This window comes from Ascochyta rabiei, chromosome 19 (assembly GCF_004011695.2).
Source record: "Ascochyta rabiei chromosome 19, complete sequence".
Classification (NCBI taxonomy): Eukaryota; Fungi; Ascomycota; class Dothideomycetes; order Pleosporales; family Didymellaceae; genus Ascochyta; species Ascochyta rabiei.
The window spans coordinates 384,123-453,216 of record NC_082423.1 but is presented as its reverse complement, the minus strand read 5'-3'; the positions used below and the strand labels follow the sequence as shown (position 1 = coordinate 453,216).

General features: G+C 33.4%; 3 protein-coding genes across 3 annotated transcripts, besides 139 other annotated features; 1 reads left to right on the top strand and 2 right to left on the bottom strand.

The window, feature by feature from the left end:
• Positions 1 to 126: part of a mobile genetic element that runs on past the window's edge.
• Positions 1 to 6,371: part of a mobile genetic element that runs on past the window's edge.
• Positions 127 to 1,274: a dispersed repeat.
• Positions 754 to 762: an inverted repeat.
• Positions 754 to 1,221: a mobile genetic element.
• Positions 760 to 769: an inverted repeat.
• Positions 760 to 977: a mobile genetic element.
• Positions 968 to 977: an inverted repeat.
• Positions 1,213 to 1,221: an inverted repeat.
• Positions 1,403 to 1,411: an inverted repeat.
• Positions 1,403 to 1,918: a mobile genetic element.
• Positions 1,456 to 3,127: a mobile genetic element.
• Positions 1,910 to 1,918: an inverted repeat.
• Positions 2,223 to 2,276: a tandem repeat.
• Positions 2,823 to 3,115: a mobile genetic element.
• Positions 2,850 to 3,115: a mobile genetic element.
• Positions 3,247 to 3,938: a dispersed repeat.
• Positions 3,267 to 3,312: a tandem repeat.
• Positions 3,601 to 4,843: a mobile genetic element.
• Positions 3,939 to 4,745: a mobile genetic element.
• Positions 4,746 to 4,769: a dispersed repeat.
• Positions 4,859 to 4,913: a tandem repeat.
• Positions 4,976 to 6,517: a mobile genetic element.
• Positions 5,007 to 5,015: an inverted repeat.
• Positions 5,007 to 5,309: a mobile genetic element.
• Positions 5,301 to 5,309: an inverted repeat.
• Positions 5,783 to 6,371: a long terminal repeat.
• Positions 6,038 to 6,074: a tandem repeat.
• Positions 6,372 to 6,375: a direct repeat.
• Positions 6,518 to 7,044: a dispersed repeat.
• Positions 6,948 to 7,021: a tandem repeat.
• Positions 7,045 to 7,275: a mobile genetic element.
• Positions 7,131 to 7,139: an inverted repeat.
• Positions 7,131 to 7,427: a mobile genetic element.
• Positions 7,306 to 7,340: a tandem repeat.
• Positions 7,419 to 7,427: an inverted repeat.
• A 544-nt stretch (positions 7,428 to 7,971) lies between these two features.
• Positions 7,972 to 8,265: a mobile genetic element.
• A 1,097-nt stretch (positions 8,266 to 9,362) lies between these two features.
• Positions 9,363 to 9,395: a tandem repeat.
• Positions 9,396 to 9,594: 199 nt separating this feature from the next.
• Positions 9,595 to 9,709: a dispersed repeat.
• Positions 9,692 to 9,810: a mobile genetic element.
• Positions 9,708 to 11,573: a mobile genetic element.
• Positions 11,384 to 11,392: an inverted repeat.
• Positions 11,384 to 11,559: a mobile genetic element.
• Positions 11,395 to 11,429: a tandem repeat.
• Positions 11,430 to 11,494: a tandem repeat.
• Positions 11,551 to 11,559: an inverted repeat.
• Positions 11,572 to 12,616: a dispersed repeat.
• Positions 12,098 to 12,145: a tandem repeat.
• Positions 12,391 to 12,415: a tandem repeat.
• A 36-nt stretch (positions 12,617 to 12,652) lies between the features above and the next one.
• Positions 12,653 to 12,656: a direct repeat.
• Positions 12,657 to 12,839: a long terminal repeat.
• Positions 12,657 to 13,855: a mobile genetic element.
• Positions 12,753 to 12,793: a tandem repeat.
• Positions 12,932 to 12,966: a dispersed repeat.
• Positions 13,002 to 13,045: a tandem repeat.
• Positions 13,152 to 13,222: a mobile genetic element.
• Positions 13,263 to 13,288: a tandem repeat.
• Positions 13,346 to 13,396: a tandem repeat.
• Positions 13,670 to 13,855: a long terminal repeat.
• Positions 13,766 to 13,807: a tandem repeat.
• Positions 13,856 to 13,859: a direct repeat.
• An 86-nt stretch (positions 13,860 to 13,945) lies between these two features.
• Positions 13,946 to 13,980: a dispersed repeat.
• A 27-nt stretch (positions 13,981 to 14,007) lies between these two features.
• Positions 14,008 to 14,015: a tandem repeat.
• Positions 14,016 to 14,045: a tandem repeat.
• Positions 14,046 to 14,099: a tandem repeat.
• Positions 14,100 to 14,129: 30 nt separating this feature from the next.
• Positions 14,130 to 14,517: a dispersed repeat.
• Positions 14,518 to 16,384: a mobile genetic element.
• Positions 16,373 to 17,277: a dispersed repeat.
• Positions 17,262 to 18,662: a mobile genetic element.
• Positions 18,662 to 18,700: a mobile genetic element.
• Positions 18,701 to 18,753: 53 nt separating this feature from the next.
• Positions 18,754 to 18,838: a tandem repeat.
• A 32-nt stretch (positions 18,839 to 18,870) lies between these two features.
• Positions 18,871 to 19,612: a mobile genetic element.
• Positions 19,444 to 19,492: a tandem repeat.
• Positions 19,613 to 19,616: 4 nt separating the features above from the next.
• Positions 19,617 to 21,386: a dispersed repeat.
• Positions 20,175 to 20,206: a tandem repeat.
• Positions 20,594 to 20,659: a tandem repeat.
• Positions 21,240 to 21,257: a tandem repeat.
• Positions 21,293 to 21,311: a tandem repeat.
• Positions 21,312 to 21,335: a tandem repeat.
• A 42-nt stretch (positions 21,387 to 21,428) lies between the features above and the next one.
• Positions 21,429 to 22,397: a dispersed repeat.
• Positions 22,397 to 22,701: a mobile genetic element.
• Positions 22,563 to 22,571: an inverted repeat.
• Positions 22,563 to 22,912: a mobile genetic element.
• Positions 22,627 to 22,670: a tandem repeat.
• Positions 22,695 to 22,703: an inverted repeat.
• Positions 22,695 to 23,097: a mobile genetic element.
• Positions 22,703 to 22,742: a tandem repeat.
• Positions 22,745 to 25,306: a mobile genetic element.
• Positions 22,797 to 22,805: an inverted repeat.
• Positions 22,797 to 23,153: a mobile genetic element.
• Positions 22,904 to 22,912: an inverted repeat.
• Positions 23,089 to 23,097: an inverted repeat.
• Positions 23,145 to 23,153: an inverted repeat.
• Positions 23,527 to 29,243: a mobile genetic element.
• Positions 24,179 to 24,263: a tandem repeat.
• Positions 28,999 to 29,508: a mobile genetic element.
• Positions 29,509 to 30,084: 576 nt separating this feature from the next.
• Positions 30,085 to 30,530: a dispersed repeat.
• Positions 30,366 to 30,393: a tandem repeat.
• A 4-nt stretch (positions 30,531 to 30,534) lies between the features above and the next one.
• Positions 30,535 to 30,576: a mobile genetic element.
• Positions 30,573 to 31,689: a mobile genetic element.
• Positions 31,030 to 31,059: a tandem repeat.
• Positions 31,156 to 31,185: a tandem repeat.
• Positions 31,690 to 32,501: 812 nt separating the features above from the next.
• Positions 32,502 to 32,669, bottom strand: EKO05_0010320 (uncharacterized protein; the record flags this gene model as incomplete). The annotated part of the gene is made up of 1 exon (XM_059637727.1): positions 32,502 to 32,669. One exon carries the CDS (start codon positions 32,667 to 32,669, stop codon positions 32,502 to 32,504), a length of 168 nt encoding a protein of 55 aa, XP_059493710.1.
• A 1,983-nt stretch (positions 32,670 to 34,652) lies between these two features.
• On the bottom strand, positions 34,653 to 34,994 carry EKO05_0010319 (uncharacterized protein; the record flags this gene model as incomplete). Its single annotated transcript, XM_038943100.2, has 1 exon — positions 34,653 to 34,994. The coding sequence occupies one exon, from the start codon at positions 34,992 to 34,994 to the stop codon at positions 34,653 to 34,655; it is 342 nt and encodes a 113-aa protein (XP_038794354.2).
• Positions 34,995 to 35,494: 500 nt separating this feature from the next.
• Positions 35,495 to 36,377, top strand: EKO05_0010318 (uncharacterized protein; the record flags this gene model as incomplete). The annotated part of the gene is made up of 2 exons (XM_038943098.1): positions 35,495 to 35,859; positions 35,906 to 36,377. 2 exons carry the CDS (start codon positions 35,495 to 35,497, stop codon positions 36,375 to 36,377), a joined length of 837 nt encoding a protein of 278 aa, XP_038794355.1.
• Positions 36,378 to 36,629: 252 nt separating this feature from the next.
• Positions 36,630 to 39,948: a mobile genetic element.
• Positions 36,827 to 36,862: a tandem repeat.
• Position 39,949: 1 nt separating the features above from the next.
• Positions 39,950 to 40,330: a dispersed repeat.
• Positions 40,212 to 40,242: a tandem repeat.
• Positions 40,315 to 40,433: a repeat region (potential rRNA).
• A 9-nt stretch (positions 40,434 to 40,442) lies between these two features.
• Positions 40,443 to 40,779: a dispersed repeat.
• Positions 40,660 to 40,863: a dispersed repeat.
• A 115-nt stretch (positions 40,864 to 40,978) lies between these two features.
• Positions 40,979 to 42,205: a mobile genetic element.
• Positions 42,206 to 42,414: 209 nt separating this feature from the next.
• Positions 42,415 to 42,614: a dispersed repeat.
• Positions 42,615 to 42,665: 51 nt separating this feature from the next.
• Positions 42,666 to 42,871: a mobile genetic element.
• Positions 42,872 to 43,062: 191 nt separating this feature from the next.
• Positions 43,063 to 43,098: a mobile genetic element.
• Positions 43,099 to 46,535: a mobile genetic element.
• Positions 46,505 to 53,640: a dispersed repeat.
• Positions 46,507 to 46,510: a direct repeat.
• Positions 46,511 to 46,676: a long terminal repeat.
• Positions 46,511 to 53,646: a mobile genetic element.
• Positions 51,831 to 51,865: a tandem repeat.
• Positions 53,479 to 53,646: a long terminal repeat.
• Positions 53,637 to 56,737: a mobile genetic element.
• Positions 53,647 to 53,650: a direct repeat.
• Positions 55,342 to 56,989: a mobile genetic element.
• Positions 56,990 to 57,137: 148 nt separating this feature from the next.
• Positions 57,138 to 57,461: a mobile genetic element.
• Positions 57,371 to 57,407: a tandem repeat.
• Positions 57,462 to 57,598: 137 nt separating the features above from the next.
• Positions 57,599 to 57,683: a mobile genetic element.
• A 142-nt stretch (positions 57,684 to 57,825) lies between these two features.
• Positions 57,826 to 58,350: a dispersed repeat.
• Positions 58,351 to 61,991: a mobile genetic element.
• Positions 60,323 to 60,361: a tandem repeat.
• Positions 61,200 to 61,244: a tandem repeat.
• Positions 61,880 to 61,909: a tandem repeat.
• Positions 61,991 to 63,355: a mobile genetic element.
• Positions 63,356 to 64,126: a mobile genetic element.
• Positions 63,479 to 63,512: a tandem repeat.
• Positions 64,101 to 69,094: part of a mobile genetic element that runs on past the window's edge.
• Positions 64,488 to 64,578: a tandem repeat.
• Positions 67,768 to 67,771: a direct repeat.
• Positions 67,772 to 68,368: a long terminal repeat.
• Positions 67,772 to 69,094: part of a mobile genetic element that runs on past the window's edge.

Genomic DNA, 69,094 nt, shown 5'->3' with positions numbered 1-69,094 from the left:
CAATAATAAGCCTATTATTATCCTAACTACTATAGATAGAAAGGCAAAAGTATATATTATAATTAGTTATAAAAAAGGCCCTAGTATATAAATTTAAAAATGTACTACTACTATAGATTACTAGATTACTCTATTAAATTAATACTCTCTAAAAGGATTTACAGTTAAATTTCTTCTATTAAAAGAATTCTTTAAATGCTCTCTCTAAAACTTCGATTTAATAAACAATGTCCTAAGCAAAATTAAATATCTTAATGATAATTTAAGCTTAAAAGGAATTTATTTACCTAAGTAAGTAGTACTTACTTATATACTTAACAATCTAACTCTAATTTATAAGGGATTTATTACTATTATTACTTAATCCTTTTATAAGAATTTAGGTATAAGAAATATAGAAACACTATTTTCTAATTTAATTAATAATTATTGTTGCTAGATAAGTACTAAGAAAGTACTGTAGTAAACGAAACGCAAACTTTATTAAAAGAACAAGGTTTTAAAGTAACGCTATTGTAATAAATATAAAGTTAATACCTATTACATAAGTATTTACTAGTTACTTAATCTAGAAAAGAACTCTTATTAGTTTAAAACTAGATATACCTATAATTCCATTTAATAATTACTTAAACTAGCTAAAGAGATAGCGGATAAGGGTTAAAAAAGAATAAGAATAAGCTCTCTTCTCTCTAGATTAAATAGATCTAGATTACTAAGGGATTTAGATAATAAGGTATAATATAACAATAACCTTTAGCTTAGTTTAACTAAAGCTAACTTAATACTAGATTTAGGAAGTACCTAGCATCTAATATGTAATAGGTTACTGCTTTTAGAAGGTAGTTTAGTATATAAAGTTAGTAAATTAGGCTAGAGTAATAATACTACTATTAATGCTGTAGCTATTAGAAACATATACTCTATAGTAAATAAGAAAAATTTTATACTAAATAATTACCTTTCTATACTAAGCTTTTCTGTAAACGTTTTATCTATTTAAAAATTAATAGAAAAAGACTTTAAGGTAAACTTTACAAAGGAAGAAGCTATCTTAATAAGGAATAACCTAGTTATTAAAGCTAAGTATGCTTATAACATGTATATACTAGACCTTATAAATAAGATTATTATTAAAGATAGCTCTATAGATAAATTAAACTATAAGAACTATATACTCTATTTATATTCTAATAAATTAACTATAGATAAGCTAAAGATATATTATAATAGATTTAGATATAAAAGTATATATACTATAAGTAAACTACTTAATATTAAATACTATAAAACTATAGTTTTTACTATGTAGCCTGTATATAGGCAAAATAAACTAATAACAAATTATAAGTTATAATAGATCCTTCTACCTATCTATAAAAAGTAATAATAGATATTTACAGACCTATTACTCCTAGTTTAAAAGCAGGATATAGATATATTTTTTTTCCTAGATAGTACTACTAGGGAACTAAACTTTAAGTTCTTAAAATAAAAATTAGAGGCCCTAGAATTATTTAAAGAATATTAACTAAAAGTAGAAAACTAATCTAATCTATCTATTAAGATAAAAGGATTAGATAATAGTAATAAATTTAATAATTCTCTATTTAAAAGATCTACTATTAAAAAAAAATTTATTTATAAATTTTTAAGCCTCTGTACGCCAGAATAAAATGGTTTAATAGAAAGAATTAATTAAACTATTATAGAAACAACTAGAGTATTACTATTTAACGCTAATATATATCTTTAATACTAGGTAGAGGTAGTTAAAACAGCTTTTTATATATAAAACAGAACTCTATACTCCTATTTATTATATTACTATTTAAAAAGCTCTATAATAAAAAACAAATCTATATAATCTAAGGATTTAGGGCTCTATAGTATACTTTAAGGATAAGTTAATAGGCCTTACAAAGCTAGAGCCTAGAGCTAAAAAAGAAATTCTAATAGGTTTTAACTAATATAGTTACTATATCTTAGATAATTTATCTAAGAGGATTAAATAAATAAGAGATGCTATAATCCTAGAAGGCAAATTTAAAAATAGTACTAAAAACTAAGATATAATTATAATAGACTTTAATAAAGAACTAAGTAATATTAAAAGAAGTTATTAAGAATTCTCTTATAAGAATAATATCTAAAGTACTAGAGTAGATAGGCTACCTAGTAACTCTAATAGTACACAAAACTAAGAGTAAACTAATAGTCGTATTAATAACTACTATAGTAACTCTAAAGATAAATTAGTATTTGTAATTAGTAATACTAGTTTAGAGCTAAGTACCTACTTTAAAGTAATAAATTTAGAGAAATAAAAGAAGTGTTTAGAAGTTTGTAAACTAGAGTTTAATTAACTAAAAGAGTAAAATACCTAGTTACTAGTAGAGCTACCTAACAATAGAACAGCACTAAAGGGACACTAGGTGTTTAAGATTAAAGAAGACTCTAATAAAAACATTATTAAATATAAAGTAAGATAGATTATAAAAGAGTTTAGCTAAATCTGTAGACTAGACTACCTGGAAACCTTTATAAACAAAATAAGAATAGAAATTATAAGACTTCTACTTTTTATAGCAGTATTTCTAGATTTAGAAATAATGTAGCTAGATTTTAGAAATACTTTTCTATATATAACTAGAGATGTAGATATATATATATAATATTCTATAGGCTTTTTAGAAGATAAGACTAAGGTGTATAAGTTAAATAAGGTAATTTATAGGTTAAAATAAGTACCTAGGGCCTAGTATACATACCTATAAGCTATACTAAGTAAACTAGAATTTAAGCCTATATTTATAGAATAAGGTATCTTTATAAATAAAAAGATAAATATCTATCTAATAATCTATATAGAAGATGTTTTTATAATAGAGAACAACCTTAAACTTCTTAAAGAACTAAAATTCAATCTCGTAAGGCTACTAGAACTAAGTAATCTAGAAGATGTAAAATGTTTTCTAGGAATAGAGATAATAAGAGATAGAGTAAGAAGGTCTATTTACTTAAAACTAACTAAGTATATTAAAGATATACTAATAAAATATAATAAGCTAGATTTAAATCCTATTAGTATACTAGTAGAAGCTAGTGTTAAGTTATAAAAGAATAACGTGTTTTACTACTAAGCAGCGCACCCCTACTAAGCAGCGTGCTCTTACTATTATCGTAACTATTATAGACTATTACTACTACACTATAACACTATACTAATAATTACTCTAGCCTAATATATTATTTAGAAGCGTTACTATTATCTATATCTATAATTTCTACTATATAGGTATATATATTATAGCTAGTCTTACTATATCACCTATAGTGCCTCTTCTTATATACCCTCTTTATAGGCTGTTTAGCTACCTCCCTACTACTATAGTTCTTCTTAGCTATTAAATTCTATATGTTACCTACTATAAGACTCTTCTTTATTTAAATATACTTTCTTTTACAGCTACACTGCTCTATTAGAGTAGCTATTATCTTCTAAATACTAGCTAGAGTCTGTACCTATAATACTAAATTATAACCTATAATAACTATACCTTTTATAAGCAAATTAACAGCCTATAGAAGAGAAGAGACTAGTAATCCTCTATATCTTTATATACGCTTATATACTAGCGTTAATTACACCTCTATCTTCTTTAGAGTAGCTAGTAATTTTAACTCCTATAGAGTAGCCTCTAGTAGTAGAGGTATTAGCGCGCAAAGCACTATATTAAGCTTTAATAGCACTTGTTCTAGGTTATAGGGTACTAAACTAGAGCCTCTAAAGCTTACTAGGATATTTTCCTTTATAATTACCTTCTTAAAAGTAATATAAAAGGCTAGTAAGAACGTCTCTATCTTAACTTACGTAACAGAGTACCTTACCTAGCTATTAATCTTAGCAGAGTACGCCTGCTTTAGAGGGGTAAAACAGCCTACATTAAGCAGCTATAGTAGGTATAATAAGTAAGAAGGTATATAGAGAGTAATAATCTTCTATTCCTTATAGTACTTATAGAATTTATAGCTCTAGTAGCTCTTATAGCTATCTATAATTAGTAGACAGTATAAACCTATAGTACGCTTCTTTATATATATATTAAAGTACTTTAGCTACTTTATACTAAGCTTATTTATTATCTAGCTATTAGTGCTAGTTTTAATTACCTAGTTATAAGGTAGTTCTGCATACTAGCTTAATATAAGGACCTTACTACTAAAGATAATAAAGGGTAGGATAGCCTACCTACTAGTGTAGATACCCTAGATAATTATAAACTACTTATAATTACCTAGGTCTATCTTCTTAGGATTACTTTACTTCTTAGAGCCTATAAAGACTATCTAAATAGTAATTATACCTATTATAAAGCTAGACTTATTAAAGTTATATATATCTCTATCTAGAATCCTATACTTCTTCTTTATATTTCTAACTAGCTTAACCTATAGCTCTATAACGCGTAGATCTTTATTTAGGGCTTATTAACAATTATATAAGTAACTGTGTTAAAGCTTAACCTTCTTAGTACGCGTCCTAAACCTATCTACCTAGTTCTTACTAATAGGTCCTTTACTACGTGTAGTAACAAGATTATTAGCTATTTTCTACACTATAGTCCTTATAGCACCTATTTCTTACGTATTAAGCTTAAGTATATATACTACTATTACCTCCTTCTCTATCTTATCTAGCTTACTTAAGTTAGGTTAACAGTTATGTTAGGCGCGCTTTCTAGCGCGTTATTATCTTAGCGTTGTTTCTAGAACGTTAAATACCTTAGATACGTGTTTTATACTATCTAGTACAGTAGCTTCTATAGCTTAGATAGTAAGGTAGAGTATACCTTTGTAATAGAATTATTGTATATAGTATTATAGTAGTATTATTATAATAGTCTATAATAGTTACAATGTTAGTAAGGGCACGCTACTTAGTAGAGGTGCGCTACTTAGTAGTAAAACACGTTAAAAAATAAGTAACTCTAGAAGATATAAAACTATACTAGTAATATATAGGTAGTTAAATATACTTAACTACCTATACTAGACCTAACTTAGTATTTAGTATATATAGCTACCTAAGACATATATCTAACCCTACTAAAGAACTCTTTATAGTAGTTAATAGGATTTTTAAATACCTAAATTAAATTAGAGAAAATTGATTATTTTTCTAAATATAAATAGCACTCTTATTACTTAGATATACAGATATTAATTAGAGTAGTAATTAAACTACTAGAAAAAGTATAACTAGCTATATATTTATGTTTAATAACACCCCTATTATCTAGTTTAGTAAACTACAAAAATAAACTGCTCTAAGTAGCTGTAAAGCAGAATATATAGCTCTTAAAGACGCTATTAAAGAATATAACTATTTAATAAGTTTCTATAAATAAATAGATATTAATAAACTTTTAAATCTAAAAGAAGAGAAATTCTATCTATTTAGTGATAAATAACCTGCTATTACGTTAGCAAATAACCTAGAACATTACTCTAAAACTAAGTATATAGATATACAATATTACTTTAGAAGAGAAAAAATTCTAGAAGGGATAATAGACCTAAACAATATACTACCTAAAGAATAACTAGTAGATATATTTATAAAAGCACTAAATACACCTACCTTTGCTAGATTATCTAATAAGCTAAATATTATAAGATAGTTATATTACTTAAGAGGGTATACTTAACATAATATAATTTAAAAGTAAGCTATACAACTATAAATATAAACTAATAGAAAACTTCTTAAATAAACTATAAATTATAGTATATATAATTTCTAAGTAGGTATAGTTAAAGCTATAATATAAGCTATAGAAGTCTAGTAATACTTATAAGCCTAGTAATAGGTATAACATACCTAATAAACTAATTAAAAATATTACCTAAGCTCTACTAGTCCTAACTAAGCCTCTAAAAAAAATAGTAGTTAAAGAATAGAAGAAAAATATAAATTTTGTGACAAAAACCTTATAGTTAGGGGTAATCTGTTATTTATTACACTAGCGCATCTTAGACTATATACATTACTAGCTAATATATACTATTTAAGATTAGTAAGCTTAAACTACTAGCAGCGCTAGTGTGATAAATTATTCTAAACTAAGTTTTTAACACCTTGCTTGTAATTGTGTTAAAACGCGTTTTTTAAGGTTTCTTCCCTAATACTAGAATAAACCTAGTAAGACTAAGTAAAAATAAAGACTATAAGATTATAATACTCTAAGTATAAGAGTACTAAAAAGAATCTAAAACACTAAGTATTTTACTAAGGGGTAACCTAAAACCAGATCTAGCCCTATGTAAAACCAGATCTCAGCCTATCTAAAACTAGATCTAGACCTATCTAAAACTAGATCTAGGCCTATCTAAAACTAGATCTAGGCCTATCTAAAACCGGATCTAGGCCTATCTAAAACTAGGAAGGATAAATACTGCTCCCTCTCTATAGTTACTAAATTAATTAGTTTAACTATTACTTCTAATTTCTAACATAAAAAAATTATATCTTAAACTATTTCTAAGTTAATATAGTCAAAGCTATAATATAAGCTACTAAAGTCTAGTAATACTTATAAGCCTAGTAATAGGTATTATATACATAATAAACTAAATAAAGATATTATCTAAGCTCTACTAGCCCTAACTAAGCCTCTAAAAAGAATAGTAGTTAAGAAATAGAAGAAACACACAAATCTTATAAAAAAAACCTTAGGGTAAGGAGTAATATATTATTTATTACACTAGCGCCTCTTAAGCTAGATATATTCCTAGCTAATATAGACTATCTAAGATTACTTAGCCTATAATACTAGCAGCTATAGTGTAATAAACTATTCTAAACTAACTTTTTAATATTTTGCTTACAATTAAGTTAAAACGCGTTTTTAAAGGTTTCTTCTATAATACTAGAATAAACCTAGTAAAACTAAGTAAAAATAAAGACTATAAGATTATAATACTCTAAGTATAAGGGTACTAAAACTAAATCTAAAACACTAAGTATTTTACTAAGGGCTAACTTAAAACTAGATCTAGGCCTATCTAAAACTGGATCTAGGCCTATTTAAAGCTAGATCTAGGCCTATCTAGAACTAGAAGCTATCTATCTAAAATTATAAGGAAAACAAGCAGATTGTTTATTCTAGATTATTTAATTGTAGGAAGGATAAATACCGCTATCTCTCCGTAGTTACAAAATTAATTAGTTTAACTATTACCTTTAATCTCTTATAGAAATAATAAACTCTATAGTAGAGTTTATACGCGTAGTAATAAAAGTACTCTATATCTTATTCTACTCTATTATATACTATATATAAACAGTATTACTATAAATAGCTTAAAAATAGTCTATAATTAAAAGTTACTTAATTAGAGAATTTAAAGGTTTTTTTAGAGAGTATATAATAAACATTAACTAGGTACTCTAAAACCTTAACATAGTAGGGGCTATTACCTTAGCCCTAAGAAGTAATTAGTACTATAACAGCATAGAAATAGTAGGGTACGTTATAGATAAAAGAGTTAGGTACCTAGTAAAAAAGAAGGTATAGAGAACTGTTAACTAGCCCCCCTATATAACCCTAAAAGAAATTAAAATATTCCTTAGACTATACTATATATTTACTAATACATCTTATTTCTTAGATTTAGGCCTAATACAGCACATCTGTTAAACTTACTCTAGAAAGGTACTAAGTTTAAATAGACTATTAAGGTAAGCTAGGGTATAGATAAACTTAAAGGGTGCCTAATAAATACTTCTACTCTAGTAACTATTAAATATATAGTACCTCTGCAGCTAGTTATTATATTAGTAGACAGTAGTAAGAAAAATTAGGAAGTAGTTTTCTAATAGGATGACCTAATAGGCTACTAGCACCTAGTATATAATTAATTAGGAGTCTGTCCTACTATAGAATAAGGCTAGAACTTAGGTATATATAAGTATAAAGCGTTATTAATAGCTTCTAAGAAATTCTAGCTATAAATATATAGCATCTCCTTTATTATTAAAATAGAAGCCGGCACTTTAGTAGAATAGCTTAACTAAAGTGCTACTAACCTTCTAGGAGCTCTAATTACTAAATAGTTAGCCTTACTAAATATGTAGGAATTTAAGGTTTAACATGTTATAGGAAAGAAGAATGTAATAGTATTTACACTCTCTAGATAACTAGAGAGGAAGGAATAGAACGCCCTAAGCTAGCCTAAGGAAAACGTTATAGACTTTATTAATAAGCATTTTAGATCTATAATAATGTCTAACAGCCTAATAAGCTATTAGTATCTATAGCACGCGTACTAAATATACCTAATTAACCTTATAGTGTTATAGTCTCTTTATATAGAGTACTTCTATAATATTATATAATAGCTACTTACAAGAAAGAACCCTAATAGTTTTCCTAATTAGACCTACGCAAACTAAGGAAGAAGGTCTTAACATTTACTATTATTAACAACGTTCTTTAGGTAAAGACAGCACTAAATAAATTATTAAGATAAGCTATTAATAATCCTAACTAATAGAAAGAGATTATCTACAACCTATATAACAAATTTAGGTATTAGAGAAGAGAAGGAATGTAGTAGAAGATTTAGTACTAATACGTCTAGGTAGGATGTTTAATTAAATTAACTAATATAGTAAGACCTATAAAGAATATTAATTCTACTCTACCTAGTAGTTTAATAAAGAACTATACTCTATATTTAGCCCTAATAGTCTATAAGAATAGATTATAATTAACATTATATATATGCCTATTAGAAGAGAGAAATATAAATACCTACTAGTATCTTAGGATTACATATCTAGATACGTAAAAGCCTAGGCACTAGTAAAGAGTAATTTAGTAATTGTGATTTAACTTCTAGAGTAAGATATCTTTTTAAGATTAAGTCTTCCCCTTAAGATATTAATAGATAGTAGACCTAAAAACTAAGCACTAGTTAAAGCGCTAATAAAGCTTTATAGAACTTAACAGGTAGTAGTAAGTACCTTCTACCTCTAGGCTTAAGGACTTATTAAGTAAGGACATAAAGAAATTATTAGCGCGTTAAAAAAATTAACTAGTAACTAGACCTTAAACCTATACCTAGTATTATAGGTAGACTAAGTTATAGTAAAATAGTTAAAGGGGAAACGCTAATATACTTAGTATGTAGGAAAGAATATATACTACTAGTTAAATTATAGATACTAACTCTATAAACCCTACTATAGTCTATAGTCTAGACTACAGCAGAGCTACTAGTACTTAGAGTAAAACAATTTAAGCATAGGTATAAGCCGCTTAATAAGGTAGTAGATTATGTTATCTAATTAAGGGAACTAAATAAAAAATAATTTAATAATTAAGTAACGCTTAGGCTAGTTCTAATAGACTATTAAGACTTAGTATAACTCTAAGATATAGTCTATAATGTTAATATAAGATAACTGAACATACCTACACTAAAGTAGAAAGGCCTATTCTAAATTATAAGGAAAATAAATAAAGGAACATATATACTAGAGGAGCTTAATATAGTAATACTAAAAGAAGTATATAATAGGAATAGGTTAACTAAATTCTATTTATAAAACATAGTAAACTTAAGAACAGTGCTAGCTAAAGACTTAGAAACGGAACCTAATATATTACTAAAATAATAGTTAGTTAAGGTTTACCTACTAACGTACTCTATAAGTAAGCTAGTTACCTAAGCAAGCTAGTTACTTTTACTAAGACTACACTAAACTTTACTCTACCTTTAATGTCTTAACGTAACAACTTAAAAAAGCCTCTAAATAAGGCTAATATATAGCTTGCCTTATAGGCTATCTACAAAGATATAATACTCTTCTAGTAATACGCTGCTGTAATCTACAACGTATCTTAAAGCACCCTTAGTAACTAACTTGCTAGAACTACTTTACAACGTAATTGCAAGCCTAATATAATTAAGCTAGCTAGTACTAAGGAGGAGGTAATTGTCTAGCATGTACTAAAGCTAGATAAGTAAGGCTACTTACTCTAGCTTACTAATGTAGAGGATATAGCTAATTCTCTACTTACTAAGCACTACTAGACCCCTATTAGTAAGAACTAGGCTGCTAACTTTGTTAAACGTTAGCTAGAGCTTAGAGTTAAGTTTAATTAAAAGTATAACTATAAGAGAGCCCTTTATAAGGATCCTAAGGTAATAGGAGACTAGTTTTACCTAGTAGAGGATACTAAAGCTAAGTATAGTATCTAGGATACAGACACCTATAACTTTAATAAGTCTAGCTTTATAATAGGTATTATATTAACAGAAGCTGTTATTATAGAATCTAAGTGTTAAGGGAGACTAAAGATAGTGTAGTAAGGTAACTAAGAGTAGACTAGTATTATCTAAGGTATCTGCGCAAAGGGCTAGTCTATCCTACCCTTTATTATCTTCTCTAGTAAGCACTACCTTTCTACCTAGTACAAGGAGCCTAGTATACCTAACAACTAGGTTCTTAATATCTCTAATAATAGCTAGACTAATAATAAGCTTAGAGTTAAGTAGTTAAAGTACTTTAATAAGCATACAAAGGAGCACACTATTAGCAGCTATTAGCTGCTTATTCTAGACGGCTATAAGAGCTATAACTTAGTTAAGTTCTACTAGTACTATAAGGAGTATAAGATTATTACTCTATATATACCTCTATACTCATTACACTTACTATAGCTACTTAACGTAGAATGTTTCTCTCTGTTAAAGAAGGCCTATAGCTACTAAGCTAAGAGGCTAATACGTAGTAAGATTACGTGTATTACTAAACTTAAGTTCTTACTATACTTTAAAGTAGCTTTTAACGCCTTAATTATAAAGAGTAATATCTAGAGAGGATTTAGAGGCGCTAGCCTAGTCCTACTTAATCTAGAGTCTATAATATTAAAGCTTAATATATAGTTGTATACTCTACTACTACCCCCTATAGATAAGAGTACCTAGAAGTTAAAAACACTAAGCAACACCTTAGAGTTTAGGTCTTAATTAAGGCTAATTTAAGAGAGGATTTAGAGAAACGCTAATAGCTTACTAATATTAATAGTTAACGCTCTTAATTAGCTTACTAAAGGCGTAGAGCTAATGGCGTATTTACTAGTTTTAGTGCGTAACTAGGTTACTAACCTATAGGTAGCTAATAAGGCTGCTATACGTTATAAATTATATAAAAGAAAGTAAATTTAGTGTAAAGAGACACTAAAGTTTAGTAAGGGAGTGCAGCTAACTACTCTAAAGGAGTTTAAGGCCTGTAGTAATAGAAAGAAGGTAAAGAAGAGAGCGTAAGCTAATAGAAGTACTTAGTCTTTAAGATGCTGTAGTATATATAGTAAGATAGGGTATAATATATAGATATATAGTAAAGATACGTAGAGTACTATAGACTAGTCTAATATACTATATAGTATAATATATAGTTATTATATACTATAATACTATAAAGTAGTTATAGTGTTAGTATAGTCTTTGTAAAAGTAACTAGCTTACTTAGGTAACTAGCTTACTTATAGAGTACGTTATAAACAATAATAGATTATTAAAGAACAGAGTTTAAAGTATAGGACGATATTAATAAAAGCTAACTAAGAGACTTTAGCTAAGGGTTAGCTAAAGATTTAAGTAGAGGAGGGAGTTATAATAAGGAAATAACAGAAAACTAAGACATTTTAGAATTTAATACTAGTAGAACTAAGCACAGTATTAGTAAAGGAATAAATTAAATAGTACTAAAAGAACTACTATAACCACTACAGCCGCTATAACTAGACTTTAAGGAAGTATTACTAGAGCTATAGTAATAATGTTTAGAAAGGAGCTAGAAACAATTATTATAACTCTAAGCTAGAGGTATGTAAGAAGACTAAGCAGTAGGCTAAGCACCTAGGTAGCTATAAGCCGAATTACCCTTAAGAACCTAGCTAATAGAGGAAAACTATTAGTAATAACCTAGAGGTCTATTAGGACGTAGCGGAGACCTAGGCAGAGAGTAATAAGGGCTGCTTAAATTCTCTACAGCATCCTTAATAACGCTAGAAGATCTTTCTAAAGAGATAGATATAGATATATAAGTAGAAGTAATATAAGTTATAGAAGAGAAGCTAGCTAAGCGTATAAACTACCCTAACCTAATATTAGTAACTAAAGAAGAACTACTAGGAGTATAGAGAGGTTTATCTAAGTCTATATTATTAGCCTCTAATATAGTATTAGTATCTATTTAGCAACTAGCATAAAACGCTAGAGCGCTAATAGCCTGTTTATTATTACTTAGAGAAGTAATCTAAGAAATTAAAGCCTATAGAGTAGAATTGGATTTTCTAGCCCTATAAACTGCTTTAGTAGTAGTAGTAATAGCTAGGAGATAATTATAAAGAGAAGTATAAGGAAAAGTACCTAATAACCTCTTAGAGTAAACTAAGTAAGAGATATTCTAAGTAGAGGAGATCTTGTAGCTAAGGCTTACTACCTCTTCCTCTAAAGTCTTCTAAGCGTCCTTCTTACTAGCACTAAAATTATTATTAGTAAGGTAACTATTAAATAGAAGTAGAAAGCACCTATTAGTAGGTAGAGAGAGAGAGAGAGGTATAACCTTTAGATAGCTAATAATAATGAGGTAGAGGCAGTTCCTCCTATCTAATTAGATGCTACTAGGTGTTACCTAGTAGGTACTAATTAGCTAGTATATAGTATACCTTAGAATCTAATAGATCTACTAGATCTGCTAGATATACTAGATCTAAGTGCTAACAGATACGCTAGATATACTAGAAGAGGTACTACTAGATCTACTAGATATACTAGAAGAAGTGCTGCTAGATCTACTAGATATACTAGAAGAGGTGCTAAGTAATATAGTAAGAATAAGAGTCTCTCTCTCTACCTACTATACCGTGCCCCCTAGTTAGGTTACTAATTTAAACAGGAGTAGGAAGCACCTATTAGTAGGTAGAGAGAGAGAGAGATAAAAGAGAGGAAGAGTAGATGTAGAGAGGTTAATTAAGGGTTAGTAGTAAGGTGGTTAGCTAGGCTATTAGATAGATAGATGCCCCTCTTATACCTAGCATCTAAGAGATTACTAAGGTTATCCCCCCTATTTACTAGTATTACTAAGGTAGTTACTCTATACACTAGTATAAACCTTCTCTACCTTAATAGTATAGTCCTATTATACTGTAACAGCTACTACTAACATTAATTCTAATTCTAAAAATACTAATACTAATACTAATACTAACTCTAATATAGATAGATGTTAACCTTCTAAATAGTCTAAATAGTTCTAATCTTAGTCCTAATTCTAATTCTAATACTAATACTAATACTAATACTAATTCTAATACTATAAGCTATTAGCAGCATCCTAGAAGAGATACTAAGGGGTACTAAGAGCAGTGTGTAATACAAGAGGACTAACCCTTAGATAGCTACTAGTAATAGGTAGGTAGTACTAGGGCGTAATCTACAGATAGCTAGATAGATAGAGGTAGAGAGATAGTGCTAAGGTATAACCTACAGATAGCTAGATAGATAGAGGTAGAGAGATAGTACTAAGGTGTAACCTATAGATAGCTAGATAGATAGAGGTAGAGAGATAGTGCTAAGGTATAACCTACAGATAGCTAGATAGATAGAGGTAGTTCCTTCTATCTAACTAGATACTACTAGGTGTTACCTAGTAGGTACTAATTAGCTAGTATATAGTATACCTTAGGATCTAATAGATCTACTAGATCTACTAAATATACTAGATCTAAGTACTAACAGATATACTAGATATGCTAGAAAAGATACTAACAGATACGCTAGATATGCTAGAAGAGGTACTGCTAGATCTACTAGATATACTAGGAGAGGTACTAAGTAACGTAGTAAGAATAAGGGTCTTTCTCTCTACCTACTATACCGTGCCTTCTAGTTAGGTTACTAATTTAAACAGGAGTAGGAAGCACCTGTTAGTAGGTAGAGAGAGAGAGAGGAGAATAGATAGATAGGTTAATAGTAGTAAGGTAGTAAGATAAGGTGTCTGTCTATTAGATAGATAGATACCCCTCTTATACCTAGCATCTAAGGGATTACTAAGGTTATCCCCCCTATTTACTAGTATTACTAAGGTAGTTACTTAGTGTACTAGCACACTATAACTAGTAAAGAAGTTATTAGTATCTAAGTAAGGGTAGGCTTTAGTACAGCCTGCCTTATAGTAGTTAGCCTTAGTAGAACTAGGTATTATAGAAGTAATATAACAAGTAATAGCTAAAAAGAAGTTAGTAGAAACAAGGCTTAATAGAATATTAGAACTTACTAAAAGAATAGTTTTTATAGCTATTAGCAAAACACCTAGTATAAGAGCCTAGTAGGTTAAGATTAATATTAGTATTATAGGCCTAAGTATATAGCGTAGACCTCTTCTAATTATAATTATAGTAGGTATTAAGATAGTTAGAGTTATTATAAGTAGAGTATTAACGTACTCTATAGGTAAGTAGATTAAATAGGTAAGTAGATTACTCTGCTAAGACTATACTAAACCTCTACCTTACTACGCAATACCTTAACAACAACATTAATCTACGCTCTTAAGAGAAGCTGTAATATAGCTTACGCTCTAGGTAATTAAATAAGACGTAACGCTTACTCTATAACGCGCTGCAGCTATATATAACACGCTTTACAGCACACTATACGCTTAATACATAGAACAACCTATACAAGCTAATTATACGCTAGTTTAATAGATTATAGACTAGACTAAGGAGGACGTAATTACTAAGTATATCCTTAAGCCAGATATATAAGGATTTACCTCTTAGCTAGCTACTGTAGCTAATATAGCTAATTCTTTACGTGCTAAGCGTAATATAGGCTATATTAGCATAAACTAGCCTAACACGTTTATTAAGCGCTGCCCTAACCTTAAAGTAAGGTTTAATCGTAAGTACGACTATAAGACAGCCCTCTGTAAGGATCTAGAGATTATTAGGGGCTAGTTTAGGCTTATAGTAAATGTTAAAGCTAAGTATAGTATCTAGAATAATAACATATACAACTTTAATAAGATAGGCTTTATAATAGGCTAGATATTAATAGAAGTAGTTATTATAGGCTTAGAGTGTTAAGGACAGCTAAAGGTAGTATAGTAGGGTAATTAAGAGTAGATAATAGTTATATAGGGCATTAATGGTATAGAGTAGGCTATTCTACTCTTTATTATCTTTAAAGGCTGTAACTACCTCTCTACCTAGTATAAAGAGGACAATCTGCCCTATAATTAGGTTATTAGAGTCTCTAAGAACGGATAGACTACTAATAAGCTTAGTCTAGACTAGTTAAAGCACTTTAATGCCTATATAAAGACGCGCACCTAAGAAGTATACTAGCTACTTCTTATTAATAGCTATAAGAGCTATAACTCCCTTAACTTCTAATAATACTATAGGGAAGTAAAGATTGTTACACTATATATACCTTTATACTTATCTTACCTCTTATAACTACTAGATATAGGTTGTTTTACCCCTCTAAAGAAGGTATATAGGCGCTAAGCTAAGAATCTTATACATAACTACATTACTTATATTACTAAAACTAAGTTTCTACTATACTTTATAGACGCCTATAAGGAGATATTTACTTCTAGCAATATCTAAGAAGGCTTCTAAGGCGCTAGAATAGTCCCCCTTAACCTAGAACGGGTTATAATAGGTCTTAATGTCCGCCTACGTACCCTACCGCTACCTACTATAGAAGATAAGCCCTAGTAGTCCTAAACCCTAAGCACTACCCTGCAATTAGGGTTGCAATTAACGCTAGTTTAAGAGAGAATTTAAGGGCATGCAAGCAGCTTACTAACTTTAATAGTTAAGGCCTTTAAAAAGCTTGCTAAAGGCGCAGCTATAGTAGCGCATAAGCTAGTATTAGCTTAAAGGGAGATTACTAGGCTTTAAGCAGCAAATAAGGCTGCTATGCGACGTAAATCGCATAAAAGAAAGTAATTACAGCAGAAGAGAGTCCTAACAGCTAAGGAAGGCCTTTAATTAACTACTCTAACTAAGTTTAGGGTGTGTAGTAATAGTAAGAAGGTAAAGAAGTAAGTGCGTACTAAAGGAGGAGAAGTAACCTAAAGACGCTGTATAAAGTGCTATAACGTTAGACATTACTTACGTACATGTAAGAAGGCTGTAGAAGATGTTTCTAAGTAATATTATATACTGCACTACTGTATATAAGGCTAAAGTAGGCTAATATAAGCTATAATAGGGTAGAAATTTAGTGTAGTCTTAGTAGAGTAATCTGCTTACCTATTTAATCCGCTTACCTATGGAGTACGTTAAACAGCAGTATTAGTTATAGTAAGTAAGAACCCTTAAATAAGAGAACTATAGGCACTAATAGTATATAGAAGCTAGTAACTATTATTAATAGCAGCTAAATTATACTACTATTAGGCGCTAAGAGTAGCTAGAGATATAGGATTACTAGAAACTTAGGCATGTACAGAATAGTAGAGGTAATAAAAGAAGTAGAGTGCCTAGTTATAGTATATAGTGTAACAATTAATATAGTAATTCTATCTAGAATGTAGAGTATTAAACTAGTAAAGTATGTATAGGCTGTAGTAATATTATAGAGAAAAGAAGAAAGATTAGCTCTACTAATATAAGCTGTTATAAGAGCTTCTATAATGTTATAAGTTAAGGTGCTATCTATACTATCATTTAGGAAAGGAAGTACTAGAAAGAACTATTAATAACCTATTAGGGTTAAAAGAGAAGGAATAATAGTCTTATAAATTAGCTAAGCTTATTCCTATAGAGAAAGACAACAAGCTTTAGTTAGGCTAACACTAGAACCTTTACAGCCTTAACATCTAGGTAGAAGTTTCTTACTACTACTACTATTGCTACGCTTAACTAGAGATCTAAAAGACAAGGTAGACATAATAAAGGAGGAGGTAAAAATAAGGGTCTAAAGGCCTGATGTGTTGTTAAAGGTTAAAGAAATAGGAAAATAAGAGCTTAATAAAGTAGAAGTTAAAGGTATTAAAGAAGAGAAGAAGTAGATCTAGGGCTGCTTATATAGGTCCTAGCTACTACCTCCCCTATAGCTACTATACTTAGATACGTTATTCTAAAGAGATCTAAAGCTAGTAAAAGTTATTTGCTATTACGTTAGTAAGAGCAGGATTACCTAGTAAAAGGCGGTATGTTGCTAATTAAGGCTAGAAGATAGTTAGGCTAGTAATTCTATTTAAAGATAACTATAACCTATAGAACTGCCTACACCTCTTAGTTTCTATACTCTATCTCTCTGTCTATCTAGAGGTAATAGGCTATAAAGATTAGCTAGTCTTCTCTAATAAGGCTATACAGCGTTGTCTAAAAGTATTATAGCTAATCTAAGCTATAGTCTGTAATTATAGCGCTAAAAAAGCCCTAAAAACACTACTATATATTATAGAAGACTTTAGCTTAATATTTTATAGTTATAAAAGTTAATACTTCTAGCTATATATACTTAGAGAGATAATCTATAATAACTAAGAATTAACATAGTATATCCTTATTAGCCTAAGAAAGGTTAACTATAAAATCTATTAAGATCTAGGACTAAAAATAGTTAGTAATAAGTAATAGCTAGAGTATTCTCTACTGTTAGCGCTATAATATATACGCGCTAAAATAGTAGTAGTTATAGATATAACGCTAAACATCCTATAACATCCCTTTCTAGTAGAAGTTATACCTAATAATATAGAATATAGTATTAGCACCTAGATAACCTACTAGGTTAGATTTATATACTCTTTAGATTATTATAGTTATAAGAAGCTTCTAATATAGAACCTATATAATCCTACGCTATAGTAGTATACTATAAGCACTAAGTATATAATCTATAATTTACTAAGTAGTCTTAGCCTTAGAAGGGAACTAATAGTCTCTATTATAGACATTAGACAGGCGCGCTATATACCCTACGTTCTACTAAATACCTTTATTCTATAGTAATTATATATATATATTAATAAAAAGTAGAGGTATATAAGAGCCTAGTATACTAACTACTAATACTTAAACTAGAGTTATTACTCTATACACTACCCCTAACATCCTATTATAGTCCTGCTCCTAGTAGCTTTATATATCTAGTTAGGCTGTAAGGCGCCCTAGGCAGAATAAAAGGTAGAAGCAGAATTTTAACAGCTCTTCTGCCTAATAGTACTGCCTTTTACTAAGCCTACCCGCTGTAGTAAAGTACTAGAGATTCTTATAATTAGTTAGGATAGTAAACAGCCTAGTAACTAACCTTAACCTAGCTGCCTAGACCCCTAGGTACTTTATAACAGTAGTTAACTTCTTATTATAAATTATATAGTTTTATTATTCTACTATAAGAGTAGTAGAGTAGTCTACTATAGAGGAAAGCACCTTCCTATACTATTTAAAAATACAGCTACCTAAAGTATTATAAAAATAGTCTTCCTCTAGTAGTATTTCTTGTTTAGAATTCTACTAGGTTAGGACTAGTTCTATTATAAATGTGTTCTTTAGCTAGTAGAATGCTGCATCCTCCTCCTACCCCTACTAGAATAGGATATCTTTCCCTATTATGCTAGTGCACAGAGTAACTACCTTAGTAATACTAGTAAATAGGGGGGATAACCTTAGTAATCCCTTAGATGCTAGGTATAAGAGGGGCATCTATCTATCTAAGACACCTTACTATCTACCTACCTCTTAATCTATCTCTCTATAACTATCTTCTCTTTTATCTCTCTTTCTCTACCTACTAACGGGTGCTTTCTACTCCTGTTTACTATAAGTTAATTAAGTAGAGTTGTAATATTAGAAAAGGCTAGGATAAAGTCCCTATAAAAGTTAGTAAACTCTAGAAAACTATAGACTCTGCGTAGAGTCTATAGGGCTTCCTATGTATAGATAGCCTAAACCTTCTAAGGTTTAGAGTAAATATCCTTTCTAGCTTCTATAATGTACTCTAAGTAGTGTACCTCCTTTTAGTAAATATGTACTTCTTTAGATCTAGATGTAGTCTAGCATTACGTAGAAGTGTAAGAATTCTGCTAACTATTCCTAAGTAGTCTGTCCTAAACCTACTTCTTAAAATAAGAACATTATCTAGGTATATAGTAGTATAGTTACCTAATATCTCCTAAAGCACGCTGTTAATGTAACGCTAGAAGGATGCTAGCGCTCTTGCTAGGCTAAATAGACAGACTAGCTACTTAAAGAGACTAAAATAAGGGTAGAATACTATAAGGTACTTATCTCCTTCTATAATCTAAATCTAGTAAAAAGCTATATAGATATTAACCTTAGAGAACTAGTTAGCCCCCTCTAGTGTATATAACGTCTCCTTTATAAGAGAAAGTAGGTATTAGTTTATAATTATAATACTATTAAGTACGTAATAGTTAATATATATACGCTACCTGCTAGAAAGCTTCTTAACTAGCTAAACAAGTACTCTAGTAGGGGAAAAGAAGGTAGAGATCTACCCCTTATCTATTAGTGCTAACACCTATTTCTATAGCTTTAGTTATTAAGATCGGCCCCCTGGTATTTAGCTACCTCTAGTGCTTAGCTACCCTATATAATATGTTACTCTAATTTTAACACTCTATCCTCTTAACGCTACGCTATTAAAATAGATCTCTATAAAATAGCTATACAATCTACTATTACTAATCTTAATTCTAGTGTTTTTATAAGCTAATAGTAGGCTGCTAAGGCCTATAGCGTCCTCTAATCAACAATCTAAGAGCGCCTTAACAGTTACTAACCTAACGTAATAGCTTATTATTAACAGCAGTAATTAACTCTAGAATAAGAGTAATTTCTAGTAGATTAGATACTTAAAGAGGACTTACGTATATAGCTACCCTCCTATCTACATATATAAGAAATAGCTACTCTTATCCTCTATATAAATAGTAACTATAAGCTACTTAGGTATAAATAGGTAACCTATTTTATTATGTATAACCTACGTGTTACCTCTATAGTAAGCTAAAAGACTAAGAGTATAAGGACTATAGTAGCTAACTATAAGACTATATATATGTTTCTAGAGTTATTTAAGTATACGTAGATTAAGCTAGGAATATAATATAAGAATATATAGAATATAGATAAGACTAGAGTAGGACTTAGAGTATATAGCAACCCCTATGTAGTTACTAGCTTATTAAAGAAGAAGGCTTACGTTAAATCCCTAGAGGATTGTAAGTAGGTGTCTATTATTAAGTCTATCTTAGCCGTTAGTAAGAAGCTTTAATGCCTAGTTATCTTTAAAGGTAAGTATCTATAATCTATATAGTTCCTTATATAAGAGGTACCTAATTAGCTCTATATAACGTTAGAGAATAAATAGACGTTAAATACTATTAGATCTAAGTAGTTAAAGCGAATTTTTCTGCCTTAAACTATACCTTAACCTAGCTACTAGCGGCTACTTATACTAGATAGCTATAGCTCTTATACTCTAATAGACTTTATATAGCTCTATAAGTAGAGTAAGGTCTATCTTCTATACCTTCTACCTTACGTATTACTATCCTCTAGCTGCTAGATCTAGCTCTATTCTTAATACTTAAATTATGTTACCGTAGCAGGATTAAAGCCCTCTTAGCAGTTAATAACGCAGCACCTATTAAGAAGGAGCGCTTTATTACATTATATAATAAGGTAAGAGATAAGAGACTATCTAAGAGAGTTATACAAGCTAGGTAGAAGGCTGCTAGCCTCTACCTATACAATCTAGACCTTATAATACTCTTATCTTAAGTATTAGGCTAGCCTATTACTTCTCTACTATCTACTTAAGCCTTATATTATATGTTTACTACACCTTAGAGCTTATAGGCCTTATATAAGGCTTAGTAGCTTATTCCATTAGACTCTTATTTATAGAGCACACGCCTAATATTTAGTAAGGTAGGTAAGGCTATTACTAGAGCTAATACCTGCGCAGCTTAGCTAGAATCTAAAAACTAGCGCCTTAAGTATTAATTAGATACTGCTACTATTACTTACTTAAGAAAGTAGGTTTAGGTTAATCTAAATAAGCGCTCTAGTAGTGTTAAGGTAATTAAGGTTGCTATAGATTAGGAAGAAGTATTATAAGCTAAGTAGGCATTATAGTAAGAAGAAGAGAAAGCTAAAAAGGTAGTAGTAGTAGTAGTAACTTTTACGCTTTACTCTATATATATAGAGTAGCAATTATAATTATTATTATTAAAAAATTACAACTTAAATTAGTAAAGCTTACTTAGGTGAGGTGGCTAAACACTAGAAGTAGCTAAACACTAGAAGTAGCTAAACACTAGAAGTAGCTAAACACTAGAGGGCTAATCTTAGTCCCTTAGCATGTTATATAGAGGACCCTAGAGTAGAGGCTATATCTTTCTAGACTAGTTATATTATAACTATATATAGTAATCTATCTAACCTCTATATAGAGGAAGGCCTAAGGCCTTACTCTTATTAAAGAGATCCTAAAACTAAGCTTACTTAGAGGGAAGAGTATCTACCTCCTCCACCGTCTTATACGCTTCTAGGGATTAGACTAAGAGAATTATAGTAATATTATAGATACCTATAGAAAAGAATAGGTTTCTAGGCTAGTACTTCTAGAGCCTATTAGCTAGGGTCTTATTATACTTAGCTATAAATAGAAGTATAACGTAAACGTTTACTATATACTAGAAGGACTTATAGACTATAAGGTTCTCTACCCTTTATATTATTAGTATACCCTTTTCTACGTCTAATACTACGCCCTCCTATTATAGCTAAGGTGTCTCTAAAATAACGTTCTAGCTTAGACCTAGTACTACGTAGGCTACAGCCTATAAGTGCTACCTATCTAAGTTATAAGTAAATAGAACTAAATAGGAGATTACAGACCTTCTACTAGTACCTACTACTTATACTAAGTGTTATAGTAGTACCTTAAAAAATTCTCCTTATAAGCGCATAGTACATTTATTACTTACTATATTAAAGCATTTACACTCTAAGTCTACTATTATATTAGTATAGGTTACACTATTAATAAATAAAAGTATATAAAATAGGGGCTTCTCAATAGAGTCTATAATAGAATCTCTAGTAGCCTATAAGGCCCCTATACTAGTGTTCTCCTCTACTAGTATACTTTTATAGCGCTTCTAACTAAGACTTATATTAGAAGTAGCTATTTTCCCCTATATAAACTAGCCTCTTTCTTACCTAAGATTATTACTACCTATATTATAGGTACTACCGTGTTAGTATAATCCTAGTAAAAATGTCCCTCTTTACTACAACGTTTGTAAAGATTAGTGTTAAGTTTTATACTTTAGATAAAGTCTATAAGTATTTATTTAATTAGGTCTTAGGGATAGGTACGTGTAGGGGGTCTTAAGGGGGTAGTTATCTAGTTAAAGACTGTAGTAACTAGGGTTTGTAAGGAAGAGTATAGAGTAGACTATCTATTTCGCAAGTAGGGTTAAGATATTCTAATAATAAAGTTAAGTAATAAAGTTTAGTACAAACTATAAGGGTTGTGTTTCTATAAACTAAAAACTCTAATAACTATAGTAGTAATATAAACTAATTAGTGTTATACACCTTCTAATTACACTAAGTACTAATTATACTAATTACTAATTATACTAATTATACTAAGCCCTAAATAGGTTACGTATTCTATTAGTAGTTAACTAAATGCTAACACTATAAATGTTACTTACCTATTATTTATTCTATAATTATAATTACTATACTGTAGCTACTATAATAAGAAAATCCTTTCTGTGTTCTCTAAATTATAACACTATCCCCCTTCTATCTTAGCCTAGTCTCTTAAGCTTATTTATATAATGTAGGGCCCTTTCTTAATTATTAGGTAGGTCTTAATAATGCTAAAACAGCTAAATATCTTATGTTTAGCTTACTGTTATAGTTTATATAAATTTTTTAAGTCCTTTAGAGAGATTATATTATAGAAATATAAAACCTATATAAATTATAACTAAGTGTATAATAACTATATCTAGTCTAGAATATATAGTAAGTATATTTACTTAAGGTAACATTATAACGTAAAGGTAACTTAACCTAAGTTAACCTAACTAGCGTCTAAGAAAGAGAAGTTATATATGTATATAAAAGAGAGTTATAAGGTATATACTAAAGTACTGTGTATTTCTAAAAAGGCTATAGAAGACTTACGTATAGCTTATACACGTAAGAAGAATGTATAATAATAAATAGATTTAGTAGACTATTATAATAAGGAGGCTATTTTAGTAGAGGAGCGTAGTATTAAAGAGAAAGAACATTTAGAGGTAGGGACTATTAAGTTAGATCTGTCTAATAAGTTCTTATTATTACCTAGTACCTAGAGCGCCTTTAAAGGCTAGCCCCTAGAGTACTAGGAGAATAACGTAGAACTGCCTAATTAGTCTCTTTAAATTACTTTAATAACTGCTAGTAGTTTATAAGGTGTGTAGTTAGTTTCTATGTGTTTTCTAAGTTATAGTATCTTAACTACTTAACTAGGTATATATCCTAGCTACCTTCCTTCTAGTATTATATTATTCTCTTAACTTCCTATTAGTCTTTACTATTAGCTTAGTAATAGAAGTTCTTCTAGATAGGCGTTCTTAAGTTAGCTAGTTCTAATAAGGAGATGTAGAATACTAGGTAGATCTTTACATCCTTTAAAAGGTTAAGCCTATAGTTAACTAGGCTTATCTGCTTAGAAATAAAAAAGAATCTAACTTTAACGTGGTCTAAATTCTTTATTAGTCTTTAAGTTTAAATGTTTTTTGTAAGGAAAATAACTTTATCCCCCTCTTTTAGCTAAGGTGCTGTTTTTCTTTAATAATTAACATAAGAGATTGCTTGTTCTTAAGCTTTACTAAAGTTTTTTAATAATTTCTAATATACTACCTTAAGTTTAGCTACTATAGATATTATAGGTTCTGTCTAAACAGTTATATTAAGGCTCCTAGTAAAGAGATTTAGGTGTGTCTTGTAATTTACAAAGAATAGCGTTATACCTATTACTTCTAATAATTTATTATTATACGTAATCTATACTATAGGTAATATTAAATTCTAGTTATTCTATTACTAGTTACTGTATATCTATAGGTATGTTTCTATAGTTTAATTTATTCTTTCTATTTATCTATCTATTTACAGATAATAGGTAGTTAATAGGTTCTTCTTAGTACCTATAGCTGCTAACAGCGTAGTCTAATAGTTAAACGTAAAGAGCTTATCTTAATTACTAATAATAGATTCTAGTGTGCTAAGGTACCTAAGTACCTAGTCTAATAATACTTAAGCTAGTCGCTCTGCAGTATAATTGTAACAAAAAGGTATTATCTTAGCGTACTTAGTAAATCTATCTAGTTAAATAAAAATTAAGTTATAGGCGTATCCTATAAGAGGGTTCTTAGAGACAGGTAGCTATAAAATAACATCTTTAGTAATGTTTATCTATAGCGCTGTTAGTAGCTCTATAGCCTATATTTCTCTATATTTTATATATGTACTATACTTATTTTATTAATAATAAATAAAGTTCTTAATATATTTAGTAACCTTATTCTTTATATTCTTAAACTTATAGTGTCTTTTAATAAGTTTATTATATACTAAATTTTAAGGTGTCTATATAGTATGTTATTGTAATAACTAGCTATAATTTCTTCTTAGAGTTCTTCTAGAACTAGTAATAGGATACGTTATTCCTACTAAACTTATATTATGTTATTAAGCTGCTATAATAGTCCTAAGGATCTATCCTTATTAATTCTAAGTATAGCGTACTTATTAATTGTTTTTATTTCTATAAGGTTATGTTGCTAACTAAGTATATTAGCTCTACTATTATCTTTTCCTAGGGTATATAGTATCTTAGATTTCTACCTTTCTAACTATTCTAACTATCTAACCTATCCTCCTTCTAAGAACCTTAGATGTTATTAAATAAACTAGTTTCTTATAGCCTATATATATAGTAAGGTCTAAGCAGCTTTCTATATAGATCTTCTAATATTCTAGAGCTAATATAATTACTATAAGCTCTTTATTATGCATATTATAGTTTTCTTCTAGTTCTATAAACTTTTATAAATATTAGGTAATTAGGTGCTATAGGCTATCTCGTTCTTATATATATAAGCTTCTAATACTAGGTCTAAGGTATCAGTCTTAATTTAAAATAGCTTTCTACTCGTAAATTTTATTATTTTATGTAGTTCTACGAATATTTACTTAAGTAAATAGAAGGATTCTTCTTATGCCTGTTCCTATTTAAGGAGAACATCCTTCCTTATTAGCTTAGTAAGCAGTAGCGGTTTGTAGAGTAGTTCTTAATAAAGCGTTAGTTAAAGTAAACAAAGCTAAGGAATTTCTAGACTCCCTTAACTATTTTTAGCGTTAGATAATCCTTTATAGCCTAAATGTTCTATAGGCTTATTTTTACTCTATATCTTCCTATAATATAGCTAAGGAATTCTACTTCTTCCTTATACTATTCGTACTTTTCTTACTTTAGGTAGAGGTCTGCTCTTCCTAGGCAGTCTAACACTTCCTTAACGTAGATTTTTTATTCTTCTAGTGTCTTATAATATACTAGAATGTTATTAATATATACTACTATTTTTCTGTTTAGGTATACTCTTAATATGTTGTTAATTAGGGCCTAGCACGTAGCTAGTGTATTAGGTAGCCTAAATAGTATAACTTAATACTTATAATAGCTATAACTAGTTCTAAATACTATCTTCTATTTCTTACCTTTCTTTATATATATAAGGTTATATACTCTATATAAGTTAAGTATAGTAAAGTACTATACTCTATTAAGTCTATCTTATTACTTCTTATTATTTAGTAGTAGGAATTAATTCTTAATTATAATATTAATAAGCTTTTAGTAGTTAATATATAAATATAGTAAGCTGTCTTTCTTAGCTATAAAAGTAATAGATAATCCTACTAGAGATTCTAATTTTCTAATAAATCCTTTCTTAAGGTTCTCCTTAGTATACTTATATAGTATCTTAAGTTCCTTTTCTAAAAGTCTATATATAGGTCTAAAGGGCAGTTCCTTCCCTTTCTAGAGCTTAATATTATAGTCCTATAGTTTATACTACAGTAATACCTTTATAGTCTTCTTATACTAGAAGAGTTCTATATAACTTTTAAATATATCTAGAGTATTAGAAGGTGTACTATCTTTCTTCTTAGCTGCGCCTTTCCTATCTCCTACTGTCTTAGTAGTTAGTAGCTAGCTAACTGCTCTATCTTAGCGCCTCTTATGTGTTAAAGAGATATTATTAATCTTTATTTTATCTACTAACTGCAGCGTGTGTTGCGTAGGTATTAGTTTAGCTATATAGTACTTACATCTATTAAATAAGAATTATTACTTCTTCTAATTAGTTTGTAGATTATACTCTTATAACTATAGTAGTCTTAAGATAATATTATAGGTAGCTATTCTAAGAATAATAAGGTCTAACTTCTCTTTATAGTTGTATATCCTTAGAGGGGCGCCTTAAATTATAAGCGTAATTCTTTCTTCTCTTAGTATTAGCTCTCTATTAGCTACTTATAATAGGTATAGTTCTTCTTTATACTATAGTTAAAGTCTAGCTTCTTCTACTACTATATAGGATATATATTTTCTCTAGGATTCTAAGTCTAATAATACTAATAGCTCTTCTCTATTTAGCATAATAGTAAGCTTAATAAGGCAAATAGTCATTATAGAATTAATAGAATAATCCTTAGCACTCTTAGGCGCTGTTCTAAAATAGTCTTATCCTTAAATCTATTATGTTACATATATTGTTAGTAAACCTTACAATTAGAGTTTAGGTAGTTCTGCTAGTGCGCGTTATAGTATTGTCTTTTAACTACTAACTATATCTAAATAATTACTTATAGATTATCTGTTCTAGAAAAGTAGGTATAGCTGTGTTTGTTAATTAGGTGCCTTTTATATAAGTTGTTCTAGCAGTTATACTACTAAAAATAAAGGAATAATATTCTAGAGGAAACTATCTATAGTTTAGCTTATAATCTTAGTGTATACTATATTAGTAATCTCTATAGGCTATCTATAATAAGTTGCTATATTAAAGATTCCTAACATCTAGTTTATACTAGGATTGTAGGCTAAATAGTAGTAGAAGTAATATTAGTAAGGGCTGTTATTCCTTTATGCGCTGTAAGCTACGTTATATCTTCTTTTTATACTAGTATTACTCTTTAGCTTCTTCTAGATTGTTTAATACATATTAGCAGTTATTAGTCTCTTAGTTAACCTGCTAGATAAGCTAGTTAAATTCTAGAGTAGGTTCTTCTTCCTTAGATCCTACTATAGGTTAAATAAGTTCTTAACATATATAGGCGTATGCTTCTTTATTAGCACAGCGCTTATACTACTAGCGTTAGTATTAGTAATATATAGTATTTTATCTAATCTCTATAAGTATTTATCTAGAAGTGTCTAGAAGGTTGTCTATCTTATATTAGTAGTCTTTAGTCTCTTTATATAGTTTATAAACGTTACTAAGTATAGCTTACTTCTTAGTAGCATCTTCTAGTTTGCGTTTAATAACTAGAAGTTCCTTACCTTTAAGACTAAGGTAACTTGTTCCTTATTAATAGAACAGGCCTTTATGTTTCTTACTAACCTTAAGGCTCTTTCCTTCTACACAGCATTCTACTGCATAGTATTACTAGTTACTATTAAGAAATAGTACTCCTTTTCCTTCTGTAATGTAAAAGTAAGAGGTTACTGCATAAATAGGAGGTTTAATATATTTAGTATTGTTCTTAGAACTAGACTCTAGGTCTTCTATAAGTTATTCTATATTATTAGTAACTAATTTCTAGTTAGTAGTATCTGCAGTATTGTTTTTATAGGTTAGAATATTAAGCAATTAAAGAACCTTATTCTTTATCTTTTAGTCTTTTACAAAGTAGCCTAGCTTACTATAGTTGTAGCAGTCCTTACTACTATCTTTATTAGAGTAGTGTCCTTCTCTACCCTTCTTTTTATTCTAGCGTCCTAGTAGTAGTTCTTTATTAAGGTTTAAGAGGTCTATACCCTCTATTATAAATTAACTACTCTATATATTATTATAGATGTATTAGCTAGTACTAGGCTAGTAACGTCCTCTCTATTATCCTTAGTTTAGATTGTTACGCTACAGGTTACGTAGAGGCAGGCAGTTATTTCTAATAACTACAACCTATGCCTGCAGATCTTTTCTTAGCTCTAGTTATAGTTTATAGAGCTTTACGTTAATTAATATAGACTAATTAATAAGGTTATCTAAAGTCTTAGTACTAGTGCTTATGCGTATTAGTTCTTCCTTAACCTTAGGCTTTAATCCTTATTTATACATAGTTAATAACGTAGTATTATTCTAAACTATATTAGTAGAAAGCTGCTAGAACTTAGTAGTATAGTTAGCTGTAGAGTAGAATTACCTAATACGTTAGATGTTACAACACACAATAGCTGTTTTAGTTAAGACTCTAAAAATTAGTTTAATTATTTTTTTAAAATAGTTAAAGTTATTAAACTATTTAGAGATATTGTCGAGACATTTATCTAATATAGCCTTTTAGAGAAAGGGTTTAATCTATTTAAAAGCGTTTCTGCGTATGTAGCTAGTAGCTAGCATAACCTATTTATTTTTAGAAATCTTACTTTCTTAAAATTTAAAAATTAAGTTAAACTAGAGAAGCTAGTTATTAAGCTTGTTGCGGTCTCTATAATAGTTGTCTAGTTTAGCTACGTTTATAGTACTGCTTGTAACAGAGGCTTCTATATCTGCATTAGAAGAGTAAGTATTACTAGAAGTAGCGTAAGACCCTAAAGTACTTATCTTAGGAGTGTTTAAAATGTTAAGTGCTACACTTTAGATAAAGTCTATAAGTAATTGTTTAATTAGGTCTTAGAGATAAGTACGTGTAGGGGGTCTTAATAGAGTAGTTATCTAGTTAAAGACTGTAGTAACTAGGGTTTATAAGGAAAATTATAGAGTAGACTATCTATTCTATAGGTAGGTTTAAAACATTCTAATAATAAAGTTAATTAATAGAGTTTAACACAAATTATAAGGGTTGTGTTTCTATAAACTTTATACTTTAATAACTAGAGTAGTAATATAGACTAAATAGTATTATACATCCTCTAATTATACTAAGCGTAAATTACACTAATTAATAATTATACTAATTACGCTAAGCCCTAATTAGGTTACGTGCTCTATTAGCAGTTAACTAAGTGCTAACACTGTAATTATTACTTACTTATTATTTGTTCTGCTATTATAATTACTGTGCTGCAGCTACTATAATTAGACGAACCCTTTCTATATTCTGTAGATTATAACAGACACTCTCTCTATCTACACTAATAATAATATAAAGACCTTAAGTAAAAATAAAGCTCTCTCTATCTACAACTACAATGGTTTAGAAGCCTTAGACAATAATTTTTAGCAATATTCTAGCAGTTCTAACCATAATAATAACAGTAACTCCCCTAGATCTAATAATATTAACTTAGCTTTTACTAGCTATAGTAATAACAACAATTACTATAAGTAAGTGCCTACTTAAGATAACTCTTGTCTAGTTAGACAATGCCTATAAACGCTCTAGCTTTATTAAGTAATATATTAAGCTAGTCTCCTCTAGCTTTAGTAGGTTCTTATAATCTTAACCTACTATAACGTAACTAGTCCTGCGTTAAAATAAGTAATAGGCTACCTTATACCCCTCTACTAAACAGTTTCTATCTACTTTAATAGTTTCTCTCTGCTAAACAATTCTCTTAACTAAACAATTCCTCTCTACTAAAAAAAAAAATCTTAACTCCTTCCTTATTTATACTCTAAAAAGGCTAGTAAATAATTTATATATTATAGGGTTTATATAGTAGAAAGACTTTTAGAGGCTGTGTTTTTCTATAAAGTATAGAGGAGACCTATATAATATTACTAAAGGTATATAGCTTAATTCTACTCTAATTACTTATAGGTTATTTTAGACAGTTTATATATCTTCTTATCCTTTATTTTTTATTTACTCTTATTTAAAACCTATTAGTATTAGGCTCTTACTACTACCTGTATATAGACTTTAGCTTAAGAAACTTTATAATTTATAAGAAAAGGCACGTATTAGGACTTCTACTAAGGTAAGATTGTAACCTACTAGTATGTAGTACAACCTACTAGCAGATCCTATTAACCTTAGTAGAACCTTTCTTTACTTACCTTTACTTTTACTTGTAGAGAGTATAAGCCTTACTACTATAAGTAGGTCTCTCTCTATCCTCTTATAGCTTACAGTCTGCTATTTTATACACTCTACTTTTAAATCTATTAGTTTACTAGATCGCTACTTTTATGCTTATAATGTCTGCCTAATACCTATCCTCTTTTGTAATTGCCTTATACACTCTTTACAGTTACCTCCTTACTTAATCTAGACGCTCTAGCTACTTAATTTAGTATTAGTTAAAATTCTATTAACAAAATACTTAAAAAGAGTTATAAAAGAGACTTAGGAGTCTTAAAACTACATAAATATTATAAGAGTAGACATATTTTAGCTCTTCTATTAGGTATAGATCTCTAGCTTTACTAAGAGGTAAATTCTTTAGTTCTTTAAAGTAACAAGTATGTGTCTACTTAATTTTAACATTATCCTTTATTACTTTACTAAAACATTAGAGTGCTTAGATTTAGAGAGTACGTTATTATCTAGATACAGCAATAAAGACTAGACGTTTATAGACCTTTTTACAAAGGGTTACTAAGGATAAGAGGAGTTAGAAGGTAAAAAAGATAGGATAATTAATCTACTACATCTTAGTTAAGGGCTTACTACTCTAATGTAAGGTAAATAGCCTTAAAAAGATTATAAGATAGTAGAAGAAGTATAAAAAGAAGAATTACGTATTAGATTTATAATAATAGCAGGAGTACTATAGTAATGCTGTCTTTTAGTCTCCTTTAAAGATTAATAAAGCACGCTTCTGTATTAGAGTAAGAAAGAAGAAGAAGTAGAAGAAGGAAGAGGCGCTTACAAAAGTAACTAATAAGGAAGTAGCAGCTGCTAAAAAGCTAGTTAAGGAGAAGGAGAAGGAGGAGAAGCGTATAAAAAAAAAGTTAGCTCTAAAGAGGTGTAAGAAGGAGAAGGCTAATATAGTAATTTAGAAGGTTTAATAGAATACTAAAAAGTAGCGTTATAATAAGAGTGTATTGCTGCAAAAGCAATAAAATATCCCTAATTAGGTAAGAAGAAAGCTTTATAAGCAATTTAGCAAAAAAGGAGTTAAAAACGTGCTTTAATGGATAAATATAGTAGATGTAGTCCCCTATCGCCGCCTCTAGCTACCTTAGCTATTACTACCCGCCGCAGCTGCAACGTTACACTTCTAAGTAAATACAGATAGACTAGATTAACTGCAAGCATTACTTTACTAGTCTGCTACAAGATCCTGTAGTAATAGCTATTGTGGGTGGCTCTACAACCTTATCTATTTCCAGCGAATCCGGTCGTTACGCGCACGGACACGGTACTTAGGGACCAACGCCACCTGAAATGCAACACTGAGCAAAGATGTCGTTGCTGTCAGCGTCGACGCAGTCAGCATCGCAGCTTGCCGCAACCACTCGCCATGTACGCACCACTTCGGCGGCAGCGGCTTGCGCGCTACCTGTCTGACAGCACAGTGGCCCTACAAGAGCTACAGCTGTAACTAACCAGCTCGCGCCTTTAGTCAGGATTGTTAGGTTTTACTGTGGCATTATATTGTTATATCGTTCCCACAGCATACACGCGACAGATCACTCTAATCTGTACTGTAACCACTTACCACTATAGGCAGCCACGCGCCGCTGCTGGCTTAGGTAAGACAGCTTTTTGTCGCGACACGACCACCGCTGACCTGCGTTGGCAGCTTAACAACAGCCAGCTAGACGAGCAGGTGTGCCTCACTTTCAACGCTCTTCGCCAGCAGCTGTTTGCACGGAGCACGACCATCCCTAGCATGCAACAGAAATACAAAAGAGAGCGCCTCAGGCTGACTCACCGGATCCGGCCACTGAAGCAAGAGCTTGCGATCAAGAGACGCAAGAACGAAAAGCTGCGTGGAGCGTGTAAGGTTATTGACTCCAAGGGTTCTCAGGTCGAGCAAGCATGCGACCAATGATGTGAGAAAGCGTTAGAACAGGCGCCAGAACAATCTCCAACAGACCGCTGCGACACACAAGCCGAAACCACCGAGACCGCCGAGACCGAGTGGCAGTCAGGACAGAGCGTAGAAGTAACGACGCAATGATATCGCAGGCTGGGAAGAGCTGCTCTGGTGAGCTCGCTCACAGTCGACGCCTAGAGGTGCACACCCCCACCGCAAGCTGTCGTCGAGAGCGTTGAGAGTGGGTGCGGATCGGAGCAGCGCAAGCGTGCGAAGTGATCTCGACGCAAGGAGACGCCTTTTGAGGTTCCTAACGACACCACTGCTCCGCGATGAGTGAATGTTGCGAGCGACGTGGCCATGTTTCTATTTTACAATTTCGCAGGTTCTGGCTGTTGCGTGAATAGCTAGACTAGAGCTGTTCAGCATTGCTGTTCTCTTAAGGGCCGTACATAGTATAATTAGGAAACCGAATCAACGACACTTCCATACCTGCCCATCGCCCCTACCGTACGTCACGTCGAGCAGCTTGTGACTGGGAGTGTGAAAAGATGAGCGCGAAACTGCAGAGTTTATGTTCTTGCGGCTGGCTGGGCCAGCTCTCCACTGTGGGTCAAGAGCATGCCGAGACATCGGCAAAGAGCATGTCATACCACATAGCACACCCGCATAGGAATCTGGTAGAAGATCTGATTACACCTGAAGAACATCAAAGATCGAGAAACATATCTTAGGCCCTGGTGGCTCGAGGCAAGCTAGCACACGAAAGCACATACGACAATTAAACGCTAGGGGAGACTGATTTTTTACTTGTTGTGAAAACCTTGTTTGGTTCCAGTGTAACTTTCCTGCTACGTTCAGCTATACAATATATTGACGATTTATTTTTGATGGTTGGTAGCTAACTTACGGAATACTTTACGCACTCTTCTCTTTCTCAAGCATTGCGATCTCTTGAGACTGCTTTTGTGCCTGTACCTGCGGCTTTGTTGATTGCGTTGGTGGCTGCGCTTTAAGCTCTGACTGCGTACGTGCTGGTTCCTTCCCCTGAAGTATCCTCAGCTTTTGCTCTTGCATTTCGAGTTGCTTAAGGTGATCCATACTAGGCACTATTAACATTGGTACATTAAGGTAATAGAAGGATATACTACTTTAATGATTTAGTTGCAAGCAACAGATATGTTATAGTGGGTATGTTGTTTCGGGGAGGCTTAACGAGATGAGCAAAGCGAGGCTATATAAGGCATATTCCTGTGAATTAGGCTGATCTTTTAGAATACGCCATGCTCTACTTGGCGTGGGAGGGTTGTGAAGGAAGGGGATATGGCTTTAATTGATTCGCCGCTCCCAGCGAGGAGAGCAAGATGAGCAAGGTGAGCACTAAATGGATGGATTTGGTTGGGCGGATATTGATCAGATCGCTCTATCGTGATGGTGTCGAGCATTAGTGGATGTCACGGTAGGGGTTTATGAAACAGGAAATGCTCTTGCGCGTCTGGACCCAGAATTCAATCGGTCTGAGTCCATCAATATGAACATACATATGGGCATCTACATGACAGTGGAGAACTTTTCTGCAGGTCTTTGTATCCGAAGCCGCCCCCGCCATCAGATTTAAATCGTAGTTCAGATCGTTGTAGGCCGTAGCCAGACATAGCCCCGAATCTTGCCGACTCACAGCATGACCTGATTCGCGACATGATCCATGCTCGGTCGCTTACCACCACCCAGATGGCAGCAGTGGCAGGCTGCAGCGAGCGTTCGATCAAGTCTCCTGCGAATGGAAGTGGGAGGCGCAGAACAATCACAGGGCCGCTGATGGAGGCTCTGCTTGATCACCTGCCCGAGGAGCCTGGGCCGTACCTGGAGGAGACAGCTTTGTTTCTGTGGGAAGAGATCGAGATTCATGCGTCATCTCACAACATCAAAAATTCTACCCATCTAATAAGCATAACTACTTTAGGAGTATCTTGGTCATTGAAAAGCTGTGGGCTTTACGAAGTTTCTGGAGCCCACACAACCTGTCCGTTCTCATATCTATAATAACGCAGGTACTGTGAATTCCAAGTCCAGCTAGTATCACCTTGCTGGATCTGGGTCGCGGATTCAGCCTGTGGAGCTGCTTGCTCGGGCAGATGTGAGCTCTGCTGTTCATTTGATACCAGGCGATCCTCGACCCATACACGAGGCTTCTGATCTCCGCGCCCTTTAGAGTCCACAAACGCAGTGCCTTGACCTGGGTTTGTAGGGTCCCGGGGCGTGACGTAGAGAATGGTGTTGTGTGGCGACAGACCCATACTTTGGATGTTGCCCTCAACGATCTTCTTCTGCTCTTGTAGGGCGATCTATCCATCGTAGACAGCAAAGACAGCATATGTATCGGAGGATGGGAAATAATGCTGCCATTTCCTGTATTCTTCGGCGACCTTGTTCATGATTTGCTGAACATTTCGATCACCAGCAGAAGTGTCCGATGGGAGGGCATTTTCTGGGCGTGGTGGTATGTGAGCCAGAATCGCACCATATTGCGAAGCGACGATAACAACAGAGCAGCCGGCCAGGTCCCTTGTCCCCACAGATGGAGTCTTGTCAAAGGGCACAAATTCAACGCCCCCCATAGGTATGACCCGAACGCTACCAGTTGCCTCGGCGCGCGCAAGCCGACTAACCCTCTCATAAGTGCTCATGACTGAAGAGCTTAGCGACAAAGCAACTAGACAGCGGGAATTTAGAAGGTGAAGAACCTGAGCGACAGGATAGTTGTGAGAGTGAATTGCAAGATATGAACCATATAGTATACGAGAGACTTCGGGTTCTTTTAAATCCAACATACCTAGGTCGCTACCTGCACATCCCTGCAACAGCTGGCCGGCGCGTTTGATACGGGAGGGTGGCACGTCCAAAATAGTACACAGTGCCGGCGCAGCATACATCGTGAGAATGAGAGCCTGTGGACTACAGACGGCTCGGAAGGTCGCCCCCATCCCCCCGTACAAAATGCAACTAGACCAAGCCACGGCGCCAACAACACTAGCCAATCACACAGGAGCGCATGCTTTTAGTATTATGCCAAGGAGGGGATTGCGGACTTTACGCCACATGATCGAAGCGTCTAGGGGCGGCGCACAGACCAAAGTCAACCAGCTGTTTTATCTCTCCTTCCACACTCAAGGAGGCCAGGACAGAGATGGCGACCACACCAGCAGTCCACCCTGTGGATCCTCCTCCACCTCGTGAGATCACTGATCTCGCACGGCTTTGCCTTGAAGGTGATCTCGAGCACGACGATATCAACCTGGCTTTTCAGTCGAAACTTCAGGCCTACTCCAGCCAAGGTCATCAGATATCTCTTTTATGGCCTGTCTTGTTCGCAGCTGTTCAGTACGCTCGGCCTCGGATCGTTACTCTGCTTTTGTCCCAAGGTCTCCAACTGCAAACAATGTACGTGGAGCAGGCAGTATCTACCGGATCGAAGGAGGTATTCCAGGCATTTCTTGATAATGGTTGGAATGTAAATGAGCCACTCTATTCGTTCCGCCCTCCGGTGCTTGCGTAAGTAAGGTGCTATACTTACAGGCCATAAGTTGATATCTCTTAGGAATTTTGTCCACGATCATGATATGACCGTCTGGTTCCTTGATCGCGGAGCCGATCCTGATGCTAGATGTTACATCGATCTTACGCCTTTGTCTTTCGCAGCTCGGTACGCTTCGATTCCAACATTCAGAGTCTTGCTTGATCGAGGCTCAGCCAATAAGGGCCAGTTGGCACATCACGCAGTTGAGCGCAACACCGATGTTATTACAGTGCTGGATATACTCGCTTCTAGAGGAGCCCTCCTTGACGAGCTGCAATACGCGACAGACCTACAGTCCTGGAATCACGAGTCTTTCAAAGGCCTCGGTACACCCCTGCACAGGGCTACTGAACTCGGCAGGCTTGAGATTGTCCGGTATCTCCTTGATAAGCAGGCGAATCCAAGGGCCAGGGATTCAAAGAATCGCACGCCTATAGATATTGCAGATCACTTGGGGTTTGAAGATATAGCCAACCTGCTTATTATGTATTGAAACTATGAAAAATTCATGATGCCCGTCCATCATACCTCTTAGCTGGTGTTCCACTTGTTTAAGAGCTCGGAAAAGAGCGCGCTCCACAATGTAAGTTGAGAACGCGATGGGCGTTGCGAATCTTCGAACGCAACATTGCGTACGTGCGCTAGCAAAGGCGTAGTAGCGAAGTTTCGGCTGAATTCCATAATCCAGCCCCACTTGCTGCATTAAAATTTCTAATGATGGATGTGGCAGGAACATCACATCATCCAACAAAGCGAAATTTCGACATAGGGCCCTGCACACCGAAAAAACATCAGAATCTATCTTAACCCAGCGAGGATATACTATCCTAAGCTTCCCAGAGCCCCTAGGCGTCTAGTTGCTGCACGCTGTCTTGTTATCTAACCTGTTCTGTTGCAAAAAAAAATTTGGATTTGCAGAGCACAGACCACCCCTGCAATAAATATCTTATCTTATCTTATCTTAAAAAGATCTTATCTAAAAGAACAAAAAAATAACAAAATATCCTATCTCTACTAGATAGCAACAAGCCTTTCCTTAGCTTTCTGCTTTTAACCCCTTCTTTCTACTCCTAGAGGTCTACTAGTTAGGCTAGTAACAATAGAAGAAAGGCAAGAATAGTAAAGCTAAGACTGCCTTTTTCCTTGTTTTTTAGCCCTAAAAAGCAGACAGAGACTAGGTACCTCTTCCTGTGCAAAAGTAAGCTCTCCTCTAGTTATTTTATAGTTATTACCTTATAAAAGAGAAGGTAACCCTACTAGGACGCTAGGACTATAGAACCAGAACCACCACCTAATAAAGAATACTCTCTAAATAGGGAGACAATGGAAATAAGCCCCCTAAGCTCCCTAACCTCTCTAGGAGAGATGTACTAGCCTACACCTACTCCTAGACATCTGTCTATACCCTTGCTGTTAACGCCTCTTCCTTAGTAATCTACTTTAGGAATACAACAACCTAGTATATCTAACAGAACTGCAACTATACCTCTACCCTCTGCTCCTTTAAAACAACAAGCTAGCAGACCTGCTACTCTAACAGCACCTAGACTCCCCCCTTTCTAATTTAACATAGCTACTAGGCCTATAACCTAAGCCCCTATTACTAAGACAGTAAAAGGAGTACCATCTTTTGCTAGGACAATAGTTATTTAGGCTTCTTCCCTAGCTACCTCTATTAAGGAACAATTAAACCTCCTAGACCTTCTTAAAATCTTTAGGGACTACACAGAAAACAAGAGGATAAACAAGCAAGGCCTCTCTATCCTAGCGTCCTAAGTATTAAACCTTGAAACAGTAATAAAGACAATTAAAACAAGAGCAAAAATCCTTTAAAAACTTACTCTAGCTACTAAGACGCCTACTATATAACCTTCTACCTATTCTACTTTATATATATATACAGCTTTAGCTAACCTCCCTAAGAATATAGAGTAGTAAACAATTATAAAAAAGAAGCAACCTACTATTATAAAGAACTCCCTAAGCGTACGCTAACTAGTTCTTACATAAGAATAAGAACTATCCTCTTTTACTCTTCTTAAAATACGTAATACTTTTAATAAGGCCTTTATAGATAAAGGAGTAAGTCTCCCTATAATTACCTCTGCTAGCCTAAGCAGAAGAAACAATATTGTTCTTACTACTACACCTACCTTTACAGCAAAATACCTACTTAAAAACTAAGTAATCTAGCAATTAGTTACTACCTACAAGGAAGCCCTTCTAACAGAATAATGGCACAAGGTAATACTACACAACATTCCCACATCTTTAGAAACAAACCAGGACCTAGAAGTGCTTAAGTTAGAAATAGCTACCTTTAATAAGGACCTTACTATAGTAGGAAACCTATTCTAGCTAGCAAGCTATAAAAGAAGACAAAAGTAATAACTAAGCTCTGTTTGTATAGCGTTTATAATAGAAAATAAAGTATAAAAAGCTATAAGAAACAGACTATAACTACTATAAGCTAGTATAAAAGTAAAAAGGTTTATTACTACGCCTTCTACTACATAATGCTATAAGTATTAGCAGTTTAGGCATATAGAGAACAGGTGCCTCTATATTACTATATGTAAAATATGTGTAAAAAAACACCCTATTATACTATATAAATGTAACATGTGTAGTACTATATATAGAGCCTATGTACACACTATACCTAAGTGCAGAAACTATAAAGAAGTATATATAGTAGATAGTATATAGTATACAGCCTATAAGGCTATAATAAATATATAAACATATCTAGAATACTAGATAACCTAAGAATTCTATAAGTAAATCTAAATAAGAGTATATAACCTACAGAGAGCGCCTTAAAACTAGTAGTAGAACTAGCTATAGACCTTGTCTTAGAATAAGAGCCTTAGTTAACCCTACTTAACAACCTTCTCTAGATTACCTAGACACACGCTCTTTGAATTACCCTTTCTTTATATAAATCCTACCCCTACTATAAGACTATAGCGTAAGGCCACGCGTTCTAGCATATGCCCTACACTTACTACAAGTACAAGTTGCCCTAGTAGCAGATATAAACCCTAATCTAGACTTTCTAGCAATTACAGTCTACTAGTCTAGGGTAAACTATACTATCTATAATATTTATAACTAAATAAACATATAAGGCACACACACTATAGAAAGAAAGCTTCTAAATAGCTATACTCTGCCTATTTTAATCCTACTAGGTAACTTTAACACCTATTACCCTTGGTAGGACCCTACTATAACTACTATAACACTAAAAGCTAGTAGCTTTATTGCCTAGATAGAGGAACAAAACCTAGAGCTATTAAACAGCCCTAGTACAGGCACCTTTTACAGGCTAAACATAATTAGGGAGAGTGTTTAGAACCTTACTTTTGCTACGCATAGGCTGGTAAACTAGATAGAAGACTAGCAAACCCTAGAAGGTATAGGCGTAGACTACCTAGGCATCCTGTGTACAATTACAACGCCTAGAACACAGCTTCTAAATAACCCTACTTCTAAGTCTAACATAAAGAAGGTAGACTAGAACCTATTTTAAAAGATGCTTGCAAAAGAGGTAGCAAAAAGCCCTGCTCTTAACAATACTACCTGCCTTAGCCACTCTACTAGCAAGTCTATACTCCTAATCTAAGGAGAGGAGAGAGTACTAGAAGAGTAGCTAGAACTAATAGAGAAAGAGCTTGCTAAAGCTATAATAAATACAGCTAAGGCTACAATCCTATAAAGCTCTACTAGTGCTAGAAGTAAGCTTTAGTATAACTAAGACCTAAAAATATTTAGAATAAACATGCTTAGCAAACAACGCCCCCTATAGAGAGAATTAGCTACTAGCCCTACAAACACCTACATCTAGAAATAGAATTAACTAATTGCTAGAAATAACTACAGATAAGCGGTAAAAGTAGCAAAGCACAGCTACTAGAATTAACTCCTAAAAAAAAAGATATAAAATTAATCTATAAAGTAATATCTTATACTATAACTATAGGTAATTAAAGCATACCTGCTATACAGGGCTCTAGAGGAATAGAGAACTTATTTTAAGGCAAATGCTTAGCACTAAGAGATTGTAAGGTAGACTTCACAAGCACAAAAGTAGCGATCTGGTAAACTAATAGGTTTAAAAGAGGAGTAAACAAAATAGCAGACAGTAAGCTACAAGAGGGCGGAGAGCAAGACCTACTTATAGTAGTAAGGCCTATACTCTCTGCAAGTAAAAGTAAAGACAAGTAAAGAAAGGTTCTACTAGGTTTAATAGAATCTGCTAGTAGGTTGTAACATATACTAGTAGGTTACTATCTTACCTTAGTAGAAGTTCTAACACGTGCTTAAGTAAGAGTAAAAGTAAAACAAAGGAAAAGAGGATATAGAAATCCTGTATAACAACCTATTAGTAGTTAGAGTGCAATTAAGGTATATGCGTTTAGTGGTATTACGTAGGTCTCCCTAAATCCTTATATAAAAAAACAACCTCTAAGATTTTTTCTACTATATAAACCCTACAACGTAAAAATAATACCCCTTTCTGTTTAGAGCTTATATAAGGAAGTAGTGTAAAGATATTTATTAATCTATTAGAGCTAGATTTATGCTTAAATTTAAGGTTAACCTTTATTAATAGTTAATTGCTAAACTGTAGCAGCCTAAGGGCAAGCTTAAGTAGGTCTAGATTATGTTTAGCATATCTTTAGGCGTGTTCTTAACCTATAAAGGAGCCTATTAAAAGTAGCCTAATATTCTATACAGTAATATATCTGCTTTTGTTAGCCTATCCTATTTTAACTAGATTTATTAAGATTACTAAACTAGCTGTTGTTAAAGGTGTCTTCTAGGCAAGGCTCCTAGTCTGTTGGCATTTAGAGTGCTAGTAGCACTAGTTTATTAGGATTGTTATAGTAAAACAAGAAAGCGTTGTAGTAGTTAAGATATTACTTAGCAGGTTCCTAGGTAGGTTTAGGGTTATTAGACTATTTAACAAGGTATTCCTATATACTACGTTACTTTCTGCAATTAAGGAATAAGTTAATATACTATTCTTAAGAGACTAAACCCTAGTTATTAATAACCTCTACAGGTGTTAGTTTAGGTAGTGCTTAATCTAGTAGTTTGTCTTAGCTTGTTTCCCTAAGCAAGTTAGGGTAAAATACTAGGAATACGCCTTTTAATACTATATCTGCAGGTAGGTCTAGTTTATATATAGCTCTATTGTGTATAACATAAGTAACTAAGTATAGGCTAGCATACTTATAGTCTAGTTTTTTTAAAGGCTAGGTAGTATTCTAGTTACGTGTGGAAACCTAAACTAGGATACTAACTGCGTATTTTAGAGTCTGTTAGTAATAAGCATTACCTTAGGCCTGTTGTTCTTGTTGTGCCTAGGTAAGCTAAATCTTTAGATATTCTAGAAGGTTAGCGTAGGTGCGGAGTAACCTATTAGCGCGTAAGATTTAGTCTTTAGCTTCTTTTAATAATAGTTCTATTTAGGTATAGTCTTTACTAGGGTGTATACTGCTGTAAGGGTTATAATACCTAAGATCTGCAAAGAAAGGAGTAAGTCTAGTAGACACATTAACAGTGTTATTAGCTTAAAACTTAGCAAGATACAGCTATAAAGCCTAATTATCTTATATGTAGTAAACCTACTTTCGCAAATAGATCTTAAGGCTTTAATTTGCTTATTTAGTTTAACTATTAGTTTGTAGATAATAAGAAGTTAATAGCTTAGCTAAGATTTAAAGGCGTTTGTAAACCTGCTTCTAGAATTTGTTTATAAAAGAAGTACCTTAATTAGATATAATATTACGCAGAAGTCTATAGAGGAAAAAAAATTCTATAAAGTAGTAAGCAAATTCCTTTAAGGAGCAGCTAACTAACAGAAAGAAATATTACTACTTAATAAGACAGTCTACTATAATAAGCAGGTTTGTGTATAATTAGCTGTAAAGAGATAAAGCTAGTAAGTCTTAAATATAGTCTACAGAGATATCTAACTACTTAGCGTTAGGGATTAGTAGGGGTTTAAGGAAACTGTTATAGGCTTTCTACGAAGGCCTTACGTATGTACACACTGCGTAAGCTTAGTAATATTTTTTAATAGACTAAGGCATGCTAGGCTAATAGTAGCACCTAATTATTAGATATAGAGTAGCTTTAGAACCTTTATAGCCTGTAATCTTATAATTATAGTATAAGTTAAATATCTAGCGTTATAATTGTGCGTTAGGGGGTATGTAGAGTTAAGTCTTATCTAGGAATAGGCGTCTAGAGGAGCCTTTACTAACAGTGTAACAGTTAGCTAGGGAGATATAGTAGCTATTTTTGCAGAACTAGGAGCTTAGTTTATAGTTATTTTTGTCTAGGGTAGAAAAGATTTTCTATATAGCTGTATTAGTTGTATATGCGTTAGTAAGCATATCTTTAGTAGATTAGGAATCTTCTAGATATAGTAGTAAATCTAGTAGTAATATCCTATAAATGTTGTCTATTAGGTTAAAGTTATATTCTAAGTTATTAGGCTCTGCTAAGGGTGTCTAAGTAGCGTAGAACGTTGTTATTGCCTAAATGTCTAGTAAGATAAATTTAGGTAATTTGCTAGTAGTAAGGGAGAGAGCCTGCAGAGTAGCTTGTATTGTAGGCGCAACTCCTAGGTCTAGGTTGCGTAGTCCTAGGATAATTTAGTGTGTGTCTAATAACTATATGTATTGTTTATCCCTAGGGATGTCCTAAGGATATTAGCTTAATATATCTACTTTACTATTTATAGGTCTAGGTGCGTATATTCTTTTAAAATTAAACTAGAAGAGAAATAGTAACTATTAAGCTTAGTGTTAATTAAGCTTCTAAGTCTTTATAAAGGTTTCTAGGTTCTTATAATCTGTTATTACCTATATTGTATAAGGGGAGCCTATAAGTTCTAGCTCCTATACTTTAAAGGCTTAGATAATAGCTACAAGTTCTATGTTATAGATATTATAATTACATTCTATAGATAAGTGTTTTTTTAAGAAGAACACAATAGGTTGCAGGTTACCTTTTTAATTCTGTTGCTTTATAATTCCTCCTATAGCCTAGCTAAAGGAATTAGTATAAATAATAACTAGCTGCATAGGATTAAAGTGTTAGAGTATAATATCTAGTTAGAAAGCGCTTTTTAGGGTATAAAAGGCGTCTTTGTAGGCTTAGGTAGCTTAAAGTCTTAGTACTAGACAGAACGTTAGTATTAAAGTCGTACTTTAGTTAAAGACCGTAAGCACTGATTCTATTGGTTCTCGGGGACAAGTACTAGTAGATTAGTTAGGGTTATTAACTAAGCAAAGCTTGTAAAGATAGGGTGTACTAAATAGTACAGAGTAGACTATCTAGTTGAAGCGCAGGTTAAGATTCTAAAGACAAACTTAATTAATAAATTTAAATACAAACTATAAGAGTTGTGTTCCTACTAACTATATACTAAGGAGATATAATACTTATTAATAAGTAACTAGAGTTAGTCTAATAAAATATATAAGGGTGCTTATAGATAAGCATATTATACTATACTTATTAATAACTAGTTATATGTATTATACTTATTAATAAGCAGTTACATAATAACTCTTTCTCTTCTATCCTTCCCTACTGTTTGTTCCTTTAGGGCAGAGTTAGGGGTCTTAGTTAGCTAGTACTTATATTTGTGCTGTGCCCTAGCACAGGATTATAACACTATCCTCTCTTTCTCTTTAGTTTGTTCTTAAACTATGTAATTGTCTGTTAGAGTTTTATATAATCTACAATCTCTATATCTAGTAACCTAGAAGTTAAGATGTCCTTACACACCTATAACGTCTATCTTATATTAGAAATTTATTAAGCTAATACACCTATTAAAGTCCCCTATAATTATTATCTCTTTAGCAGCTATAAGTCCTATATTATGCTAGGTAGTCTAAAAGGTCTAAAGTGTTCTAAGTGTATAAAGGCTAGCAAGCTATATGTAAATATGTCTTAGGTATTATTAGATAAGACTTATAAGCAGTATAAGAAAAAGTTAGAAGTAGATAAGTTACTTTTTATAACTGTAATTGCGTAATTGTTACGTAATAAGAAAATCCTAAAATAGGCAAATAAACGTGTACAGCAAAAAGCGCTATTTTTAGCAAATAGGATAGTTAAGGCTAGCAAGTTAGACCTAGCTAAGGAAGTTAATTCTAACTGTCCTGTAGCGTCTATTAGCATATATACCTTACTAGCTACCTTAAGTACTCTTATTTAATTAAAGATCTATATTTAATTATAGTACTTATATACTAATTAGCAGCAGCTTATAAGGTACGCAGGTAGTTTCTATATATTTTCTATGTCTAGGTATCCTAACTATTTCACTAGGTACCTTTGTTAATTGCTATTTCCCTTATATATTACTATTTTTTTAACTTCCTATTTATCTTCACTATTAGCTTAGTAATAGAAGTTCTTCAAGATAGGCGTTCTAGAGTTAGCTAGTTCTAATAGCAATATGTAGAATACTAGATAGATCTTTATATCCTTTAGCAGATTAAGCCTATAGTTAACTAGGCTTATCTATTTAGAAATAAAAAAGGTTTAAACTTTAACGTAGTCTAGTTTTTTTGTTAGTCTTTATATGCGGAGGTTTTTTATAAGGAGATAGACTTTATCCCTCTCTTTAAGCTAAGGTGCTGTTTCTCTTTTCTAGTTAACATATAAGATTGCTTATTCTTAAGCCTTACTAATATTTTATAGTGCTTTTTTATCTACTTCCTTTAGTCTTACTACTAAGGATATTACTAATTTAGTCTAAATTAGCATATCTAGACTCCTAGTAAAAAGATTTAGGTGTATCCTATAATTTAGGAAGAATAGTAATTCTTCTATTACTTTTAAAAATTTGTTGTTATATGCGATTTGTGCTTTAGGTAACAGTAAAATCTAGTTATCTTACTGCTAGTTGCTGTAAATCTATAGATATGTTTCTTTAGTCTAATTTATTCTTTTAGCCTGTCTATCTATTTAAAGATAATAGGCTTTTAAGAGTTTCTTCTTAGTACTAATAGCTGCTAAGAGCGTAGTCTAATAATTTAACGTAAAAAGCTTGTCTTAATTACTAATAATTAATTCTAGTATGCTATAATGCCTTATGTGTTAATTTAGAAATACTTTTATAAGCTGCTCTGCAGTATAACTATATTAAAAAGGTATTATTTTAGCGTACTTAGTAAATCTGTTAACTATAACAAAGATTAAGTTATAGTTGTATCTAGTTACTAGGTCTCTTAAGATAGGTAGCTGTGTAATAAAATCTATTATAATGTTTATCTATAGTGCTGTAGGCAGCTCTATTACCTATATTTCTCTTTATTTTACGTGTGTACTGTTTTTATTTTACTAACAGTTAACATAGTTCTTAACATATTTAGTAACCTTGTCCTTTATATTACTAAACTTATAGTATTACTTAATAATTTCTATTATATGTGTAATTCTAGAGTGTCTATATAGTAGGTTATTGTAGTAATTAGCTATAATTTTATCCTAAAGTTCCTTTAGTACGTCTAATGTAATGCGCTGTTTGTTTTTAATTTGTATTATATTATTTCGTTACTGTAATAGTCTAAGTAACCTATTGTTGTTAATTCCTAGTACTGCAAACTAGTTTATTGTCTTTTCTCTAGTAAGGTTATGTTATCTGCTAAGTGCGTTAGCTCTACTATTATCTTTGCCTAGCGTATACAATATCTTAAATCTATATTACCTAAGCATCTTAGACTAACGTACTTGTTATTAATTTAAGACCTTAGTAGTAGTAAAGTATACTAGGTTCTTATAGTTAGTATAGATAGTAAGTTCTAAGCAGCTTTCTATATATAGTTACTACTGTTCTAAAGCTAATATAATTATAAGTAATTTATTGTTGTACATATTATAGCGTTCTTTAGGTTCTAAGAACTTATATAAGTAGTAAGTAATAAGGTGCTATAGTCTATTCTTTTCTTATATAATATATGCGCCTAATATAAGATCTAAAGCGTTAGTCTCTATACGTATTAGTTTGCTACTATAAAATGTAATTAACGTAGGAGGTGTAATACAGGCTTGCTTAAGTGCCTTAAACGCATTGTTCTCTTCTTATCCCTACTTAAATAGTGTATCCTTCTGCGTAAGCTTTGTTAGCAGGATTATAATCTTAGAGTAGTCCTTAATAAAGCGTTAGTTAAAGTTAACAAATCCTAAGAATTTCTAGATCTGTTTAACTGTTTTTAGCGTCTGCTAAGTCTTAACTACCTCTACTTTTATTAGACTAATCTTAACTCTATATTCCCCTTTAATGTACCTTAGGAATTTAACTTCCTTCTTATACTATTTGTAATTCTTAGGTTTAAGTTGTAGGTCTACCTACCTTAGGTATTCTAGCACTTCTATAATATGTTATTTATGCTCTTCTAGTGTCTTTAAGTACACTAGGATATTATCTAGGTACGCTACTACAGTTCTGTTAAGATGTGCTCTTAGAACGCTGTTAATTAACTCCTAGCATATTGCTAGTGCGTTTATTAGACTAAACAGCACAACTAGGTACTTCTAGAGTCTATATTACGTCCTAAATACTATTTTCTATTCTTTTCCTTTCTTTATGTGTATGTTATAGGCTTAGACCTTATCTAAGCCTTAAGCAAGACAGGATAGTTACGTGCCCTACAGACATATTAGAAGGACACATAATATGTTACCTCCTTAAGAGATATAATACTATATTAACCCTTATTACATTCTACTCTAAGGCTAGTCTATAACATTTATATCTCTTCTTCTAGGAGAATAGCTAGCACTTGTACTATGTTAGCTAGCTCTTAGAATAACCTCTTAGACAAATCTGTCCCCTTAACCCTTTAGGAATTTATAGCCTAGACGTTGTAGTTTATAATAAACCTACAGTAAGCCTTAACTACTACTAATAAGTGTATAGTATTACTTAAATGTAATAACTCTAATATGCGTGCGTTTGTAAAGTCTCTAGCACAAATAGCTAATGCCTGTACTAGACCTGCGTCTACAGTCCTATTATCCTCCTTAGAAGTAATGCTATACCTATTAACGTCTACCCTAGCCCCTAACCCGCCTTACAACGCACTGTTTTTAGCGTCTACTCTAGGCCTGCATACCCCTATGTAGGCGTCTATAGCCTATAGGAAACCTCTCTCTATAGGTAAGGCCTTTACTAGAGACAAATCTTTATTTAAGGCGTAGTAGGTTATAATAGAACACAAGCTACAGGTAGACGCGTTCTTTATTAGTAGGCTATAGGACATGTTTACCTTTATATAGTTCTAGCTTAACGCGTCTGTATAATAAGATGTAGCTCTATTCTATAAGATTAGGGGCACCTAAGGTGTGTAGAGCCTAGAGGACTTCCTAGTATACCTAGAATTCTGCTACAGCAACAACTATAGCTAGGAATAGGCCTAGGCAAAACTAGAAAGCGTCTGTTAGGGTCCTAGCAAGTTGTTCTTAGACTTTTTTATTTAGTTTAAGCAGCTACTAGTGCAAAGTGGCAGCCTTTACTAGGATAGAGAACAGCGCCTATTAAAGCTCTGCTAGGCTCTAAACGTAAACATCTATAATATAGTAATAAACTAAGAAGTAACTTATATAGACTATAACGCAGCTATTATAGAGTATAAGTCTATTACTATAAATGTTAAAACTATAGCTATAGAAAACTAGCTGCGCTATAGCTCTGCCTAGGCACTACCTAAGTGTAATAGGGATAGTAATGTTAAGATAACAGTTATGTCTGCAGTGCGCACTAGCAGTAGTGCTAAGCGTAGGGGTTAGAAGTAGTCTGCCTCTAACTAGGCTACGTAGGTTCCTAATAAGGTATTTTTGTAATACTAGAAGGCTAACCTGTGTACCTGTTGCAGTAAAGAGGGACATATTTACTAGGATTGCCCTAACATAGTAGTAACTACAGTGCAGGTAGTAATAATCTTAGGTAAGAAAGAGGCTAGTTTATATAGGGGAAACTAGCTACTTCTAATATAAGTCTAAGTTAGAAGCGCTGTAGAAGTATATTAGTAGAGGAGACTACTAGTACAGGGGCGTTATAGGCTGCTAGGGGAGCTATTACAGACTCTATAGACAAGCCCCTATTCTACATTCTATTATTTATTAATAGGGCAATTTAGGCTAACACGCTAGTAGACTTAGAGTATAAATACTTTAGCGTAGTAAGTAATAACTTTACTGCGCGCTTAGAAGGAGACATTATAAAGGTGCTGCTACAACGCTTAGCGTAAGTAGTAGGTACTAGTAGGAAGTCTATAATCTCCTATTTAGTTCTCTTTAGGTATAACCTAGACAGGTAGCGCTTATAGGCTGTAGCCTACGTAGTATTAGGTCTAAGCTAGGATGTTATTTTAGAGAAGCTATAGCTCTAACAAGAGGGCGTAGTATTAGACGTAGAAAAGGGCACACTAAGGATACAACAGGTAGGGAACCTTATAGTCTATAAGTCCTTATAGTATACATTAAATATTTATATTACTCTTCTATTAGTAACTAAGTTTAATAAGACCCTAGCTAATAGGCTCTAGAAGCACCTGCCTAGGGACTAGTTTGTCTCTATAAGCCTCTACAACATTACTAAAATCCTCTTAGTTTAATCCTTAGGAGCGTAAGGGACGGCAGAGGAGGTAGACCCTCTCCCCCCTAAGATAGTCTAGTTTTAGAACCTATTTAATAAGAGTAAGGCCTCTAGCCTCCCCCTATATAGGGGCTAGATAGACTACCATATACAGTTATAACGTAACTAGTCTAGAAAGAAGAAGCCTCTACCCTAGGGCCCTCTGTACAACATGCTAAGGGACTAGCTCCTTAAGCTATAGAAGCAGGTGTTAGCACTAATAGACAAGGGGTAGATCTACGCCTCCTCTTCCCTAGTAGGGGCTCTAGTCCTGCTAGTTAAAAAGTCCTCTAGCAGGTGGCGTATGTGCGTAGACTATTACGCACTTAATAGTATTATAATTACTAACTAGTACCTACTTCCTCTTATTAAGAAGACGTTGCGTACACTAGGAGGTGCCTACTAGTTCTCTAAGGTTAATGTCTATACAGTATTTTACTAGATTTATGTTACAGAAGGAGATAAGCACCTTACTACATTCTGCACTTATTTTAGGCTCTTTAAGTAGCTAGTCTCCCTGTTTAGCCTGGCTAGAGCACTAGCGTTATTCTAGCGTTACATTAACAGCGCACTTTAGGAGATATTAGGCAGTTATGCTACTGCATACCTAGATAATGTCCTTATTTACAGTAGTAGGTCTAGAATAGACTACTTAGGGAAGGTTAGTAGAGTCCTTACGCTTCTACGCGACGTAGAGCTGTATTTAGATCCTAAGAAGTGTATATTTACAACAAAGGAGGTATACTACCTAGGATATATTATAGAAGCTAGAAAGGATATTTATCCTAATCCTAAGAAGGTTAAGGCTATCTATAATTAGAAAGCCCTACAGTCTTTATGCGGGGTCTGCAGTTTCCTAGGGTTTACTAACTTCTACTAGGACTTTATCCCAGCCTTCTCTAATATTACTGATCTACTTAACGAACTTATAGGGAAGGATATCCTGTTCTAGTAGAGGTAGGAGGAGGATGCAGTGTTCTACTAGCTAAAGAACGCATTTATAATAGAACTAGTCCTAGCCTAGTAGGACCCTAAGCGAGAAATACTACTAAAGGTAGACTGCTCTAGTAAGGCTTTAGGTAGCTACCTTTCTTAATAGTATAGGAAGGTGCTTTGCCCTATAGTGTACTACTCTACTACTCTTATAATAGAATAATAGAACTACACTATCTATAATAAGGAGTTAACTGCTGTTATAAAGTGCCTAGGGGTCTAGGCAGTAGAATTAAGGTCTGTTACTAGGCTATTTACTATCCTAACTAACTATAAGAATCTCTAGTACTTTACTACAGCGCGCAGGCTAAGTAAGAGGCAGCACTAATAGGTAGAGGAGCTGTTAAAGTTCTGTTTCTACCTTTGCTTCTGCCTAGGGCGCCTTGCAGCCTAACTAGGTATGCTAAGCTACTAGGAACAGGACTATAATAGGAGGTTATAGGGGGTCTATAGGAAAATAACTCTAGTTTTAGTATTAGTAGTTAGTACACTAGGCCCTAGTATACTCCTACTTTTTATTAACACGCATATGTAATTACTATAGGATAAAGGCGTTTATAAGAACGTAGGGCATATAGTGCGCCTGTCTACTGTCTGTAATAGGGCCTGCTAGTTCCCTTCTAAGGCTAAGACTACTTAGTAAATTATTAATTGCACGCTTAGTGCTTATAGCACACTACTGTAGCGTAGGGTTATATAGGTTCTGTGTTAGAAGCTACTTATAACTATAATAATCTAAAGCGCATATAAATCTAACCTAACAGGCTATCTAGGTGCTAACGCTATATTCTACATTATTAGACGTAACTTCTACTAGAAGGTAATGTTATAGGACGTTTAGCATTATATCTATAACTACTACTGTTTTAGCAGGTATATATTACAGCGCTGCTAGTAGGGCTTACTCTAGCTATTACCTATTACTAACTGTTTTTAGTTCTAGATTTTAATAGACTTTATAGTTAACCTCTCTTAGGCTAATAAGGACGCACTGTACTATCTCTTAGCTATTACAGATTATCTCTCTAAGTATGTATAGCTTAAGGTAATAACTTCTATAACTACAGAATATTATACTAAGGTCTTCTACAATATATAGTAGTAGTTCTAAGGCTTTCCTAGCGCTATAATCTTAGACTGCAGCTTAGACTAGCTAGGACATTTTTAGACAACGCTGTGTAGCCTTATAGGGGTAGACTAGCTACTCTCTACAGCCTATTACCCCTAGACAGATAGAGGGACAGAGCGTGCTAACTAAGAGGTATAGGTAGTCCTATAGGTTATAGTTAACTTTAAACAGAATAACTAGCCTAACTACCTTCTAGCCTGCTAACTAGCTCTTAACAATTGCAATTCTTTAGTTACTAGGGTTAGTTCTAACCTACTCCTCTACGGCTATAATGTAGACCTCCTACAGACAACAGTGCTCCTAACTATTAGCTAGAACATACTATAGGGATAGGCAGTCTATTCTCTAGACTACCTCTAGTAGGGTATAGAGCTTACCTAGGTAGCTATAGTATAGGTATAACAACATACCTAGAACGTAACAGACTACAGCTATAGGCCTATAGAGCAGTACTACGTAGAAGATAGAGTGTAGTTTTCCCTCTATAATATAAAAACTAACAGGCTAAGCTAGAAGCTTAACTAGTTACAAGCCTAGTACACAGTAGTTACAGTTCCTACCCCTTTAACTGTTACTCTAGATTTACTAGGTAACCTCTACAAGATAGTGCATATAGACCTGCTAGAACGTATAGCTTCTAACCTACTACTAACACAGCGCCTATAGGAAAGTAGACTAGGTCTACTAGTTGTTCTAGAGGAGGACAATCTAACCCTAGCTAAATAGGAGGTAGAGGTAATCCTAAAAAGGAAGAAGGCCTGCAGATAGAACAAGTTATAGGTTCTAGTTAAATAGAAAGAATATATAAAGCTAATGTAGAAGCCTCTAGACGTATTACAGGATATAATAGCCTAGAAGGCCTTTACAGCAGCATACACAGAATGTAAGAGGTAGGTTAAGATAGAAAGAACTTTTATTATTTTATAATAACCCTTAAGGGGTCCTATTAGGAGATACTGTGCTAGGCCTAGTGCCTAGCGCAGAAGAGCTTAGGACCCCTATAGCAACATCACGACACTACTTCTTACACTCTACTAGCTACTAACGTAGGAACTTAGTTCTTAAAAGATAGTCTTGTTAGATAGGGAATAGTAGGTAGTAGTAGCTATGTCTAGGGCCTAATTGCGCGCTATACAGCGGCAGCAGTCCTACTTATAGTTATTCTCCTCCTTATCCTCCTCCTTATTACTAACAGAGATACTGCAGGCCTGTTGTAACTAGGCTAAGGAGTAAGGGGTAGGCGCTGCAGTGCCACAACGTAGGGTGTGCAGCTCTAATAGGAAGGGTAAGCAGCAGTAGCAGAGGGGCAAGTAGACTTAGCAGGGGGGTAAGCAGATCTAGCAGGGGGAAGGGTAGTGCTTAGTAGGGGAGGTAGAGCGTAGGCGGTAGGACAGGTAGGATAATAACAGGTACTCTAGGCAGTAGTAGGGCGTTATAAGTAAGCGCTTAACCTATTTAACAGCCTCCTTTAGGGTAGATTAGCTACGCTCTTAATATAGGTAGAAGACTTATAGTAGTATAGGCCTAGACCTTCTTAAACTAGTTTATACGCTTAGTCTGTATCTTAATAGCTATCTCTATAGTAGACGTAAACTGTTAAAAGTAGGCATTAAACTAGTTACTACTACAACAGCTAGATAAAGGCATAGTAGGCAGCGTAATCTGCGTACTAGGCTTAGGGGGGGAACAGGCAACATAAGAAGAGGTTAGCTGCTTAGCTAGCAAGGGGTTAGCGTAGGCTAGGTTAAGGGTAGACTTGTAGGCTTAGCAGAGCTTATAGTAGGCGCCTAAATAGTGCGCAGCAGATTAGTAAAACGCCTCTTACAGCAACAGGCGGGACACTTATAGACAAAGGTAGGCTACCTACCCTAGTTAGCCTTATTACTATTAATACCCTAGGTTCTAGCTATATTAATATAGACGTTACTACCCTATATAGATGCCTTAACAACTATTAGCTATAAACATAGACCTAGGATAAAGCTACATACCTAGATGTACCCCTTAAAGTTATGCTAGGTGTAGTAGAGCTCTGCATTAGCGGTAAAAAGACTGTTGTCTTAATAATAAACGTGTTAGTGCTTAGCGCAGGTGCGGTAGGTCTTACTAGCAATAGGGAGGCAGTTAGCTATAGATAGAATTAGCTAGTAGTAGGCCTATAATAGACGTAAGACACTTACTAGGCTAGCTAGTAAGGATAGTAAGCTAGCAGCAGGGGTAGTAGAGGACAGCGCAGGCAGGGACAGGGACTAAGTCCTTATCCTTAGAGTTACTCTTAACCTTATAGTTACTAATATAGTAACAGCAGGCTCTCTATAGACACAGTTAGATTCTACAATTAAAAACCTAGACAACTATTATAAAATACTAGAGGAATGTTGTAGGTAGATAGAAGAGGACGTAGCAGGCTATAACTACCTCTACTAGAGGGACCACTAGCCCTATAACTAGTAGCCTAGTAACTAGAGCTAGGCGCAATAATAGATATATTGTTTAAACTAGACAGGTAGGTACAAAAAGATAGGCAGGTATAACATAGGTAGGTTAGGTAAGAGCAGGGAGTAGTACAGTGTCTAATAAGGGAAGGTGTGCTGGGTAAAACAAAAACAACCTAGGTGCGCGTAGGGACCACCCTAGGTAAACTACAGACTAGACTAACAGCTATCCTACTAAGAGGTAGGCCCTTACGCAACTACAACTAGCTCTAGAGTTTACCTGCTACTAGCGCCTGCTGGTCTACGTAAAACGCAGAAAGGACCTAGTAAAATACACTTAGCTAGGGAGAGATAGGGAATGGAGGTATGTTATGGGCTTAGACCTTGTCTAAGCCTTAAGCGAGATAGGATAGTTACGTGCCCTACAGACATATTAGAAGGACATACAACGTGTTACCTCCTTAAGAGATATAATACTATATTAACCCTTATTACATCCTACTCTAAGGCTAGTCTATAATAGTGTATAAGGTTATACGCGCCTTATAGGTCTAACACTATAAAGAACTAAGCTCCTACTAGCTAGTCCTGTAACTCTGTAATGTTTAGGAGCAGGTAGCAGTTCTTAATAGTAATTTTATTAAGCTTCCTAAAGTTAATGCAAGGTTATAGCTTACTATCCTTCTTAGGAACAAACATAATTAGGTACCCTGCAGGTAATTCTAATCTTCTAATAAATCCCTTCTTAAGGTTCTTCTTAATGTAATTGCAAAGTACTTTAAGTTCCTTTTCTAATAAATAATATAATAGCCTAAAAGTTAGTGTCTTTCCTTTCTAGAGCTTAATCTTATAATCTTAGAGTTTATACTTTAGCAGGGCTTTTGCTATAAGCTCTTCTCTAAACATCTCTACGTACTGTCTATATACGTTAGCAATAGCAGAAGGTACACTCCTCTCCTCTCTAACTCTTACTTTATAATCTATAGGGTATTTAGCATCTATAAAGTTAACTACTCTATCTTAGCATGTCTTGTATATTAAAGAGATATTATTAATCTCCTTCTTATCTACTAGCTGCTGCGTATACTGCGTAGGCGTAGATATATTAGTACTATATTTACATCCTTCTAATAAAAGTTATTCTTATGCCTAGTCTATCTTTAGGTTATACTTTTATAACTAGAAAAGTCCTAATATAATATTGTGCGTGGCCTTTATAAAGACGTCTAGGTTTATTTCCTTATAGTGCCCCTATATCTATAGGGGTGCTGCTATTACTTTAAGTATAATTAGCAGCTTATCTAGTATTAATTCTCTATTCGCTACTTAGAGTAAGTAACGATTCTCCTTATAATTTAATCTAAGTCTAGCTTACTATATTGCTGTTCTAGATATATACCTTACTTATACTCCTAAGTCTAAGAGTACTATTAAGGCTACCCTATTTAGCTTAATAGGTAGCTTAATAAGGTAATTGTTTCTAATGCTATTAATAGATTAATCCCTAGGTCTTGTAGGCGCAAGCCTAAAAAGGTTTCCCTCTTTACTAAACCCTTTAAACTCCTTAGTACTGTAATGCTCCTTATAATCTGCGTTAAGGTAGTTCTGCTAGTGTATGTTATAGCAACCTCTGTTAACTACTAGCTATATTTATATTATAGCCTATATGTTATCTATTCTAGAAAAGTATACTTTCTAGTGTTTGTTAATAAGTTAAAGTTTACATAGGTTATTGTAACACTAGTACTATTAACTATAACAGAGGCTTTATTATGCTAGGAACTATCCTATACTAAGCTTCTTATTATAGTAGATTATATATTTGTCCTTAGTGTATACTATCCTTATAAGGTTTCTATATTTAAGGTTTTAGTAGTCTAGGATATACTATAGTTATAGGCGAATTGTTAGTAGTGCTTCTTTCTACTTCTATATACGTTCTAGGCTAAGCTCTATTTCTTACTTACACTAAAGCTAGTCTTTAGCTTCTTCTAGGTTATTAGTAAACTGTTTACTATTATTTCTTTCTTTTCTAAACTAATAAATAAGCTGTTAGAGTTCTAGTGTTATTTCTGTAATTGTAGGTATTCCTACAGGACTAATAAGTTCTTAACATATTTAGTAATAGGCTTCTTTGTTGTTAAGCTAGACATTCTTGTTTACGTATTAGTAGGGCGCTAATTTAGTTAAACTCTTGTCCTAAGGTGTCTAGTAGATTATCTATCTTTTGCTGGTTGTTATTAGAGTAGTACTCTGTTTCTTTGCCTGTCTAGGCGTCCTAGTAGGGTGTTGCTATACAAATTAGAGGTATAATATAGTTATTATTATCCTCTAGACTAGACTCTAGGTCTTCTAGCAGTTGTCTTATGTTATTAGTAAGATTTCCTATTTACTAGCATCTATATTATTATAAATACAGGTAAGTACATTTAACTAGTAGTAAACCTTATTTATCTAGCAGTCCCTAGCAAAGTAGCCCAGTTTGCTACAGTTATAGCAGTCCCTGCTGCCTCTGTATTAGTTACCCCTCTTAGGCTTCTTATTCTATTACTTTAGTAGTCTCTTATTAAGGTTTAAGAGGTCTATTACTATAGGTCTGTAGTATCTACTCTAAGTGTTGCTGTAGATGCAGCAACTAGTATTTAGCTAATTACAGCCTCCTTGCTGTCTATAATTTAAGTTATTGCGCTACTAGTTCCTTAGTAGTAGCCTGTTAGTAGCAATAACAGTAGTACGTGCTCTAGGGTTATCTTAAAGTTCTTACTAAAGTTTGTAGAGTTATACGTTAATGTTAATAGCAGTATTAATAAGCTTATTAAGGGTTTCTGTGCTCGCGCTATTGCGCATAAGTTCTTCCTTAACCTTAGGCTTTAATACTTATTAAAACATAGTAATTAGGGCAGTATTGTCCTAGTTAGTGTTAGTAGCAAGCTGCTACAACGCTGCGTAGTTAGTAGCTAACTTGTCCTATCTAATCTTCTAAATGTTGCGTTAAGTAATATGTAGTTTATTAGAGACTCTAAAGATTAGCTTAATCTTATCTTTAAATAGGTTAAAGTCTTTTATCTATTTATCTACGTTGTTTAGGGCCTTACTAGCTTAGTACTGCTGTATAAAGGGCTTAATCTAGGTAAACACTTTACTACGCATGTAGCTAGCTACAAGGACTACTTATTTAGCCTTAGGAACCTTCTTACCTTAGAAGGTAAAGAAGAGGTCCTACTCTATAAGCTAGTTATTAAGCTTACTATAATCTCTATAGTAAAGGTTAGGCTTGTTAACATTTATAGTGCTAGTAGTAACAGTTACATCTATGTTAATGTTGCAAGACGTAGAGTTACTAGAGGTAGCACAGGATCTAATAGTACTTATCTTAGAGGTGTTTAAAATGTTAAAGTTGTACTTTAGTTAAAGACTGTAAGCACTAATTCTATTAGTTCTTAGGGATAAGTACTAGTAGATTAATTAGGGTTATTAACTAAGCAAAGCTTATAAAGATAGGGTGCACTAAATAGTACAGAGGAGACTGTCTAGTTTAAGCGCAGGTTAAGATTCTAAAGATAAACTTAATTAAAAAGGTTAAACACAAACTATAAGGGTTATATTCCTGCTAACTATATACTAAAGAGATATAATACTTATTAACAAGTAACTAGAGTTAGTCTAATAAAATATATAAGGGTGCTTATAGATAAGCATATTATACTATATTTATTAACAAGCAGTTATGTATATTATGCTTGGTAACAAGCAGTTACGTAATAACCCTTTCTATTCTGTCCTTCTCTACTGTTCGTTCCTTTAGGGCGGAGTTAGGGGTCTTAGTTAGCTTGCACTTATGTTTATGCCGTGCCCTAGCACAGGATCGTAACAGTTAGATTACTAAGGGATCTTTCTTAGAAGGTCTAGAAACAACAGTAGATTCAACAGCTTATGTTAAGAGGAGCTTAATTAACAAGTACCCTTTAATAAAATGTTAATAGATTCTAGTAAAACCTAGAAAGGAGAGAATGTAAGGTAGTGTTTTAGGTATCTTCTAATCTTAGATAGCTTTAATTTTGTTAGGGTCTATTTTTACCCTGTTGTTAGTAATAATTATACCTAGAAACTTAACGCGTTCCTTATAGAATTTAGATTTCTTTAGATCTATATAAAATCCTTAATCTCTAAGTCTGCTAAGAACTTTCTTAACGTGTTCCTTATGTTTAGCTAGGGAGTTAGAAAAGACTAGGACGTTATCTAAACATGCTGTGCAGAATTAATTAAGTTATTTAGTTAATAAGTTATTAATTACCTACTAGAAAGTTGCTATAGTGTTACATAGGGTAAAGGGTATAACTTTGTACTAGTATATACCTTTCTATGTAGAAAATGCTATAAGTTATTCTAAGCTAGGCTTTCTCTAAATTCTATGAAAGGCGTAGATAACATTAAATTTTTAGAATATAGTTGCCTAGTTAAGTTATGCTATAGTTTTGCGGAAAAATAGGATAGGATATTAGTCCTTAATAGTAGCGTTGTTAAGCTCCTAGTAATCCACACAGACTTGCAGGCCCCCTCTAGGTTTAGCAATAATAAGCAGGTTATTTTAAGTAGGAGAGTTGCAGCGTATAATAAAACCTTATACCTTGTTTTCCTTAATGTAGTATTTAATAGCTTCTATTTACTGTCTAGAGAAAGGCTAAAGGTAATAATTAGGAGGGTTTGTACCTAGTTTAAGCTTTATTTTATAGTTAAAGTTACTATAGTTAGGGAGAGTTTTAGCAGCTTCCTAATTAAATATTAGAATAGAGTTAGCGTATTCCTTTAATTCCTTAGGGGTAAGTAAGTTAGAAAGAGGCAGGTCCTAGCTTAGTTAGAAGAATTTGTTAAAATTAGCATCTACTAAAGTGCGTCTAGTAGTTAAAACTTAAAGTCCTTATAGTAAGATAAGGGAGTAATTAGTACGTTTCCTATATAGCCCTATTATAGAAGCTAATATAATGTAGATATTATATATCCTTTATGCTATATTAGTATAAGGTAATCTAGAAAGTATAGGTTTAGGTTAAGTAGATTACCCTTTATAGTAGGTGCTACAACTAGGTTTTAAAAGTAGCGGGGGCTTAGTATCTAGCAGGGAATCTTTGCAAAGTAGAGCAGGGGTTTAAGTAGTTAAGTTGCAGTGCTGTAAACAATACTTGTCTATAAAGGTAATAGAACAGTTTTACTAGGAAATAGTAGAGTTATAAATAGCCCTCTACCTAAATTAAAGGATTAGGTAAAAAGATCTATAATTGTTTATAATATAGGCGCTAGTACGCTTAAGGTGTAAGTTAACTTTAAGGTAAAACTCTACTTAATGTGTAATAGTTTCTCTAGGTTTACGGGTGTATCCCTAACAGACAATAGGTGTTATTAGAGGAATAAGCTAAAGGGCGCCTGTTTTCTTTAAGAAGGTGTTAGAGATAAAGCTGTTGTTAGCGCTATTATCTACTAGTGTGCAGACAAAGTAAGGGGCGTTTTTGTTACAGCCTAAGGAAGCCTAGAAAGCTGATTAACTGCCTAACTAAACAGGTTTCTTAGTCATCGTCTAGTTAGTATTAACCTAACAAATAATTAAGCTAGCCTTAGTAGTGTCTAAATAGGGTGTAAAAGGGTTAGAAGAGCGCACTTATTAGGAAACAGTCCTTAGGTAGTAACTATTATCTAAGGTACCTAGTTTTCTAAATTAGAGGCATATTTGTCTAAGGAGTTAAATTTGTTGTCTTTACTATTAAATAGTAGGAATTAGTCTATAGAGATATATTAGTTTATAGTAGAGTTCTTAGGTGCAGCCGCTAGTATAGTATAGGTCTTAGGCTTAAGAGGAGTAGGGTATTAATTTGCTTTATAACCCTTAGTTCTGTAGTTAAAATACGTAAATATATTAGTTATAAAACTAGTCTCCTTAGGTTAACGCTAGCAGGTATCCTTGTTCTCTTAGCCTAGTGCAGGTTGCAGAACAGCAGGCAACCCTAGGGAGATAGTAGTAGTGTTTTTATAAGTAGCCTAACAGTTATAAGGACTAAAGCAACTCTGCCTATCTCCTAAGATATCCTTATTGTTAACCTTAGAAAGGATATAAGCGTAGTTGCAGAAGAAGGTGTTAAGCTAGTTATAGTAGTTATATAGCCTAGACAGTAATTTATTACAGGCTACGTTAGCTATCTGTTATTATGTAAAATTAGGAAGTTTAGTCTGTAGCTAATAGTAATATGTTTCTAGTATCTAGTTAAGCTTCTAAGTAAAATCTTCTATCTTAGGGTAGAAGACTAAAAACCCTATAGCAACATTAGCAATTTCTAGGCTAGGGTATTATAGGAACGTAAACAGGTTAAAGGCGCGTTTAGCTAAACTATAGATATCCTTATCTCTATAAACTTCCTATAGATAATAGATGCAATCTATAGGGTTAGAGTAGCAGCAGGTAAAACTAGAGGGATTCTGTAGAAGAGCGCAGGCAGGTTCTTTAGTGTAAATTAAGAAGAAATTAGCCTAGTCTATAGGATATTAATAGTTCTAAATTTACGCGTATAAAGTTTAAGCAGTTAAACAACTAATTATTAAAGTTATCTTTAGGGCTTACATAATAGAACAGTTTCTTTATAGCCTTGTCTAGTTAGTTATTATACTAGTATAAGGACTAAAGGAATTAATAAGCGCTAGCTGGAGTAGAAGTTAGGGCAACTATTATAGTGCTCTCTAGTAGCATGTATATAGAAGGCACCTTAACCTATATTAAGAGGGTATAGAATTAGTCTATTATAGCAGGTACGTTATTATAAAGCTATAACTGTAATATTATACTAGTGTAGGTGCCTACTAAGCCTAGTGTTTTAGGCTTAGGGGTATTAGCGGACTGCTAAGCTAAGCAAAGGAGGTGTCTAAAGTAGGAGGGGGGTTAATCAGTAGCGTTATTAGCCTAGCCTCCTAGATATTCCTGTGCTAAGCCTTAATTAGCTTTTAGCTTAAGCTCTTAGTAATACTAAGCAAGTTAAGTAGATTGCTTCTAATACTAAGTACACTTAGCTTATAAGTTATTTAGTTAAGAGGCTGTCTAAGTATTGCAGTTAATTATTTAGGAGTAAAAGTGCTTAGCCTAATCTATCTTAGGTTACTTATTATTTAGTTGCTAGGATAGGGCATGTAGACTGCTAATTACCTTACTAAGATGTTCTAGGAGGAAGGTAGAGAGTATAGAGCATTGTTTATAGGTAAGGTGTATAAAATACCTATCTAGATAGTTATTAGACAGTAGAGGCAGGCCTAGATTCTAAACAAGAGGATTAAGGGACTAGAAGTTAAAATCAGTAAGTAGTGTAATAAGCAATTCTAAAGGTTAGTTACCTACGCTAAAGTATTTAACTAGGAAATGTTTAACTATAGTAGTAGGAAGGTGCTAAAACTGTTAGGAGAGACTGTTGTTTAAAGGGACCTAGGAGGACATAGCTTGCAAAGAGTCCTTATAGCAAAACTGTAGAGCTAGAGTAGAGGTATCCTACTAGCTAGAGTAAGTAGATTCTTCCTATAGCCCTAGAGTAGCGCTAGTAAGTTTCTACAGGGAAGCCTGTCCCTAGGGGGAGTAGAGAGTAGGCTAGTAGATTTCTGTAATAGTATCCTCTGTTTTAACAGTAGCTTACTTATCTTTTTATGCCTAAGACTTTAGTTAATTAGTAGATAAAGTAGATAGGCTGCTGCGTGTAATAAAGGTTCCTAGGGCAGCAGCTTTCTTACGTGTCTTATAGCTAAAGTCCTATACACAATTAGAAATAGCACTATAACCCTAATAATTAAAGGACTTAGAATCTATAGGGGTTTCTAGGTAGTATAGGGAAGACTTATTATAAGAAGTCTTCTTTACAGAAGTAGAAGAAGGCTAGAAGAGTAGTATAGAGTTAGGCTTAATATTATACTTATTAGTTAGTAATATAGCTATATTATGTAAAGATGTTAGTAGAAGTTAAAGGGTTATGTCTGTAAAGGTAAGTGTAGTAGTAGTAGGTAGTTAGAGGAGAAGCAGAGCACCTAGTGCCTTTAAGTAGTATTAGGGCCTAGATGTTTAGTAGTAAAAGTACTATATATAAGTAAAAGACAAATTTTAGTAAAAGTGCTGTGTGTTAGTAAAAGACAAAGGAGTAAGCATTTCTTAAAATAAAGGGGTAGGGGATACTTAGGGGCGCTGAACCTCTTAGAAGGCGGTAGTAGATTAAAAAAATAGGCACTAGACCGCTTAAAAGGTGCTAAAGGGAGGCGCTAGACTACTTAAAAGGCGCTAGTTAGTTAGGAGGTAAAACAAAAGGCTAGTACTCTAGAGCCTAAAAAAGTAACAATTTAGCCTAATAAATGTTAAAGATAGGTAATCTGTACTTAGAAGACATGCAGAGGAGGCTAATTTATACTTAAAAACAGGAACTTACTACCTGCACTGGTTAGGGGTAGAGACTAAGAAAAGAACTCTAAATAGGGCTAATACTTAGTAAAGAGATAGTATACTAGACTAAAACCTTTATACAACCTTAAGTAGTAGTAGCTAACTACTAGCTTAACAAAGGCAGAAGCCTAAGAGAAAGCTAAATTTTTTAGCTGTTAGGTCTACTATTATATAACGTAGACCTTATAAGTATAAAAGTAGTAATCTAGTAAACTAATAGATATAAAAGAGGAGTAAACAAAATAGCAGATAGTAAGCTATAAGAGGGTAGAGAGAGAGACCTACTTATAGTAGTAAGGCCTATACTCTCTACAAGTAAAAGTAAAGGTAAGTAAAGGAAGGTTCTACTAGGTTTAATGGAATCTGCTAGTAGGTTGTGACATATACTAGTAGGTTACTATCTTACCTTAGTAGAAGTCCTAACAGAGATACTCTCTTCTCTAGCCTACCTACCTCTTAACCTATAGAGTGGAGCACCTACTAGGAAGGTAGCTAGAAATAGCCACCTCTTAGTAAAGAAGAGCTGGAACACGCCTGTTCCTCACAAATCTAAAGTATCTCCCTAGGAATAGATACTATAAACTAGGAGATTATTACTACAGTATATAAAGCAGAAACAGACATACTCTTCTATATGTTTTCTACCCTATTTAACTATAGGTACTATCCTTAACACTAGAAAAGAGTAATAGGAATTATCCTAAAATAGCTAAATAACCTAGACTACTCTGCCCCTAAAGCCTACAGGGTAATTGCCCTACTTAGCTACCTAGGCAAGGTAACGGAAAGACTAGTAGCTAAATAGCTAGGCATACTAGTAGAAACAACTACTCTAGTTTACCCTTTATAACTAGGTAGAAGAGTATAAAAGTTAGCTATAGACGCTTCTATATTGCTAATAAACTAAGTATAAGAATAGAGAAAACTAAAGCGCATAATAACTATAGTGTTCCGAGACATTAAAGGATCCTTTAACTATGTCTTACTAGGCTAACTACTTACTATTCTGTAATAACTACAGCTACCTTACAACCTAATAGGCTAGATCTACGTATTCCTATCTAGACGCTAACTACAACTGTCCTTTAATAGAAAAACAGAAGAATTTAGTAATATAAACGCTAGAATCCTATAAGAAAGCCCTATCTTACCTATTCTGTTTCTAATATATATTAGACCCCTATTCTAGTTTATTATAAACTACTCGCTATCCTACCTAGACAACCTAGCTATTACAGTATTGTCTACGAGCGTAAAGAAGAACATCTACCTACTAGAAAGGGATATAGCTACCCTATTTGCAAAAGGATCTAGCTATGCAATTTAGTTTAATATATTAAAAACTTAGCTTATCTACATTACTACAAGCTAAAAAGCAGAAACCTATACTCTTACTCTGCTATATAAGTCTATAATAACACTAAAAAAGACTGTTAAATAGCTAGGAATCTACTTAAACAATAGACTCTTGTTTAAAGAGCACGCGGCTATATAAATTAACTAGGTAAGAAACCTATTCTATAGAATATGTAGACTAGTAAACAGCAGCAAATGCCTTATACCTACTGCCCTTCGATAACTATACCTAGCCTGCGTTACTAGCATAGCAGACTATAGCTGCTAGGTCTTCTAAAAGCAACAAGTAAAATAGCAAAACAACTGCAAGGACTACAGAACGTAGCACTTAGGAAAATCTCAGACACCTTCTAAACCTTACTAATAATACCCTAAGAGGTAGAGGCAGCACTAGCCCCTCCTACTATAAGGCTAAACACTTCTATAAGAAAGTTGTTAAATAAAAGGTATTAGAGAAATAGGTTAGGTGATTTAACTGCTAAGAAACCGTGTAGGGGCCCCTACTAGAACATAGATAAGACAAAAATCACCCTTACATAGAACAAAAACACAACATTAATACATTATTATTAACTTATTACTATTACTATCTAATCTAATAATTAAGAGTCTTACTACTGCTACAATAAGCGCTAATAATAAGTAAAATAGCAACTTGCTAAAGCTAGAGGGACGCAACAGTTATTCTTACTAACTTAAGTAAATAGATTCCCTAGTATTACTAACTTAAGATGTAATATAAAGCTCTAGAAATCTAGAATATAATAGACCTAGAAGGTAACACCTAACTGCGCTTAAAGCCTATTAAACTACAACCTCTACTTGTCTTAGAATACAAACTAGCCTCTGCTTTAAGGAGCACTTAGGTATCCTTCTTAATATAAACTATAAGAGGTAATACGCACACAACTATATAAGAATTAAATAACCCTGTTATTACCTTTATAGCAATAACTAATAATCTAATATAATACTTAGAACTCTTAGCAGAAGGAAAGGAAGCATACAACAGTAACGCGTAAGAATTTAAAATAATTTTAAATTTTATAAAATACGTAAGTAAAACTACTAAGATAAATAGAAATATATAGCTGTGCTAATAAAACACTTAAATACTATAGTTAGCCCTTATCTATAAGTAAGCTGCTTTAACAAACATAGCACCCTATAGACCTAGATGTTATAGACTAGCCTTAGAGTAGGATGTAATAAGGGTTAATATGGTATTGTATCTCTTAAGGAGGTAACACGTTGTGTGTCCTTCTAATATGTCTGTAGGGCACGTAACCGCCCTGTCTTACTTAAGGCTTAGATAAGGTCTAAGCCTATAACATACCTCCTTTCCCTATCTCTCCCTAGCTAAATTTATTTTGCAGGGTCCTTTCTGCGTTTTGCGTGGATTAGAGGGACGCTAGTAGTAGGTAAACTCTAGAGCTAGTTGTAGTTGCGTAAGGGCCCGCCTCTTAGTAGGTTAGCTGCTAGTCTAGTCTGTAGTTTACCTAGGGTAGTCCCTACGCGCACCTAGGTTATTTTTGTTTTGTCTAGTATACCTGCCTAAGTCAGCCACTATACTACTCTACGCTTCTACCTAACCAACCTATCTTATACCTATCCTATTTTTTTATATTATACCTATACTTAACCTACTATATCTATTATTACTTCTAGTTATAGCTACTAGACTACTAGCTAAGGAACTAGTAGTCCTCTTAGAGGGGGCGGTTATAGTCTGCTACAGTCCCTCCCCTCCGCCTATAACGTTCCCCTAGTATTTTATTTTTTCTATAGTTTCTAGTTTAGGTATAGGGCCTAATAGTGTATATAGAAAGCTTACTACTGTTGTATAGGTAACTATAAGGTTAAGAGTAATTTAGATAATAAGGACCTAGTCTCTATCTCTGCTAGCGCCGTCCTATACTGCCTATACTGCCTTCTTACTATCCTTACTAGTTAGCCTTATACATGTTCTACTTCTATTATAGGCCTACTTACCTACTAACCTTCTACAGCTAACTATATTCCTAGCGCTAGTAAGACGTACTGTACCTGTGCTAAGCGTAAGTGCACTTATGTATATAATAACAACCTCTTTACTATAAACACTAAGCTCTACTATACCTAGTGTAATTCTAAGCAGTATATCTAAGTATATGTCTCTGTCCTAGTCCTATATTCCTAACTAACAGTAGCTAAGACGTTAGTGCGCGCTAGTAACGCCTATGTTAAGACACCTAGCACCTAGAGTATAGGCAGTAACAAGGCTAACTAAGGGCGTTAGCCTGTCTTCTACTGTAAGTTACCCTCTTAGCGCCCCTATAGGTCTTCCTTTCTAATATAACAGTCTTATTAGCCGCCTACTATAAGTATTAGCAGGTATATAAGGCTACCCTTAACTTAGCCCTAGCTAACCCTACGCTAGCAAATTAGCTAACTACCTCTTACGCTGCCTATGCCCCCGCTAAGCCTAGTACCTAGGTTACTCTACCTGCTACGCTGTTGTCTAGGCGTTATAGTAGTAACTAGCTTAATACCTACCTCTATTAGTTTGTAGCTGCTATAGGATTAGCCTTCTAGTCCTAAACTAAGCGCATAAACTAGATAGAGGTAGTCTAGGCCTACACTACTATAAGTTTTTCTACCTATATTAGGTGTGTAGCTAACTTAATCTAAAGGATACTATTAACTAAGTTAAGCACTTACTTACTATGCTCTGCTACTGCCTAGAGTACGCTCTACTATCCTGCTTATCCTACTGCTGCTGCTCTAACTCCCCTAATAAGTACTACTTGTCTATCTATTAGCTCTACTTGCCTCCCTACTATTACTGCTCTCCCTTCTCTGTTAAGTTACCTACACCTCTGCGCTGTTACTACGCTTTCTTCCTTATAGAGTTACCTATGCCCCTATACTATTACTATTCCCTCTCCCCTATAGAGCTGCGCACGTTTACCTACTATTACTACTTACTATCTATTCTAAAGCTGCACACGCCCTGCTACAACTTTAAGAAGATATTATAGCTAACGCGTAGCAGCACTCTTAAGGCAGATAAGATAGATAATAACAATAACTATAAGGTTAACTGCTGCTACTGCATTGCGCGGAACTAGGCCTAGGACGTAGCTACTGCTGCCTGTCGCTCCCTATCTGTTAACAACTCTATCTTTTTTAAGTATTAAGGCTTACTACTGTTTGTCTAGTAGTATAGAGCCTAAGGTAGCGTTGTACTAATGCTGTAAGGTCCCTAAGCTCTTCTGCGCTAGGCTGTGTGCCCTACGTAGTATCTCCTAATAGAACCCTATAAGGGTTATTATAAATAATAAAAGTTTCTTCTTTCCTATATATACTCTTAACGTGCTGTATATATTACTGTAAAGACCTTCTATACTATTATATTCTATAATACCTCTAGCAGTTTCTACATTAGCTTTATATACCCCTTCTATTTAACTAGAACCTAAGACTTATTCTACCTATAAACCCTCTTCTCTTTTAGAATTTCCTCTACCTCCTATTTAGCTAGGGTTAGATTGTCCTCCTTTAGAATAACTAGTAGGCCTAGTCTGCTTTCCTATAGGCGCTGTGTAGGTAGTAGGTTAGATACTATACGTTCTAGTAGGTTTATATACACTATCTTATAAAGGTTACCTAGTAGATCTAGGGTAACTGTTAAAGGGGTAGGGACTGTAACTACTATGTACTAGGCTTGTAACTAGTTAAGTTTCTAGCTTAGCCTATTAGTTTTTATATTGCAGAGGGAAAACTACACCCTATCTTCTATATAGTACTACTCTGCAGGCCTACAGCTACAGTCTATTACGTTCTAGGTACGTTATTATACCTATACTATAGCTACCTAGGTAAGTTTTATACCTTACTAGAGGTAGTCTAGAAAATAGACTGCTTGTCCCTATAGCGTGTTCTAGCTAATAGTTAGTAGTACTATTTTCTATAGGAGGTCCACATTATAGCTATAGAGGAGTAAGTTAGGACTAACCCTAGTAACTAAAGAATTGCGATTATTAAGAGCTAGTTAGCAGGCTAGAAGGTAGTTAGGCTAGTTATTCTGTTTAAAGTTAACTATAACCTATAGGACTACCTACACCTCTTAGTTAGCACGCTCTGTCCCTCTATCTGTCTAGGGGTAATAGGCTGTAGAGAGTAGCTAGTCTACCCCTATAAGGCTACACAGCGTTGTCTAAAAATGTCCTAGCTAGTCTAAGCTGCAGTCTAAGATTATAGCGCTAGGAAAGCCTTAGAACTACTACTATATATTGTAGAAGACCTTAGTATAATATTCTGTATTTATAGAAGTTATTACCTTAAGCTATACATACTTAGAGAGATAATCTGTAATAGCTAAGAGATAGTACAGTGCGTCCTTATTAGCCTAAGAGAGGTTAACTATAAAGTCTATTAAATTCTAGAACTAAAAACAGTTAGTAATAGGTAATAGCTAGAGTAAGCCCTACTAGCAGCGCTGTAATATATACCTGCTAAAACAGTAGTAGTTATAGATATAATGCTAAACGTCCTATAACATTACCTTCTAGTAGAAGTTACGTCTAATAATGTAGAATATAGCGTTAGCACCTAGATAGCCTGTTAGGTTAGATTTATATGCGCTTTAGATTATTATAGTTATAAGTAGCTTCTAACACAGAACCTATATAACCCTACGCTACAGTAGTGTGCTATAAGCACTAAGCGTGCAATTAATAATTTACTAAGTAGTCTTAGCCTTAGAAGGGAACTAGCAGGCCCTATTACAGACAGTAGACAGGCGCACTATATGCCCTACGTTCTTATAAACGCCTTTATCCTATAGTAATTACATATGCGTGTTAATAAAAAGTAGGAGTATACTAGGGCCTAGTGTACTAACTACTAATACTAAAACTAGAGTTATTTTCCTATAGACCCCCTATAACCTCCTATTATAGTCCTGTTCCTAGTAGCTTAGCATACCTAGTTAGGCTGCAAGGCGCCCTAGGCAGAAGCAAAGGTAGAAACAGAACTTTAACAGCTCCTCTACCTATTAGTGCTGCCTCTTACTTAGCCTGCGCGCTGTAGTAAAGTACTAGAGATTCTTATAGTTAGTTAGGATAGTAAATAGCCTAGTAACAGACCTTAATTCTACTGCCTAGACCCCTAGGCACTTTATAACAGCAGTTAACTCCTTATTATAGATAGTGTAGTTCTATTATTCTATTATAAGAGTAGTAGAGTAGTACACTATAGGGCAAAGCACCTTCCTATACTATTAAGAAAGGTAGCTACCTAAAGCCTTACTAGAGCAGTCTACCTTTAGTAGTATTTCTCGCTTAGGGTCCTACTAGGCTAGGACTAGTTCTATTATAAATGCGTTCTTTAGCTAGTAGAACACTGCATCCTCCTCCTACCTCTACTAGAACAGGATATCCTTCCCTATAAGTTCGTTAAGTAGATCAGTAATATTAGAGAAGGCTGGGATAAAGTCCTAGTAGAAGTTAGTAAACCCTAGGAAACTGCAGACCCCGCATAAAGACTGTAGGGCTTTCTAATTATAGATAGCCTTAACCTTCTTAGGATTAGGATAAATATCCTTTCTAGCTTCTATAATATATCCTAGGTAGTATACCTCCTTTGTTGTAAATATACACTTCTTAGGATCTAAATACAGCTCTACGTCGCGTAGAAGCGTAAGGACTCTACTAACCTTCCCTAAGTAGTCTATTCTAGACCTACTACTGTAAATAAGGACATTATCTAGGTATGCAGTAGCATAACTGCCTAATATCTCCTAAAGTGCGCTGTTAATGTAACGCTAGAATAACGCTAGTGCTCTAGCCAGGCTAAACAGGCAGACTAGCTACTTAAAGAGCCTAAAATAAGTGCAGAATGTAGTAAGGTGCTTATCTCCTTCTGTAACATAAATCTAGTAAAATACTGTATAGACATTAACCTTAGAGAACTAGTAGGCACCTCCTAGTGTACGCAACGTCTTCTTAATAAGAGGAAGTAGGTACTAGTTAGTAATTATAATACTATTAAGTGCGTAATAGTCTACGCACATACGCCACCTGCTAGAGGACTTTTTAACTAGCAGGACTAGAGCCCCTACTAGGGAAGAGGAGGCGTAGATCTACCCCTTGTCTATTAGTGCTAACACCTGCTTCTATAGCTTAAGGAG